Genomic DNA, 69804 nt, shown 5'->3' with positions numbered 1-69804 from the left:
CTTTCCTGTCTGTGTCCCATTATCTGTGACTCACTTCTCTGTCAAATATTTAACTAATGCAGCTTTCAATCAATGTGAACATAGAGGCACGATAAACTTCCAGTGAAGATAATTCCCACTTGAAAGGTCCTTTCAGAATTTTTCGTCATCCTTCTTATAGAATCAGAGAGTCATGCAGAATGGAAACAGACCCGTTAGTCCAATCTGTTCTCTCCGATCAGATATCAAATCTGATCCAGTCCCATTTGCCAGCATTTGACCAATATCCCTCTTCTTTCAGATACTTTTTAAATGTGTGATTGTAACCGCCTTCAGAACTTCCTCTGACAGCACTTTATGTACACACACCACTCTCTGTGTGAAACATTTATCTTCAGGTCCCTTCTAAATCATTCGCCCTCTCCCCTCCAACCTATGCCCTCTTGTTCTGGACTCCCCAATCCTGGGGAGCAGAACGTGGCTGTTCAGAATATCCATGCCCCTGATGGTTTTATAAACCTCTATAATGTCACCCTTCAGCCTCTGACACTCCAGGAGAAAGCACCTCAACCTAGCCAGCCTCTCCCTACAGCTCAAACCTCCAGTCCTGGAACATCTGTGTGTCAGTCATTTCTGCAGACAACCAAGTTGTACGCAGTATTCTTAAAGTGGCCTCACCAACATCCTGTACAGATGCACCATACCACCACAACTCCTATATTCAATCCTCTGACTGATTAAGGCAAATGTGCCAAATGTGTTCTGCACCACACTGTCTATCTGCGACTCCACTTTCAAGGAACTATGCACCTGCAGCCCTATGCCCCGTTGTTTCACAACATGCCCCAGGACCTGACCAACAATTGTATAATTCCTGCCCTGGTTTGCATTTACAAAATGCAAAACCTCGTATTTATCTAAATTAAACTTCATCTGTCCATCCATGCCCCTTTGTTCCATCTAATTGTGGTCTTGTTGTAATCTGAGATAATCTACTACACCACCTTTCTGATGTCATCTCTAACCTTTCGAACTATGGCCCCAATATTCACATCTAAATCCATTACATAAATGATGAAATGCAGTGAACTCAGTATTGATTCTAACAGCACACTGCTGCTCACAAGCCTCCAGTCTGAAAAATATCCCTCTTCCTTCAAGCCAATTGTGACGAGCTTCCTCTGTATCCCATGTGACAGAAAGTTACTGATCTGTCTACCAATCGGAATGAAATACTAGCTATTAAGAGAGGCTGAATAGGTTAGGTTTATTTTCACTGGAAAAAAGGAGATGGGGTGGGGGGTACCTGATTCAGGTTTACAAAATCATGAAGGGTATAGCCAGGGTGGATAGAGAGGGGCTTTTTCCCAGAGTGAAGGATTCAGTAACGAGAGGTCGTGCTTTCAAAGTGAGAGGTGGAAAGTTTAAGGGGGATACACGTGGTAAGTACTTCACACAGAGGGTGGTGGGCATTTGGAACGCTAGCAGAGGTGGTGGAGGCAGGCGCGGTAGATTCATTTAAGATGCGTCTGGACAGATGCAGGAGTAGGTGGGGAGCAGAGGGATACAGATGGTTAGGAATTGACCGACAGGTTTAGACAGTACATTTGGATCGGCTCAGGCTTGGAGGGCGAAGGGCCTGTTCCTCGGCTGTAAATTTTCTTTGGTCTTTGTTCTTTAAATGAACACCTTGCTGAAGCCCATATAGTCAATGCCTACCAAACTGCCTTCATCAATCTTCTTTGTCACCTCTTCAAAAAACTCAACCAAATTAATGAGACATGATTTCCCATGCAGAAAGCCATGTTGTCTACTCTGAACAGCCCTTTCCTTCCCAAATGTATGTAAATGCTATTCCTCAGAATCCCCTCCAACAACTTACCCACCACTGACATCAGGCTCACCCGTCTAGAGTTCCCCGGCTTTTTGGGGTCACTGTTTCCTTTTCTAGTCCCACTCCTCCACTGCTCACAACAAATGTTAAATGTAACCAGTTTGGTGATATGGCTGATGATATCGGTCTCAGACTGGGTCAGGGTCAGTTTTAGGAACAAGTCAGGCTAGTTTCTTTAATCTGCTCAAACAACACGTTTATGATCGAGAGCAATGTTACTCCAACTATGGTGGAAAGATTAATGGCAAAGTGTTTGGGTATTGCAAATATATAATCAATGGCTTAGAAAGGATGGATGCTAAGAAATTGTTTCCGTTAGGCGAGGAGACTAGGACCCATGGATACAGCCTTAGAATCAGAGGGGGTCAATTCAGAACAGAAATGCGGAGACATTTCTTCCGCCAGAGAGTGGTGGGGCCTGTGGCATTCATTGCTGCGGAGTGCAGTGGAGGCAGGGATGCTAAATGTCTTCAAGGAAGAGACTGCTAAATTCTTGATGTCACAAGGTATTAAGGGCTACGGGGAGAATGCAGGTAAGTGGAGTTGAAATGCCCATCAGCCCTGATTAAATGGCAGAGTGGACTCGATGGGTCCGATGGCCTTACTTCCCCTCCTATATCTTATGGTCTAATATTTCCCTTTCTAAACACACATACACAGACACAGACACACACACACACACACACACACACACACAGACACACACACACACACACACACACACACACACACACACAGACACACACACACACAAACACATGCATACAAACACATGCATACACACACACACACAGATTAACAAAATTTCCGCAATTTTAACTTGAAACAACTTTGTCCAGATATTATTGTAACTCCTGATAAAAGTAAAAATTGAGATTGTCCAAAACGTTATTCTGCTTCTGAAGATATTGTACTCACACAGCTGCTAGCAATGGGATTTCATCCTGGGAGAGTTGAATTTGGCTGAATTCCCTTTGGTTTAGGCAGTGAGGAGATTCCAGTGAATTCGGCTCAGGGAGCACCCAAAGGGTAGCACGGTGGTTAGCACTGCTGCCTCCGAGCACTAGGAACTTGGGTTCAATTCCAGCCTTGGGTGACTGTCTCTGTGGAGTTTGCACATTCCCCCCTTATCTGTGTGAGCTTCTAATGGGTGATCCAGTTTCCTACCACAAACTGTGTAGGTTCGGTGGATTGGTCACGCTAAATTGTCTGTAGTGTTCAGGGATTTTTAGGTTAGCTTCATTAGTCAGGGGTAAATATAGGGCTATGGGTTGTGAAGGTTGGTATGGAGTTGTTGGGCCGAAGGGCCTGTTTCAACACTGCAGGGATTCTATAAAAATAAGAATGGTAACGATGACTGCAGATTTTTTTTTAGCTCGCGCACGTTGCTGTGATGAGGAACCACAAAGGAGAGAGTGCAAGAGGCCATTCTTTTTCGGGCAGATTACAGTTTCTCCCTCTCTGAGTTGAATCACACAGTAATGTCATCCTCTCCCAAACTGGACCATGTGAGGTCTCCTTGTACATTGTCCAAACTATGTCTCCATCACATTCCCTGTTCCATGTAGGTACATCATTGCTACTGTCATACACCGAGCCATATCCTTAGCAGAAAATGGTCTCGGCCGATTTGAAATATGTTTACATGGCCTTGCGTCAATAAAAAATAAAATAATTAATGTATTCAGAATACCTGTGTTAAAATGCATGCATTTTGTAACAAATACAGAAATTTGCTGGAAAAGCTCAGCAGGTCTGTCAGCATCCAGATGCCTTTTACATGCAGTAGTTGGACCAGCCTCCATCACTTCCTCTGGCAGCTCATTCCATACGCACACCACCCTCTGTGTGAAAATGTGCCCTTTAGGCCTCATCAAAACTTTTCCCCTCTGGTTCAGAGTCAGGGACACTACCCACTACACTACCATACCCAGACTTGGGTCAAATTTTAGTGCCCACTTTCAGCTCAGTGTGGATTTATTATAATCAGGTTCCCATTACTGAACTACACAAAACACTTTGTATTGTTAAACAAATACAAGATATTTGTCTCAACTGTAGGATATTGAGTGTACTTGCTATGCTATCAAAGTTAACTATAAACATCTTTAATTGCTATTATCTGTAGTCTGCAATATTAAGGAAAGAAATCCTGCAAACACACTCTGCCCAATGAAGAGTCTTAAATAGATATTTATTACTGAACACCAGAGACGAAGGAAGAGCTTAATTTCTGACTCCAAAACACCGATCACTCTTACCCACCTCTAACGTGCGACTGCCCTCTTCCTAAAACCATGAAGTGACACCAGGCCGCTGATTACTGTCCAGCCTCTCCTCCCCACTGACTGTGTCTGCAATCTGTCCCTCCTCTCCCTAACCACACAAGGCAAACCAAGCTCAGGGTCTTTGTGATAATCAAGGCCGGAGTGTGCAGGCCTCCTGGAGAGGGAGATGGGCATTTTAAAATTGAAGGGTGAGGGGGAGGTGACAGTCATATCACACACTGGGCTGAGGGGTGGCAGATGGAGTTTAGTTTGGATTAATGCGAGGCATTGGATTTGGTAAATCAAACAAGAACAGGACCTATACAATTAAAAGTAGGGTCTTTGTCAGTGTTGTAGAACAGAGACCTAGGCCGTCAGGTTTAATTCTTTAAAATTTGCATCTCATATAGATATTGTGGTAAAGAAGGTGTTTAACACACTTGTCTTCATTGGTCAGACCCTTTGAGTATCGGAATTGGGATATCATGTTGAGGATGTACAGGACATTGGTGAGACCTCTTCTGGAATACTGTGTCTGGTCTGGTCATCCTGCCCGCTCACTCCATAGGCACACCACCCTCTGGGTGAAAAAGCTGCCCCTTAGGTCACTTTTAAATGTTTCCCCTCTCACCTTAAGTCTATGTCCTCTAGTTTTGGACTCCCCGTGCCCTAAGAAAATACCTTGACTCTTCACTTTAATATTATTGACCTTGATATTATTAAACTGGAGAGGATTCAGAAGAGATTAACCTGGATGTTGCTGGGAAAGGAGGGAGTGAGCTACAAGGAGAGGCTGGATAGGCTGGGACTGTTTTCACTGAAGCATATGAGATTCTGCGGTAACTTTACACAAGGGCTGATGTCTTTTCCCTAGAGTTGGGGATTCAAAACTGAGGGATATTTTAAGATGTGAGGAAAAAGATTTACAAAAGTCAGGAGAGGTAATTATGTAAGACAGAATCTGGCTTGGGTGTGGAATGAACTTCTAGAGGAAGTGGTGAAAGCAGGGACAGTTACAATGTTTTGAGGACATTTAGATCAGTCCATGGATAAGACATCAGTTTGGATGGTGCGGTGAGCAGCTGCCCTCTCCCTCCCCCTCTCTGAAAGTATCCCTGTTGGTTTTCACCCTCTGCAAATGCCTGTGCATTGGCGTGTGGAGGCTAGCAGAGGGTGGCATTGCATCACTTTAAGCACCACAGAGACTGCCAGACCTGCCCCACACACAGACACACAGATACACACAGCAATTGTTAGGACACAACATTGAGCTCATCTGGTAATATAAACGAAACATAAAGAAACGCTCAATTTGTCTTGTAAACTGTTAAAATATGAGTGACAGAGAACTCCCAAATTCCACTGTTTAAACAAAAATATCAATTTATTTTTAACTCTGAAAGTGAACATTTTACATCAACTATTCACAACTCTGAGAGCCCCTTTCTTTAACTGCTTATTACCCTACTCCAACTCTACAGTAATGTACTGTTTCAAAAAGACACTTATTAAAATTACATAAACGTAATTTCAAACCCACACAGCAGCTGTTGTTCCATCTGACCTCACACCAAAATCCCTTTTTCCCATCTTTCCTGGGAAGACAGGCTCATGTTACAGGATGTTATCGAAGTGTCTACATTTCAGCATTCTGAAACCTGGGAACACATCCTTCCATGACACTGTCTCTCAGTCTCCCCCTCTCTGTCTATACCCCAAACCCCTCCCATGTGGTGATATTTAAACTGATTCCCCGCCTGGTCTCTGTGGCAGTGAGGTTCATACCCACAACACCCCCTTGTCATGGCAACAATGGGGATATGGAGCTGGAAATGGGTGGGAGCTGTACATCCTGTCAGTTACAGAACGGGCTGCAAGTTTCCCCACACTGGGCAGGGATCTAACACAGTGTTACAGAGGAATGCCCTGGGGTGGGGTACAGAGCTCCACATGCTGGGAGGGCAACTGCTCCTGGGTTACAGATCAATGCACTGGGGTGGGGTACACAGTCCTACATGCTGGGAGGGTAACTGCTCCTGGGTTACAGATCAATGTACTGGGGTGGTGTACACAGCCCTACATGCTGGGGGGGTAACTGCTCCTGGGTTACAGATCAATGCACTGGGGTGGGGTACACAGCCCTACATGCTGGGAGGGTAACTGCTCCTGGGTTACAGATTAATGCAATGCGGTGGTGTACATAATCCTACATTCTGGGAGGGGAGCTGCTCCTGGTTTACAGATGAATCCATGGGTGATCACTGCACAGGTCCCTGTGCTGGTCAGACTATCTAGTTGAGGTTTATAGATAATACAATGATGTGGTTTGTGCAGCTCCCAATGCTGGATGGATATTTGTTTTAGGTTTAGACATCAGTGTCCTGTTCTGTTCTGCACAGCTCCCCGTCCTGGACAGATATCTAGTCTGGGTTTATGGATCAATGCACTGCTGTGGTCTCCACAGCTCCCTGTCCTGGACAGATATCGAGTCCGTGTTTATATATCAATGCACTGCTGTGGTCTGCACAGCTCCCCGTCCTGGACAGATATCTAGTCCGGGTTTATAGATCAATGCACTGCTGTGGTCTGCACAGCTCCCCGTCCTGGACAGATATCTAGTCCGGGTTTATAGATCAATGCACTGCTGTGGTCTGCACAGCTCCCCGTCCTGGACAGATATCTAGTCCGGGTTTATAGATCAATGCACTGCTGTGGTCTGCACAGCTCCCCGTCCTGGACAGATATCTAGTCCGGGTTTATAGATCAATGCACTGCTGTGGTCTCCACAGCTCCCCGTCCTGGACAGATATCTAGTCCGGGTTTATAGATCAATGCACTGCTGTGGTCTGCGTTGCTTCCCGTCCTGGGCAGATATCTAGTCCGGGTTTATAGATCAATGCACTGCTATGGTCTGCACAGCTCCCCGCCCTGGACAGATATCTAGTCCGGGTTTATAGATCAATGCACTGCTGTGGTCTACACAGCTCCCTGTCCTGGACAGATATCTAGTCCGGGTTTATAGATCAATGCACTGCTGTGGTCTACACAGCTCCCCGTCCTGGACAGATATCTAGTCCGGTTTTATAGATCAATGCTCTGCTGTGGTCTGCACAGCTCCCCGTCCTGGACAGATATCTAGTCCGTGTTTATAGATCAATGCACTGCTGTGGTCTCCACAGCTCCCCGTCCTGGACAGATATCTAGTCCGGGTTTATAGATCAATGCACTGCTGTGGTCTGCATTGCTTCCCATGCTGAATACTCGCTGGAGGAACACCGCAATCCAGGCAGCATCAGGAGGTATAGAATTTGATGTTTCAGGTGTAGCCCTCCTTCAGGATCCTTACAGAATGGTTACACCTCCTGATGCTGGCAGGATTGCTGTGTTCTCCCACCTTCCTGACTGTCTTCTTTGGACTGCAGCATCTGCAGCTTTTCTCTCTCTATCACAGCTTCCCAAACTGGACAGATGTCGAGCCTGCGTTTGAAGATAAGTGCCCTGACATGATCTGTGTGCAGTGTTCCACTCTGGACAGATTGCTGGATTGTATTGACCAGTGTAATGGATGAATCTGGACAGATTGCTGGGTTGTACTGAGCAGGACACTGGCCTGGTCTGTACAGTGAACCACGGTGAACAGATATCTCCTCTGGGTGTATGGTGTCTGGGCTGGTTCTGGGAGGTGGATTGAGAATGTGGTATATCTAACCATTTCAGCTGATCTGGGAATGCCTTTAGTTCCCATTCCTGTGATTGGACTCTCCTTCTCTCACCTCATTAATGTTACAGTGTGTCCAGGAACAGTACCTCATGTTGGTGGGGTGGGTAGGGGGGAAAGGTCATGGACAGGTCAAGGGGTTACCCGGAACGTTCTGTCCCCAACATTCTATAACTGACATTTCCCGGAACGTTCTGTCCCTGACATTCTATAACTGCCATTCCCCGGAACGTTCTGTCCCTGACATTCTATAACTGACATTCCCCGGAACGTTCTGTCCCGACGTTCTATAACTGACATTCCCCGGAACGTTCTGTCCCTGACATTCTATAACTAACATTTCCCGGAACGTTCTGTCCCTGACATTCTATAACTGACATTCCCCGGAAGGTTCTGTCCCTGACATTCTATAACTGACATCCCCCGGAACGTTCTGTCCCTGACATTCTATAACTGACATTTCCCGGAACGTTCTGCCCCCGACATTCTATAACTGACATTCCCCGGAACGTTCTGTCCCTGACATTCTATAACTGCCATTCCCCGGAACGTTCTGTCCCTGACATTCTATAACTGACATTCCCCGGAACGTTCTGTCCCGACGTTCTATAACTGACATTCCCCGGAACGTTCTGTCCCTGACATTCTATAACTAACATTTCCCGGAACGTTCTGTCCCTGACATTCTATAACTGACATTCCCCGGAACGTTCTGTCCCTGACATTCTATAACTGACATCCCCCGGAACGTTCTGTCCCTGACATTCTATAACTGACATTCCCCGGAACGTTCTGTCCCTGACATTCTATAACTGACATTCCCTGGAACGTTCTGTCCCTGACATTGTTTGCGAACGGCCGGACGTCAGTGAATTGAACAAACGATAAGATCCCGAGGGAAGAGATCCCGTTCCAGGGAGAAGGAGACACTGTTCCGAAGGCCCCTCAGGCAGTTAAAGGGGTGAATACATTTTCCCTGCGTTTACATTTCTCCCCGACACAGGATCGACCACAATTTAGACCAAAATACAGGAATTCCCAAACTCCGTTTGTCTTCAGGAAACTGGGAGAGAATCCTCCAGGACAGCAACGTTCCCACCCTCCGTATTAGGAACTGGGAAGGAGTGACCTGTGTCTGCTCTCGAGTGATCGAGTATGTGGGAATATTCTAGAAACCATCTGTCCTTATGGATGTGTCTCTGTGTGTTTGGGGAGGGAGGGTTTCTTGTGGTAGATGTCACATTTTTGTAAGTAATTCCGACCTTCCCATTTGTTATTCCAGCTCCAATTATTTTAATAAATCCCTGAATACAGGGACACATTTGAAAATCTCACTGGGTCCCCAATCAAACGGGTCCCTTTGCCTCCAGGCTGATGGATAATGGGTTTGTTTTCCTTCCTCACAGTTAACGTAGTGACCATCTACGTCCTGCTTTATAAAGATTGTGGATTGTCTCCATGTGTCAGACGTTACCTGGGGGCCATGGCAGCGGCGGATCTCCTGGTCATTATCCTTGACCTGATCCTGAGACACATTCCCATTGTTTATGAGGAACAGTTTTATTTCCTGAGGGACTCCGTCCCCGTGTGTAATATCCACGCCGTCCTGCTTTATGCAGCCACTGACTGCTCTGTCTGGTTCACCGTTACTTTCACCTTTGATCGGTTTGTGGCCATTTGTTGCCAGAAGCTGAAAAGTAAATATTGCAGAGAGAAAACGGCGGCTGTGGTTCTGGGAGCAGTGACTGTGCTGAGCTGTTTAAAGAACATTTCCTGGTATTTTATGCTCAAGGCTCGGTATTGGCTGATGAACGCCCCCTGGTTTTGTTATGTAACAGAGGCTGTTCAATCCTCCATTGTCTGGGTCACAATCGAGTCCCTCCACCACATTCTAACCCCGGGTGTCCCATTTCTCCTGATTCTGCTGCTCAATGTTCTCACCGTCAGACACATTTTAGTGACCAGCAGAGCCCGCAGGAGACTCCGCGCTCACACCAATGGGGACGCTCAGTCTGACACTGAAATGAGAAACCGAAAAAAATCCATCATTTTACTGTTTGTGATCTCGGCCAATTTCATCCTGTTATGGTCAACGTTAATGCTGTTTTCTATATGGAGACGGATGTGGTGGATTGGGTATCGGTCTGTGTATCTCCATTACTTTGTGCAGGAATTGGGCTTCATGCTGCAGCTCCTCAGTTGCTGCACAAACACCGCGATTTATGCCGTGACCCAGACTAAGTTCAGGCAGCAGCTGAAGAATGTGCTGAAATATCCCTTCACCCAAATCCATCCATCCATCAAATTCCCTCATTAATCAATCAATCCGGGATTTTCTCATTTCAGTTCAGTGTTTCAGCGATGGAGCAGCCTGTCGCTATGGTAACAGACTGAGGGGAGCGCTGGTTTGTCCATCCTTATCCCCCAGGGGGGTTACAGGGAAACATTTCAATGTTTCTCACAACTCAGGGGCCAGTGAGAAAAGGCACCATCCCACTGACTGTATCCATCACTTCCATTTGTAACCAATAACAATGTTGATTAAATCGTGCCGAGCAGCAGAGTGACCGATGTTGTTGTGTGTCTTTGTGTTGGAGAAGCTGAGCTGGAGAGAGACAGACTCAGCCCCAAGTCCTGGTCCTCAGTGAAGGGGAGGGCACCGCGCCCTGAGCTCAGGAGCTGGGTTTAACTCCCTCTGTCCCCCCCCACACTGCAGCCTGGCCTCCCCATTTCCTCACCCCCACTTTTCCTCCTCAATTCTCTCCCTCTCTTTCTGCACACTCTCTCTTTCTCACCACCTCTCCCTTTCACTCTCCCTGGTCCCCTCTCAGACATCCCCCCCAACCCCGGTTTCTCCACCTGCCTCCACTATTCTTTCTGCCTCACTCTCCCCTCTCTCTCACACCCCCAACATGAATTTCTCCACCTGCCTCCATTCTTCTCTCTCCCCCTCACCCTCACTCTCTCTCTCTCCTGCCGTCTCTGTCTCCCTCCTGCAATTCCGTCTCTACCCCCATTTTCCCCGAACTCCTACATCCCGCATCTCTCTATCGTCTCACCCCCAACCCCCACACGCAGCCTCAACACCACCCCCAGTCTCTGGGTCAGAGTAAGAGGGAAGGACCTGGGAGATCGGACTATGTCAGATCTAGAGGAAGGGTGGGAGAGAGATTCAGTCAAAGAGAAACGATGGGAGGTGGGGAGAGAGAGAGAAACGGAATTCAGGGGATCGAGAGTAAGAGAAGTTGGAGAAAGAGTGATGGAACAGGGAGAGAGAGAGCAAGAGAGAAATAGGGTGAGAGGGGGAGAGAGAGAGAGAGAGAGACAGGGGAAGAGATAATAAAGAGGGGCGAGAGAGAGGGGCGAGAGAGTGAGGGTGAGAGAGAGGGGAAAAGGGTGGAAGAGAGGGGGAGAGAGGGGAGAGAGAGCAGGGGAGAGAGAGTGGCCAGAGAGAGTGGGTAGAGAGAGTGCGGAGAGAGAAAGTGGGGGAGAGAAAGAGGGGAAGGAGAGAGAGGGGAGAGAGAAAGGGGAGAGAGCGCGGAGAGAGAGAGGGAAGAGAGAGCAGATAAAGGGAGAGGGAAATGAGCGAGAGGGGAGTGAGAGTGGGAGAGAGAGGAGGGAAGAAAGAGGAGGGGAGAGAGAGGGGGGACAGAGAGGAAGAAAGAGAGGAGGAAGGAGAGAGGAGGGGGAGAGTGGAGGGGACAGGAGGGCGTGAGAGAGGAGTGGGGGTAGAGAGAAGAGGGTAGAGAGAGGGGGTTAGAGAGAGGGTGAGGAGAGAGTGGGGTAGAGAAAGGGGCATAGAGGGAGGGGCATAGAGAGAGGGTGTAGAGAGAAGGGAGAAGACGGGGGGAGAGAGTGAGATGGGCAGAGAGAGGGCTGGGGAGAGAGACAGGGGAGGGAGAGGATGGGGGAGAGAGAGAGGGTGGGAGAGAGAGAGGGGAGGCCGAGGGAGTGGAGGGTGAGAGAGGGGGCGGGAGAGAGAGGGGGAGGGAGAGTAAGATGGGAGGGAGAGTAAGAGGGGAGGGCGAGAGAGGGGATGGAGAGAGAGGGGAAGGACAGGGAGAGGGGAGGGAGAGTGAGAGGGGAGGGAGATTAAGGGGAGGGAGAGTGAGAGGGGATGGAGAGTGAGAGTGGAGGGCGAAAGAGGGGAGGGAGAGAGAGGGGAGTGGGTGAGAGGGGAGGAAGAGTGAGAGGGGAGAGAGAGTGAGAGGGGAGGGCAGGAGAGAGGAGAGGGAGAGAGAAAGGAGGGAGAGAGAGTGGAGGGGAAGGCGAGAGTGAGGGGAGGCGAAAGAGAGAGGGGACGGCGAGATAGAGGGGAGGGCAGGGGTGAGGGTGAGAGGGGGGAGGGCGAGAGAGGGGGAGGGAGAAAGAGAGCGGAGGGTGAGAGAGAGGGGAGGGAGAGTGAGAGGGGAGGGAGAGTAAGAGGGAAGGGAGAGTAAGGGAAGGAAGAGTGAGAGGGGAGGGAGAGGGAGACGGGAGGGTGAGAGAGGGGAGGGAGAGTGAGAGAAGAGCGAGAAAGAGAGGGGAGAGAGAGTGAGAGGAGAGGGAGGGTGAGGGGGAGGGAGAGTAAGAGGGGAGAGAGATTAAGAGGGGAGGGCGAGAGAGGGGATGGAGAGAGAGGGGAGTGGGAGAGAGTGGAGGGAGAGTGACAGGGTAGGGAGAGTGAGAGGGGATGGAGAAAGAGAGGGGAGTGTGAGTAAGAGGGAAGGGAGTGTGAGAGGGGAGAGAGAGTGAGAGGGGAGGGCGAGAGAGGGGGAGGGCGAGAGGGGGGAGGGGAGGGCGAGAGAGAGGGGAAGGACAGTGAGGGGGAGGGAGAGAGAGGGGAGGGAGAGTGAGAGGGGAAGGAGAGTGAGAGGGGAGGGAGAATGAGGGGAGGGTGAGAGAGGGGGAGGGCGAGAGGGGGGAGGGGAGGGCGAGAGAGAGGGGAAGGACAGTGAGGGGGAGGGAGAGAGAGGGGAGGGAGAGTGAGAGGGGAGGGAGAGTGAGAGGGGAGGGAGAATGAGAGGGGAGGGTGAGTAAGAGGGGAGGGAGAGTGAGAGGGGAGCGTGAGGGAGAGGCGATAGAGAGAGAGGGGGAGAGCGAGGGGGGAGGTCGGGGGAGGGCGAGAGAGGTGAGGAGAGGGCGAGAGAAAGGGGAAGGACAGTGAGGGGGAGGGTGAGTGAGGGGGAGGGAGAGTGAGAGGGGAGGGAGAGAGAGTGGAGGGAGAGTGAGAGGGGAGGGAGAGAGGGAGGGAGAGTGAGAGGAGAGGGTGAGAGACAGGAGGGAGGGAGGAGGGAGGTAGAGAGTGGAGAGCGAGAGTGAGAGGGGAGAGAGGGGGTGGGATGGAGACGGGAAGGAGAGGGGGGAGAGTGAGAGGAGGGTGAGAGAGGGGAGGGTGAGTGAGAGGGGAGAGCGAGAGAATGGAGGGGAGGGTGAGAGAGATTGGAGGGAGAGTGAGAGGGGATGGAGAGAGGTGAGGGCCAGAGAGGGGAGGGTGGTAGAGCAGATGGTGAGAGTGGGGAGGGCGAGAGAGGGGAGGGAGAGAGAGGGGAGGGAGAGAGACGGGAGGGAGAGAGAGGAGAGGGAGAGTGAGAGGGGAAGAAGAGTGAGAGGGGAGGGAGAGTGAGAGGGGAAGAAGAGTGAGAGGGGAGGGAGAGTGAGAGGGGAAGAAGAGTGAGAGGGGAGGGAGAGAGAGGGGAGGGAGAGTGAGAGGGGAAGAAGAGTGAGAGGGGAGGGAGAGTGAGAGGGGAAGAAGAGTGAGAGGGGAGGGAGAGTGAGAGGGGAGGGAGAGTGAGAGGGGAGGGCGAGAGAGATGCAAGGAGAGAGAGAGGGGAGGGAGAGAGAGGGGAGGGAGAGAGAGGGGAAGGAGAGAGAGGAGAGGGAGAGTGAGAGGGGAAGAAGAGTGAGAGGGGAGGGAGAGTGAGAGGGGAGGGCGAGAGAGATGCAAGGAGAGAGAGAGGGGAGGTCGACAGAGCGGAGGGAGAAAGAGAGGGATGAGAGAGTGACAGGAGAGGGAGAGTGAGGGGGAGGCAGAGTAAGAGGGGAGGGAGAGTGAGAGGGGAGGGAGAGGGGAGGGAGAGAGACGGGAAGGAGAGAGAGGAGAGGGAGAGTGAGAGGGGAGGCAGAGTAAGAGGGGAGGGAGAGTGAGAGGGGAGGGAGAGAGGGGAGGGATGGAGACGGGCGGGAGAGAGAGGGGAGGAGGAGTGAGGGGAGGGTGATCAATGAGAGGGTGAGAGAGATGGAGGGAGAGTGAGAGGGAAGGGAGAGAGAGGGGAGGGAGGGTGAGATGGGAGGGCAAGAGCGAGGAGAGAGAGAGTGAGAGGGGAGGGCAAGAGAGGGGAGGGAGAGTGAGAGGGGAAGGAGAGTGAGAAGGGAGGGTGAGAGAGGGGAGGGATAATGAGCGGGAGAGTGAGAGATGGGTGGGAGGGAGACGGGTGGGAGACAGAGGGGAGGGAAAGTGAGAGGGGAGGGAGAGAGGGTAGGGATGGAGACAGGAGTGAGAGAGAGGGGAGGAAGAGTGAGGGGAGGGTGAGAGATGAGAGGGTGAGAGAGAGGGAGGGAGAGTGAGAGGGGAAGGACAGTGAGAGGGGAGGGCCAGAGCGAGGGGAGGGAGAGAGAGAGGCGAAGGAGAGAGAGGAGAGGGAGAGTGAGAGGGGAAGGAGAGTGAGAGATGGAGGGAAAGAGAGAGGGGAGGGCGAGAGAGATGGAGGGAGAGAGAGAGGGGAGGGAGAGAGAGGGGAGGGAGAGAGGGGAGGAATGGAGACGGTAGGGAGGGAGAGAGAGGGGAGGGAGAGAGAGGGGAGGGTGATCAATGAGAGGGTGAGAGAGAGGGATGGAGAGTGAGAGGGAAGGGAGACAGAGGGGAGGGAGGGTGAGATGGGAGGGCAAGAGCGAGGGGAGAGAGAGTGTGAGGGGAGGGAGATTGAGAGGGGAAGGACAGTGAGAGGGAAGGGCCAGAGCGAGGGGAGGGAGAGAGAGAGGCGAAGGAGAGAGAGGGGAGGGAGAGTGAGAGGGGAAGGAGAGTGAGAGATGGAGGGAAAGAGAGAGGGGAGGGAGAGAGAGGGGAGGGAGAGAGGGGAGGGAGCTTGAGAGGGGAAGGACAGTGAGAGGGGAGGGCCAGAGCGAGGGGAGGGAGAGAGAGAGGCGAAGGAGAGAGAGGAGAGGGAGAGTGAGAGGGGAAGGAGAGTGAGAGGGGAGGGAGAGAGAGAGGGGAGGGTGAGAGAGAGGGGAGGGAGAGAGAGGGGAGGGAGAGAGGGGAGGGATGGAGACGGTAGGGAGGGAGAGAGAGGGGAGGAGGAGTGAGGGAAGGGTGAGAAATGAGAGGGTGAGAGAGAGGGATGGAGAGTGAGAGGGAAGGGAGAGAGAAGGGAGGGAGATTGAGATGGGAGGGCAAGGGCGAGGGGAGGGAGAGTGAGACGGGAAGGAGAGTGAGGAGGGAGGGTGAGAGAGAGGAGGGAGAGTGAGTGGGGGAGGGGAGGGCCAGAGCGAGGGGAGGGAGTGAGAGGGGAGGGTGAAAGAGGGGAGGGCGAGACAGCGGGGAGCGCGAGAGAGAGGGGACGGAGAGTGAGAGGGGAAGGAGAGTGAGAGGGGAGGAAGAGTGAGAGTGGAGGGCGAAAAGAGGGGAGGGCGAGAGTTGGGGGAGGGAGAGAGAGTGGGAAGCGCGAGAGAGAGGGGAGGGAGAGTGTGAGGGGAAGGAGAGTGAGAGGGGAGGAAGAGTGAGAGGGGAGGGCGAGAGAGAGGGGAGGGCGAGAGAGGGGAGGGAGAGTGAGAGGGTAAGAGAGAGGGTAGGGAGAGTGAGAGGGGAGGGAGAGAGGGGAGGGATGGAGACGGGAGGGAGAGAGAGGGGAGGAAGAGTGAGGGGAGGGTGAGAGAGGGGAGGGCGAGAGAGAGGGGAGGGCAAGAGCGATGGGAGGGAGAGTGAGAGGGGAGGGAGAATGAGAGGGGAGGGCGAGTGACACGGGAGGGATAGTGAGAGGGGAGAGTGAGAGAAGGGAGGGAGGGAGACGGGAGGGAGAGAGAGAGGAGGTAGAGTGAGAGGGAAGGGAGAGTGAGAGGGGAGGGCCAGAGCGAGGGGAGGGTGAGAGAGGGGAGGGCGAGAAAGGGGAGGGCGAGAGAGAGAGAGGTGAGCGAGAGAGGCAGTTGAAAGAGAGGGGAGAGTGAGAGAGAGGGAGGGTGAGTGAGGGGGGAGGGCGAGTGACACGGGAGGGATAGTGAGAGGGGAGAATGAGAGAAGGGAGGGAGGGAGACGGGAGGGAGAGAGAGAGGAGGGAGAGTGAGAGGGGAGGGAGAGTGAGAGGGGAGGGAGAGTTAGAGGGGAGGGCCAGAGCGAGGGGAGGGTGAGAGAGAGGGGAGGGTGGGAGAGGGGAGGGCGAGAGATGGGAGGGTGAGAGAGAGGGAGGGAGAGAGAGGGGGAGGGGAAGAGAGGGGGATGGAGAGTGAGAAGGGAGGGCGAGAGAGGGGCGGGCGAGAGAGATGGGAGTGAATAGAGAGGGGAGGGCGAAAGAGGGCAGGGAGAGAGAGGGGAGGTAGAATGAGAGTGGAGGGAGAGTGACAGGGGAGGGAGAGAGATTGGAGGGCGAGAGAGAGGGGAAGGCGAGAGAGAGGGGAGGGCGAGAGAGAGAGGGGAGGGTGAGAGAGAGGGGAGGGTGAAAGAGAGCGGGGAGGGTGAGCGAGAGGGGAGGGTGAAAGAGAGAGGGGAGGGTGAGAGAGAGGGGAGGGTGAAAGAGAGAGGGGAGGGTGAGCGAGAGGGGAGGGTGAAAGAGAGAGGGGAGGGTGAGCGAGAGGGGAGGGTGAAAGAGAGAGGGGAGATTGAGAGTGCGGAGTGCGAGAGAGCGGAGTGTGAGAGCGTGGAGGATGAGAGAGGGGAGGGCGAGACAGAGGGGTGAACGAGAGAGGGGGTGAGAGAGAGGGGAGGGCGAGAGAGAGATGGGAGTGCGAGAGAGAGGGGAGGGCAAGAGAGAGCGACAGGGAGAGAGAGAGGGGAGGGCGAGAGAAGGCGACAGGGAGAGAGATGAGAGAGAAAAGGGTGCAAGAGCGTGATTGAGAGGGTATGAGAGATCGAATGAGGGAGAGAGTTTACGAGAGAGATGGGGGAGCAAGGGGGAAGACTGAGAGAGAGGGAGGGGGATAGAGAGAGGGAGAGAGGGGACAGATACGAGAGAGAGTGTCTGACAGAGAGAGAGAAAGAGAGACAGTGAGCGAGCAAGAGAGATGGTTGAGACAGAGAGAGAGAGAGAGAGAGAGAGAGAGAGAAGGGGCGGGATAGAGAGAGAGAGAGAGAGGACTGCAGAGAAAGAGAGGTGGGAGAGTGAGAGAGAGAGGTTGTGAGAGAGAGAGAGAGTGAGAGAAGGGAGAGCAAGATAGAGAGACGGGCCAAGTGAGAGGTAGAGAGTTGAGAGAGGGGCGAAAGAGAGAGAGGTCGCAAGAGACGGAGGGAAGGCCGAGAGAGACAAAGACAGACCGAGACAGAGGGGTGAGAGATGAAGAGAGGGTGCGAGAGCGATGAGGCAAGAGCGAACGGGGGGAGAGAGGTGGCGAGAGAGAAAGAGAGAGGCAAGAGAGAGAAGCAAGAGAGAGGGGCGAGAGAGAGAGCGAAACTGATGGGAGAAAGACAAGAGCGAGACAGATTGAGAGAGGAGAGAGAGGCGGGTGATAGAGGGAGGGATAGAGAGAGAGAGGGAGAGAGTGACTGAGAGTGGGGTGAGACAAGGGTAAGAAAGAGTGAAAAAGAGAGAGAGAGAAAACGAGACAGAGAGGGAGAGAGGTGAGAGTGAGAGAGCAAGAGAAAGGACAAAGCAAGGGTGGGAGAGAGGGAGAGTGTATATGGAAGAGAGGGTGAGGGAGAGAGGGAGAGAATGAGTGAGAGAGAGCAAGAGAGGGACGACAGAGGGGCGAGAGAGGTGCGACAGAGAGAGAAAGGGGAGAGAGAGGAGTGAGAGAGAGAGTGAAAGAGGAGAGAGGGGGAGAGAGAGGGACAGAAACTGCGAGGGGGAATAGAGAGAGGGATAGAGAGAGAGCACAAGCGAGCGAGGGAGACCAAGCGAGTGAAAGAGAGACGGGGAGAGCGAGAGAGAGGAGGACAGAGAGAGAGAGATGGGGACAAGCGAGAGACAGAGTAATGAGAGAGAGGGGTGCAAGAGAGAGAGGAGCTGGGGGGGGGAGGACTGAGAGAGAGAGAGAGAGACGGAGAGAGAGAGCAACAGACAGACAGAGAGAGAGAAAGAGCAAGAGTGAGAGAGAAGAGTTGAAAGAGGGAGGGAGGGCAGAGAGAGGGAGACAGAGACACAGACAGACAGACAGAGCACAAGCAATAGAGAGAGAGCACGAGTGAGAGAGAGCGAGCAAGAGAGAGAGTGAGATGAGACAGAGAGGGAGGCAAGAGAGAGGGAGAGAAGGAGGGAGAGAGAGACCGTGAGAGCGTAAGGGAGGGTGAGAGGGTGAGAAAGCGCGAGCGAGATGAAGAGAGCGAGAGGAAGAGTGAGAGAGAGAGAGGGGGCAAAGAGAGGGATAGAGATAGAGCGGGAGAGAGAGAGAGGAAGAACAAGAGAGAGAGGATGCGAGCGAGGGACAGAGGGATGAGAGAGAGAGAGGGCACAAGAGCGAGACAGAGGCAGTGAGAAAGGGAGGGAGAGCTGAGAGAGCTGAGAGAGCTGAGAGAGACAGAGAGACAGACGGTGTGAGAGAGATAGAGGGGGCGAGAGAGAGATAGAGGGATGAGAGAGAGGGAGAGAGGGGCAAAAGACACAGACAGAGGCAGCAAGAAAGGGAGGGAGAGCTGAGAGAGCAAGAGAGTCCGGGAGACAAAGAGACAAAGTGAGAGAGAAAGAGGGGCGGTGGGGGGGGTGGGGCGGGAGGCAAGAGGGGGATGGAGAGGGGGAGGGAGCGGGAAGGGGGCAAGCGAGATGGCAGAGAGAGAGGGCAGAGAGAGTGGGGGAGAGAGAGGGGGAGAGAGAGGGGAGAGAGAGGGGAAAGAAAGAGGGGGAGAGAGGGTAGAGAGAGTGGGGGAGAGAGGGGGAGAGAGAGGGTGAGAGAGAGGGGAGAGAACGGGTGTAGAGTGGGAGTGAGATTTTGGGGAGAGGGTGGGAGAGACAAGGAAATAGAGGGGGGAGAGAGAGGGGAGGAGAAGGGGGAGAGAGAAGGGGAGAGAGGGGTGAAAGAGAGGGGGAGAGAGAGACGGGGAGAGGGAAGGGGAGAGAGAGGGGAGAGAAAGGGTGTAGAGAGGGAGTGAGAGTTTGGGGAGAGAGTGGGGGAGCGACAGGGAGAGAGTGGGAGAGAGAGAGGGGAGGAGAGAGATAGGCGTGAGAGAGCGAGGGTGAGAAAGAGAGAGAGTGAGTGAGAAAGAGAGCGTGGGTGAGAGAGAGGAGGGTGAGAGAGGGGTTGGGGGTGAGAGGGGTGTGAGAGAGAAGGGGTGAGAGACAGAGGGGGTGGGACAGAGAGAGAGAGAGAGACAGTGTGGTGAGAGAGTGACATGGGAGACAGAGAGGGTGAGAGAGAGAGAAAGAGAAGGTAAGAGAGAGAGAGGGGTGAGAAAGAGGGAGAGTGAGTGAAACAGAGAGAGTGTAAGTGAGACAGAAAGAGCGTGAGTGAGAAAGAGAGAGCTGGTGAGAGAGAGGAGTTTGAGAGAGAGGGGGGGTGGGGGTGAGACGGGGATGAGAGATAATGGGTGATGGAGAGAGTGAAAGTGGGAAGGGGGAATAGGGAGAGTGGAGTGAGAAGGAGAGTGTGTGAGAGAGAGTGGGGTGAGCGAGAGGGGTGAGCGAGAGGGGTGAGAGGGGGAGGAGTTAGAGAGAGAGCGCGGGGTAAGAGAGAAAGGGTGTGAGAGGCGATGAGAGAGAGGGGTGAGAGTGAGGGCGTGAGAGACTGAGGGTGTGAGAGAGTGAGGGGCCGAGAGAGTGAGGGGGTTTGAGAGAAGGGGTGGTGAAAGAGAGAGAGGCAGTGAGAGAGAGGGAGTGTGAGAGAGAGGGGTGTGAGAGTGAAGGGTGAGAGAGAGGTTGAGAGAGAGAGGGGGTGAGAGAGAGAGGTGGGTTGAGAGAGAGGGAGGGTGGGGGTGAGAGAGAGAGGGATGAGAGAGAGAGAAGGTTGAGAGAGAGGGGTGGGAGAGAGCGGTGAGAGAGAAGGGGTGAGAGAGTGACAGGGTGGAAGAGAGGGGTGGTGGGAGAGAGGGAATGAGAGAGAGAGAGAGCTGGGTGAGAGGTCGGTGAGAAGGAGAGGTGGGAGTGAGTGACAGCGAGGAGGTGGGGGAGAGAGAGGGGGAGAGAGAGGGAGGGTGAGAGAGAGAGATGGATGTGAGAGAGAGCGAGGGGTTGAGAGAGAAGGGAAGAGACTGAGGGGGTGAGAGAGTGAGGGGATGAGAGATTGAGGGGGGTTGAGAGAGCAGGTGGTGAGAGAGAGGGGTGTGAGAGAGAGAGGCTTGACAGAGAGGGGTTGAGAGAGAAAGAGAGGGGTGAGAGAGAGTGTGAGAGAGAGTGATGAGAGAGAGGGGGGTTGAGAGAGAAAGAGAGGGGTGAGAGAGAGAGGGGAAGGGAGAGAGAGGGATTGGTGAGGGGGTGAGAGAGTGAGGGGATGAGAGAGTGAGGGGGGTTGAGCGAGAGGGTGGAGGGTGAGAGAGAGGGGTGAGAGAGAGCGGGGTCGAGAGGGAGGGGTTGAGAGAGAGAGAAGGGGGTGAGAGAGAGTGAGGGGTTGAGAGAGTGGTGTGAGAGAGGGGGCCGAGAAAGGAGGGGAGAGAGGAGGGGAGAGAGCGGGAGAGGGGGCAGAGGGAGTGAGAGGGGGCAGGATTGGGGGCAGAGAGAGAGGGCGCAGAGAGGGGGGAGAGAGATGGGGAAGAGAGAGGGGGAGGGAAGGGTGAGAGAGGGGGGAGAGAGAGGGGTAGAGAGGGGGAGAGAGATGGGGAGAAGAGGAGGAGAGAATGGAGGAGATGGGGAGAGGGAGAGAGAGGGGGAGAGAGGGGGTGAGAGAGAGTTGTTGAGAGAGAGGGTGTGAGAGAGAGGAAGTCAGAAAGAGCGGGTGAGAAACAGGGGTGTGAGAGAGAGAAGGGGTGTGAGAGAGAAGGGGTGTGAGACAGAGGGAGTGGGAGAGAGAGGGAGATGTCGGCTAAGAGAGAGAGAGTGGGGTGAGAGAGTGAGATGGGAGTGATAGAAAGAGGGTGTGAAAAACAGGGGGAGAGAGGGTGTAGAGACTGGGGTCAAGAGAGGGGGTAGAGAGAGGGGAGAGAGAGAAGGGAGAGAGTGTGGGAGAGAGAGGGGGTGAGAGAGAGGGGGTGAGAGAGAGTGGGTGAGAAAGAGAGAGAATGTGAAAAAGAGAGAGTGGGAGAGAGAGAGGTGTTGAGAGAGAAGGGTGGGTGAGGGGGTGAAAGAGAGAGAGTGAGAGAAAAAGAGAGAGAGTGAGAGAAAAAGAGAGAGAGTGTTGAGAAAGAGAGAGTGTGAGTGAGAAAGAGAGAGCAGGTGAGAGAGAGGGGGTGAGAGAGGGGTGTGGGGTGAGAGGGGGTGAGAGACAGAGGGGGTTGGACAGAGAGAGAGAAACTGTGGTGAGAGAGAGAGGGTGAGAGAGTGAGATGGGAGTTAGAGGGGATGTGAGATAGGGCTAAGAGAGAGAGGGAGTGAGAGACAGGGAGTGTGAGAGAGCGGGGTGAGAGAGCGAGGGGTGAGAGAGAGAGAGAGGGATGAGAGAGAGAGGATTGAGTGAGAGGGAGGTGGGAGAGAGTGGGGTGTGAGAGAGAGAGGGGTGAGAGAGAGAGGGGTGAGAGGGTGAGAAGGTGGAAGGGAGGGGGTGTGAGATAGAAGGGGGTGTGAGAGAGAGAGGGGGTGAGAGACAGTGGGTGTGAGAGAGACGGGGATGTGAAAGAGAGTGAAGGAGATGGGGAGAGAGGGGGGTGAGAGAGAGGGGGAGAGAGGGGTAGGGAGAGGGGGAGAGAGGGGGGTGAGAGAGAGTTGGTGAGAGAGATTTGTTGAGAGAGAGGGTTGTGAGAAAGTGGGTGAGAAACAGGGGTGTGGGAGAGAGAAGGGGTGTGAGAGATAAGGGGTGTGAGACAGAGGGGGTGGGAGAGAGAGAGAGATGACGGTTAAGTGAGAGAGAGAGTGGGGTGAGAGAGTGGGGGTGTGAGACACAGGGAGAGAGAGGGAGTAAAGAGTGGGGTGCAAGAGAGGGAGGGGAGGGAGAGAGTGGGAGAGAGGGGGTGAGAAAGAGGGGGTGAGAAAGAGAGAGTGAATGAAAAAGAGAGAGAGTGTAAGTGAGAAAGAGAGAGCGTGAATGAGAAAGAGAGAGTGGGTGAGAGAGAGGGGGTGAGAGAGGGGGGTGGGGTGAGCGGGGTATGAGAGAGAAGGCGTGTGAAACAGAGGGAGTGGGACTGAGAGAGAGAGAGACTGTGGTGAGAGAGAGAGGTGAGAGAGTGAGATGGGAGTGACGGGGGTGTGAGAGAGGGCTAAGAGAGAGAGGGAGTGAGAGAGATGGAGTGTGAGAGATCGAGGTGAAAGAGCGAGGAATGAGAGAGAGGGGTTGAGAGAGGGGTTGAGAGAGGGGGGTGAGAGAGAGGGAGCGAGAAGGAGAGAGAAGGAAGAGAAAGAGGCAGAGAGATGGTGGGAGAGAGGGAGGGGGTGAGAGAGCGAGGATGTGTAAGAGTGTGTGTGAGAGAGAGGGTGATGTGAAAGAGATTGGGGTGGGGGAGAGAGGGGTGATGGAGAGAGAAAGGAGAGAGAAAGAGGAGGTGAGAGAGAGATGGATGTGAGAGAGAGGGGGGTGAGAGAGAGAGGGGTGAGAGAGGGGGGTTGAGAGAGAGAAGGGGTGTGAGAGAGAGAAGGAAGGTGAGAGAGAGGGGAGTGAGAGAGACGGGGGTGAGAGAGAGAGGGGTGAGAGAGAGTTGACGAGAGAAAGGGTTTGAATTAGAGGGGGGAGAGAGGATGAGAGAGAGAGGGGTTGAGAAAGATGGGTTGAAACAGAGAGGAGGTGAGGGGGAGGACTAAGAGAGAGAGACGGAGATAGAGCGACAGACAGAGAGAGATATAGAGCAAGAGTGAGAGAGAAGAGGTGTGAGAGGTAGGGTGGACTGAGAGAGATGGAGGGAAAGAGACAGACAGAAAGAGCATGAGCAACAGAGAGAGAGAGCGAGCACGAGCGAGAGAGAGTGAGCGAGAGAGCGTGAGATAAGAGAGGGAGGAAGGCAAGAGGAAGGGAGAGAGGCAGGGAGAGAGAGAGAGCGTGAGAAGAGGGTGAGAGAGTGAGAGAGAGAGAGCACGAGGAAGAGAGCGAGTGGAAGAGTGAGAGAGAGAGGATGCGCGAGAGAGAGAGGGGGTGAGAGAGTGGTGCGAGAGAGGCAGGCGAGAGAGGAGGGGAGAGAGGGGGCGAGGGAGCGGGAGGGAGAGGGGCGGGATTGGGGCAGAGAGACGGCACAGAGAGGGGGGAGACAGATAGGGAAGAGAGAGGGGGAAAGGAGGGGGAGAGTGGGGGAGTGAGATGGGGAGGAGAGGGGGAGAGAGTGAAGGAGATGGGGGAGAGAGGGGAGTATGAGAGAGCCGAAGAGCGAGAGGGTGAGAGAGGGGGGTGAGAAACAGGGGTGTGAGTGAGAGAAGGGGTGTAAGAGAGAATGCGTGAGAGACAGAGGGGGTGGGAGAGAGAGAGAGACGATGGCTGAGAGAGAGAGAGTGGGGTGAGAGAGTGAGAGTGGGGTGTGAGAGAGGGGGTGTGAGAGACAGGGGGAGAGAGGGGGTAAAGAGTGGTGGGCAAGAGAGAGGGTAGAGAGAGGGGAGGGAAAGAGTGGGAGAGAAAAAGGAGTTGAGAGAGCGGGGGTGAGAGAGAGAGGGGGTGAGAAAGAGAGAGCGGGTGAGAGGGGGTGAGAGAGGGGGGTGGGGTGAGAGGGGGGTGAGAGAGAAGGGGTGAGAGACAGAGGGGTTGGGACAGAGAGAGAGACTGTGGTGAGAGAGAGAGTGAGATGGGAGTGAGAGGGGGTGTAAGAGAAGGCTACGAGAGAGAGAGTAAGAGAGAGAGAGTGTAAGAGAGAGGGGTGAGAGACGGAGGGGTGATAGAGAGTGGTTGAGAGAGAAGGTTGAAAGAGAGAAGGGGTGAGAGAGAGAAGGAGGGTGAGAGAGAGGGGAGTGAGAGAGAGGGGGGTGAGAGAGAGAGACGGTGGAAGAGAGGGGGTGTGGGAGAGAGAGGGGGGGAGAGAGCTGGGTGAGAGGGTAGTGAGAGGGAGAGGTGGGAGTGAGTGACAGAGAAGGGGTGCGAGAGAGAGGGGTGATAGAGAGAGGGGATGAGAGAGGGAGCGAGAAGGAGAGAAAGGGGATGAGAAAGAGGCAGAGAGTTGGTGGGAGAGAGGGAGGGGCTGAGAGAGCGAGGGTGTGTGAGAGTATGTGTGAGAGTGTGTGTGAGAGAGGGGATGTGAAAGAGATTAGGATGGGAGAGAGAGGGGTGACGGAGAGAGAGGGGAGAGACAGAGGGTGTGAGAGAGGGATGGATGTGAGAGAGAGAGACAGGGGTTGAGAGGGGGTGGTGAGAGAGAGAGGGGGTGTGAGAGAGAGAGGGGTTAGAGAGAGAGGGGAGAGAGAAGGGTTGAGAAAGATGGGCTGAAAGAGAGAGGAGGTGAGGGGGAGGACAGTGAGAGGGAGAGAGAGAGAGCGACAGACAGAGAGAGAGAGATAGAGCAAGACTGAGAGAGAAGAGGTGAGAGTGGTAGGTTGGACTGAGAGAGAGAGAGAGTGAGACAGACAGAGAGAGCATGAGCGACAGAGAGAGAGAGAGCACGAGCGAGAGTGAGCGCGAGTGAGACAGACCATGAGATGAGAGCGAGAGGGTGACAAGAGAGAGTGAAAGAGGCAGGGAGAGAGAGAGAGAGCGTGAGAAGAGGGTGAGAGAGTGAGAGAGACCGCAAGAGGAAGAGAGAGAGCGGAAGAGTGACAGAGAGAGGATGCGAGAGAGAGGGGTGTAAGAGAGAGGTGCGAGAGAGGGGGCTGAGAGAGGAGGGGAGAGAGGAGGGGAGACAGGGGGCGAGGGAGGGTGAGTGGGTGGGATTGGGGGCAGAGAGACAGCACAGAGAGGGAGGAGAGAGGGGGCAGAGAGGGGGAGAGAAAGGTGAGAGTGAACTGGAGAGAGAGGAGGAGAGAGACGAGGGAGAGAGGGGGGGAGAGAGAGAGGGGGAGAGAGGGTTTGAGAGAGAGGTGTTGAGGGAGAGGGCGTGAGAGAGAGGAAGTGAGGGAGAGGGGTGAGGAAGAGAGGTGTGAGAGAGAGAGAGAAGGGGTGTGAGACAGAGGGGGTGGGAGAGAGAGAGACGTGGGGTGAGAAAGAGAGTGAGTTGAGAGAGTGAGAGTGGGGTGAGAGAGTGAGATGGGAGTCAGAGAGGGGGGTTTGAGAGACAGGGAAGAGAGGGGGTAGAGATTGGGGACAAGAGAGGGGGTAGAGAGAGGGGAGAGAGAGAGGGCAGGAGAGAGGGGAGAGAGAAGTGAGAGAGGGGAGAGAGAGAGGGGGTTTGAGAGAGAGGGGGTGAGAGAGAGGGCGTGAGAAAGAGAGAGAGTGAGTGAAAAAGAGAGAGAGTGTAAGTGATAAATAGCGAGCATGAGTGAGAAAGAGAGCGGGTGAGAGAGAGGGGGTGAGACAGAGGGGGGGATGAGAGGGGGTTGAGAGAGGAGGGGTGCGAGACAAGGGGGGGACAAAGAGAGAGAGACTGTGGTGAGAGAGAGGGGATGTGAGAGAAGGCTAAGAGAGAGAGAGAGGGAGTGAGAGAGGGGTTGAGAGAGTGGGGTGAGAGAGCGAGGGGGATTGAGAGAGAGGGTTGGTGGTGGGAGCGAGAGGGGTGAGGGAGAGAAAGGGTTTAGAGAGAGGGAGGTGGGAGAGAGAGGGGGTGAGAGAGAGAGCTGGCTGAGAGGGCAGTGTGATGGAGAGGTGGGAGTGAGTGACAGAGAGGGGGTGGGAGAGAGAGAGGGGTGAGTGAGGGAGGGGGTAAGAGAGAGGGAGCGAGAGAGTGGGTGATGTGAAAGAGATTGGGGTGGGAGAGAGAGGGGTGATGGAGAGAGAGGGGAGAGAGAGGCGGGTGAGAGAGAGATGGACGTGAGAGAGAGAGGGATTGAGAGAGAGGGGGTGAGAGACTGAGGGGGAGACAGACTGAGGGGATGAGAGATTGAGGGGTGTTGAGAGAGGGGGTGGTGAGGGGAGTGAGAGAGAGAGGGAGTGGGAGAAAGAGGGGTGAAAGAGAGGGGTTGATAGAGAAAGAGAGGGGTGAGAGAGAGACGGGTGAGAGAGAGGGTGTGAGAGAGAGTGGTGAGAGAGAGGGGTTGAGAGAGAAAGAGAGGGGTGAGAGAGAGAGGGAAAGAGAGAGCGGGGTGAGCCATGGGGGTGAGGGGGGAGGAGTTAGAGAGAGAGCGCGGGTTAAGAGAGAAAGAGTGTGAGAGAGAGAGGAGTGGTGAAAGACGGTGAGAGAGTGAGGGTTTGAGAGCAAGAAGGGGGTCAGAGAGAGAGAAGGGGGTGAGAAGGAGGGTTAAGTGAGAGGGGTGAGAGAGAACGGTTGAGAGAGAGAGGGGTTGAGAGAGAGACGGGGGAAAGAGGAGGTGTGTGTGAGAGAGAGAAGGTTTGAGAGAGGGGGAGAGAGAGGGGTTGAGAAAGATGAGTTGAGAGAGAGGAGGTGAGGGGGAGGACTGAGAGAGAGAAAGACGGAGAGAGAGAGTGACAGACAGAGAGAGAGATAGAGCAAGAGTGAGAGAGAAGAGGTGAGAGAGGTAGTGTGGACTGAGAGAGAGAGAGAGAGAGAGTGAGACAGACAGAGAGAGCATGAGCGACAGAGAGAGAGAGAGCACGAGGGACAGAGAGCGAGCGAGAGAGACCGTGGGATAAGAGAGAGGGAGGCAAGAGAGAGGGAGAGAGGCAGGGAGAGAGAGAGCGTGAGAAGAGGGTGAGAGAGTGAGAGAGAAAGAGCAAGAGGAAGAGAGCGAGCGGAAGAGTGAGAGAGAGAGAGGACGCGAGAGAGAGAGAGAGAGGGGGGTGAGAGAGTGGTGCAAGAGAGGGGGCGAGAGAGGAGGGGAGAGCGGAGCGGAGAGAGGGGGCGTGGGAGGGGGAAAAGGGCAGGATTGGGGGCAGAGAGATGGTGCAGAGAGAGGGGGCAGAAGGGTCAGAGAGAAGGGGAGAGAGAGGGGGTAGAGAGAGGAGGGAGAGAGAGGGGGAGAGCGGGGAGAGAGAGGGGTAGAGAGAGGAGGGAGAGAGAGGGGATGAGAGAGAGGTGTTGAGAGAGAGGGGGTGAGATAGATGAAGTGCGAGAGAGGCGGTGAGAAAGCGGGATGTGAGAGAGAGAAGGGGTTTGAAACAGAGGGGCAGGGGGAGAGAGAGAGAGGGGTGAGAGTGACAGTGGGGTGAGAGAGTGAGATGGGAGTAGAGAGAGGGGGTGTGAGAGACAGGGGAGAGAGGGGGTAGAGAGTGGGGGCAAGAGAGGGGGTAGAGAGAGGGGAGAGAGAGGGGGGGAGAGAGAGAGGTGTTGAGAGAGAGGGGGTGAGAGAGAGGGGGTGAGATAGAGGAAGTGCGAGAGAGGCGGTAAGAAAGCGGGGTGTGTGAGAGAGAAGGGGTTTGAGACAGAGGGGAAGGGGGAGAGAGAGAGAGAGGGGTGAGAGTGACAGTGGGGTGAGAGAGTGAGATGGGAGTGAGCGAGAGGGGGTGTGAGAGACAGGGAAGAGAGGGGGTAGAGAGTGGGGGCAAGAGAGGGGGTAGAGAGAGGGGAGAGAGAGAGGGGGAGAGAGAGAGTGGTTTTGAGAGAAAGGGGGTGAGAGAGAGAGGGAGTGAGAAAGACAGAGAGTGAATACAGAGAGAGAGTGTAAGTGAGAAAGAGAGAGTGAGTGAGAAAGAGAGAATGGGTGAGAGGGGGGAGAGACAGGGTGTGATTGAGAGAAAGAAAGTGGGGTGGGGGGTAAGAGAGAGTGGAGTGAGAAGGAGATGGTGTGAGAGAGAGAATAGGCGAGAGAGAGAGAGGGGGTGAGCGAGAGGGGTGGGGGGAGGGGTTAGAGAGAGAGAGAGTGAGGGGTAAGAGAGAACGTGTGTGAGAGAGGGTGAGGGGGTGAGAGAGAGAGGGATTGAGAGAGAGGGGTTGAGAGAGAGGGGTGAGAGAGAGAGGGTTGAGAGACAGAGGGGGTGTGTGTGAGGGTGTGAGAGAGTGAGCGGATGAGAGAGTGAGGGTGGTTGAGAGAGATGGTGGTGAGAGAGAGGGAATGAGAGAGAGGGAGTGAGAGAGAGGGAGTGAGAGAGAGGGGTGAGAGACAGAGGGGGTGAGAGATAGTGGGGTTGAGAGAGAGACAATGGGATGAGAGGGAGGGGTCTGGGGGTGAGAGAGAGGGGTGAGTGAGAGGGTTGAGAGAGAGAGAGCGTGGAAGAGAGAGGGGGTAGGAGAGAGAGGGGGTGAGAGAGAGAGCTGGGTGAGAGGGGGTGAGACAGAGGGGGGTGAGAGAGAGAGGGGGAGTGCGAGTGAGAAGGGTGTGAGAGAGAAAGAGGTTGAGAGAGAAAGAGGGGTCTGAGAGAGAGAGAGGGGTGAGAGAGAGGGGAGTGAGGGACAGAGAGGGGTGGGAGAGAGTGAGGGGGATGAGAGAGCGAGGGCGTGTGAGAGTGCGTTTGAGAGAGGGGGATGCGAAAGAGATTGGGGTGGGAGAGAGAGGGGTTGACAGAGAGAGAGAGGGGGAGAGAGAGAGGGGTGAGAGACAGAGAGAGTGCGAGAAAGAGGGGTGATAGAGAGAGGGGTTGAGAGAGAAAGAGGGGGGTGAAAGAGGGGGAAGAGAAAGAGGGGGAGAGAGAGAGAGGAAGAGAGCAAGACGAAAAGTGAGAGAGGATGCGAGAGATTGAGGGGGGCAAGCGAGGGGAGCGAGGGGGGTGAGGGAGGGGGAGGGAGAGGGGGTGGGAGTGGGGGCAGTGAGAAGGGGAGAGGGAGGGGTGAGAGAGGGGGAGAGAGGGGAGAGAGGGGGGAAGGGGGAGAGAGATGGCAAGAGAGAAGAGAGAGTGGGGAGAGAAGGGGAGAGAGAGAAGGGGCAGAGGGGGGAGAGAGAGGGGGAAGGGGGAGAGAGAGGGGAAGAGAGGGGGGAGAGATGAGAGAGATGGGGAGAGGGGGGAGTGATGGGGAGAGAGTGGAGGAGAGGTCGTGACAGAGATGTGTTGAGACAGAGGGGGCGAGAGAGAGGGAGTGAGAGAGTGGAAGTGAGAGAGAGGGTGTGTGAGAGAGGTGGGGTGAGAGAGGGGGTGAGAGAGAGGGGCTGAGAGAGAGCGTTTGTGATAGAGGGGGTGGGAGGGATGGGAGAGAGAGGGTTTGGGAGAGAGAGCTGAGTGAGAGGGGGTGAGAGAGAGAGGTGAGAGGGGGAGTGGGGAGAGAGAGTGAGGAGAGAGGGGGGAGGGGTAAGTGGAGGGTGACAGAGAGAGGGGGTCTGAGAGAGATCATGTTGTTAGAGAGTGGGGGAGTGAGAGAGAAGGGGAGTGAGACAGAGGGGGTTGGAGAGAGACAGAGATGGGTGAGAGAGAGGGGTAAGAGAGAGGGGGGTGTGAGAGAGAGTGCGAGTGAGAGGGTAAGAGAGAGGAGGTTTGAGAGAGAGAGGGAGAGAGAGAGCGAGTGAGGGGGTGAGAGACAGAGGGGTGGGAAAGAGAGGGGGAATGGAAGAGAGTGGGGGGTGGGAGAGAGAGGTGGGTGGGAGAGAGAGTGGGGGGGTGAGAGAAAGGGGAGAGATAGAGAAGGGATTGAGAGAGAAAGGGGGACAACAAGAGAAAGAGGGATGAGAGAGATGGGACGCGAGAGAGAGAGCAAAAGTAGTGAGAGAGGTGGTGAGATAGACAGTGAATGACGGGTTGAGAGAGAGAGAGAGAACGAGTGAACGGATGAAAGAGTTAGAGGGGTGTGAGGGAGATGGGGTGAGAGAGTGGGCGGTAGAGAGAGAGACAGAACGAGAGCAAGGAGGAGGGAGGAAGAAAGGGGTCAAAAGAGAGAGAGAAATGGGGCAAACGAGAGAAAAAGGGAGCGAGAGAGGGAGTATACAGAGAGAGAGAGAGAGCGGGGTGTGAGACAGAGTGCGAGAGGGAAAGGGAATGAGAGAGAGAAAAAGGGAGCGAGAGACAGAAGGCAATAGAGCGAGAGAGAGGGCGGGATAAGAGAGAGGGCAGGGGAGAGAGGGGTGAGAGAGAGAGAGGGGAGAGAGAGAGAGACAGAGAGGTGGATAAGAGAGAGAGGGTGTGAGCTGGGGAGAGAGGGTGAAGGGGAGTGTGAGAGAGAGAGAGGGGGGTGAGGGAGAGGGTGTAACGGGCAGAGAGGGTGAGCGGTGACAGAGAGAAAGGGGTGAGAGAGAGAGGGTGAGAGACAGCGAGGGGGAGAGATATAACAAGGTGAGAAAGAAAGGGGGTGTGTGAGAGAGAGGGCTGAGAGAGAGAGAGGGGCTTAGAGAGAGAGAGCGTGAGAGAGAGAGGAGGTGAGAGACAGGGGGTGAGAGAGATAGTGAGTGGGGAGAGAGAGGGAGTGAGTGGTGAGAGAGATGGAGTGAGAAAGAGAGGGGGTGAGAGAGGGGTGAGAGAGGGGGAGAGGTGGTGCAGAGAGAGGGGTGTGAAGAGGTGAGAGAGTTAGAAGGGCGTGAGAGAGGGTGTAATAGAGAGGGGGAGAGAGAGTGGGATGAGAGAGAGTGAGGGGGTGAGAGAGAGCGAGGGGGAGAGATATAACAAGGTGAGAAAGAAAGGGGGAGTGTGAGAGAGAGGGGCTGAGAAAGAGGGGCATAGAGAGAGAGAGGGGGTGAGAGAGAGGGGGTGAGATAGGGAGAGTGAGAGAGAGGAGGGATGAGAGTGGGAGGGGAGAAAGAGGGACGGGACGAGAGAGGGAGGGTGAGAGAGAGAGGGGTGTGAGAGGGGAGGGAGGGGGAGAGACGGGGAGCGAGAGAGGGGGGAGAGAGGGGGAGAGAGGGAGGGTGTGAGAGAGAAGGGTGTGAGAGCGAGGTGAGAGAGAGGGTGAGAGAGAGGGGTGGGGGGAGAGAGAGAGAGGGGAAGAGAGAGTGGGAGAGAAGGTTAGAGAGTTAGAGTGGTGAGAGAGGGGTGACAGAGAGAGGAGGTTGAGGGGGGTGTAAGAGGAGGGTGGGGGGATGAGAGGGGGCGGTGCGTGAGGGAGTGTGTGGGGGATGGGGTGGAAGAGGGGGTAAGAGAGGGAGGTGAGGGAGGTGAGGGGGAGATAGCGGGGTTTTGAGAGGGAGATGGGAGAAAGAGAGGTGTGTGAGAGAGCTGGGTGAGAGGGCGGTGAGGGGGGCTGAGAGAGAGAGAGGTGGATGAGAAAGAGAGTGGGGGTGAGAGAGAGAACTTGGTGAGAGAGGGGGGATGAGAGAGAGCAGAGGGTGTGAGAGAGGGAGATGGGAGTGAGAAAGAGGGTGGTTGAGAGAGGGGAAGAGAGAGAGAGGTTGAGAACGAGGGGGGTGAGAGAGAGAGGGGGTGAGAGAGAGGGAGTCAGAAAGAGAGAGGGGATGAGAAAGAGATAGAGAGAGGGTTGGAGAGAGGGAGGGGGTGAGGGAGAGAGGCTGTGTGCGAGTGTGTGTGTGAGAGAGAGAGTGATAGAGGGAGGTCAGACAGAGGGGATGTGAGAGACATTGGGGTGGGAGAGAGAGGGGGTGACAGAGAGAGAGGGTAAGGGTGTGAGAGAGGGTGTGAGCGAGGGAGAGAGTGAGGGGTGTTGAGAGGTGAGGGTTGAGAGAAGGGGGTGAGAGGGAGGGGTTGAGAGAGGGGGTGAGAGAGAGCGGGTGAGACAGAGGGTGTGAGAAAGAGAAGGGGTGAGAGAGAGGGGTGAGAGAGAGAGAGGGGTTAAGAGGGGTGGGTGAGGGGGGTGAGAGAGAGAGGGTTCGAGAGAGAGGTGGAGAGAGAGGGTGGTTGAGAGAGAGAGGGAGAGAGAGAGGGAGAGAGAGAGGGGGTTGAGAGAGAGGGGTGAGAGAGAGAGAGAGTTCGAGAGTGAGGGGGTAAGAGAGAAAGCGGCTGAGAGAAAGGGGGTGAGAGAGAAGGGGTGAGAGAGCGAGGGGCTGACAAAGAGAGAGAAGGGTGAGAGAGAGCGAGGGGTGAGAGAGGGGGGTTTAGAGAGAGAGGGGGTTTGAGAGAGCGAGAGACAGCGGGTGAGAGAGAGAGGAGGAGGAGGAGGGGTGTGAGAGAGAGAGGGTGAGAGGAAGGGTGAGAGAGAGAGAGTTTGAGAGAGAGGGGGTGAGAGAAAGAAGGGTGAGAGAGAGAGGGGTTAGAGAGAGAGAGGTGAGAGAGGTGTGAGTGAGAGAGGTGTTGAGAGTGAGGTGGGTTGTGAGAGAGAGAGGGAGTAAGAAGGAGAGTGGGGGATGAGAAAGAGACAGAGAGAGGGTGGGAGAGAGGGAGGGGGTGAGAGAGAGAGGGGTAAGAGAGAGGGGCAGTTTGAGAGAGTGCGAGTGAGAGGGTAAGAGAGAGGAGGTTTGAGAGAGAGAGGGTGAGAGAGAGCTAGTGGGGGGGTGAGAGACAGAGGGGTGGGAAAGAGAGGGGGAATGGAAGAGAGTGAGGGTGGGAGAGAGAGGTGGATGGGAGAGAGAGTGGGAGAGAGGGGGGGTGAGAGAAAGGTATTGAGAGAAAGGGAGACAGCGAGAGAAAGAGGGATGAGAGAGATGGGACCCGAGAGAGAGAGAAAGCGAAAGGGGTGAGAAAGGGGGAGAGATAGACAGTGAATGAGGGGTTGAGAGAGAGAGACAGAGACAGAGAGAGAGAACGAGTGAACGGATGAGAGAGTTAGAGGCGTGTGAGGGAGAGTGTGTGAGAGAGTAGGGCGCTAGAGAGAGACAGAACGAGAGCAAGGAGGAGGGAGGAAGAAAGGGGGCAAAAGAGAGAGAGAGAAATGGGGCGAACGAGAGAAAGAGGGTGCGAGAGAGGGGGTATAACAGAGAGAGAGAGAGAGTGGGGTGTGAGACAGAGCACAAGAGAGAAGGGGAATGAGAGAGAGAAAAAGGGAGCGAGAGACAGAATGTAATAGAGCGAGAGAGAGGTGGGGATGAGAGAGAGGGCGGGGGAAAAAGGGGTGAGAGAGAGAGACAGAGAGGCGGGTAAGAGAGAGGGTGTAAGCAGGGAAGATAGAGTGAAGGGGTGAGAGAGATAGAGGTGAGAGAGAGGGTGAGGGGTGACAGAGAGAGAGAGGTGTGAGTGAGAGAGCAGGGTGGAGAGAGAGAGGATGTGAGAGAGAGAGAGAGGGTGAGAGAGGAGTGAGAGAGAGGGGGTCAGAGAGAGCAAGGGGGAGAGATATAACTAGTTGGTTGAGAAAAGGGGTATGAGAGAGAGGTGCATGAGAAAGAGGGCCTGAGAGACGCGGTGAAAGAGAGGCGGTGAGAGAGAGGGGGTGAGAGAGATAGTGAGTGGTGAGAGCGAGAGGGAGCGAGAAAGAGTGGGTGAGAGAGAGGGGTGAGAGAGAGGGGTGAGAGAGGGGGAGAGAGGGGGGAGAGGTGGTGGAGAGAGGGAGGTGTGAAGGGTATGAGAGAGAGGGTGTAATAGAGAGGGGAAGAGAGAGTGGGATGAGAGAGTGGGGTGAGAGAGAGGGGGGCTGTGAGAGTGGGAGGGGCTGAGAGAGAGAGATGGGCTGAGAGAGAGGGGGTGAGATAGGGAGAGTGTGAGAGAGGAGGGAAGAGAGTGGGAGGGGGAAGAGGGACGAGATGAGAGAGGTAGGGTGAGAGAGAGGGGTGTGAGAGGGGTAGAGAGGGGGAGAGAGAGAAGGGGAGAGAGAGGGTGGAGAGAGAGGGGAGAGAGAGGGGGAGAGAGTTAGAGTGGTGAGAGAGAGAGGGATGAAAGAGAGAGTGGGTTGAGTGAGGGGGTGAAAGAGGAGGGTGAGGGAGGGGGAAGAGGGAGGGGAGTGAGAGGGGGCGGTGTGTGAGGGAATGTGTGGGGGATGGGGGTGGGAGAGGGGGTGGGAGAGGGGGATGAGGGAGGTGAGGGGGAAGATAGAGGGGCTGTGAAAGGGGGATGGGAGAGAGAGAGAGGTGTGTGAGAAAGAGCTGGGTGAGAGGGTGGTGAGGGGGTGCTGAAAGAAAGGTGGGTGAGAGAGAGAGTGGGGTTGAGAGAGAGACGTTGGTGAGAGGGGGGATGAGAGAGAGGGGAGGGTGAGAGAGAGGGGTATTGAGAGAGAGAGATAGATGGGAGTGAGAGAGAGAGTGTGTGAGAGAGGGGAAGAGAGAGAGAGAGGGTGAGAATGAGGGGGGTGAGAGAGAGAGGGGGTTAGAGAGATGGAGTCAGAAGGAGAGAGAGGGAATGAGAAAGGGATAGAGAGAAGGTGGGAGAGAGGGTGGGGTGAGGGAGCGAGGGTGTGTGTGAGTGTGTGTGAGAGAGAGAGAGTGAGAGAGGGGGGTGAGAGAGAGGGGGAGAGAGGGAGGGTTTGAGAGTGGGAGGGTGTGAGAGAGGGACGGGATGAGAGAGGGAGTGTGTGAGAGAGAAGGGTGTGAGAGAGAGGTGAGAGAAAGGGTGAGAGAGAGAGGTGGGGGAGAGAGAGGGGAAGAGAGAGTGGGAGAGAAGGTTAGACAGTTAGTGTGGTGAGAAGGAGAGGGATGACAGAGAGAGGAGGTTGAGGGGGTGTAAGAGGAGGGTGAGGGGGGTGAGTGGGGGAGGTGCGTGAGGGAGTGTGTGGAGGATGGGGTGGAAGAGGGGGTGAGAGAGGGGGGTGAGGGAGGTGGGGGGGGAGATAGCGGGGTTTTGAGAGGGAGATGGGAGAAAGAGAGGTGTGTGAGAGAGCTGGGTGAGAGGGCGGTGAGGGGGGGGCTGAGAGAGAGAGAGGTGGATGAGAAAGAGAGTGGGGGTGAGAGAGAGAAATTGGTGAGAGAGGGGGGATGAGAGAGAGCGGAGGGTGTGAGAGAGGGAGATGGGAGTGAGAAAGAGGGTGGTAGAGAGAGGGGAAGAGAGAGAGAGAGGTTGAGAACGAGGGGGGTGAGAGAGAGAGGGGGTGAGAGAGAGGGAGTCAGAAAGAGAGAGGGGATGAGAAAGAGAGTGGGGGTGAGAGAGAGAAGTTGGTGAGAGAGGGGGGATGAGAGAGCGCGAAGGGTGTGAGAGAGGGAGATGGGAGTGAGAAAGAGGGTGGTAGAGAGAGGGGAAGAGAGAGAGGTTGAGAACGAGGGGGGTGAGAGAGGGGGTGAGAGAGAGAGGGAGTCAGAAAGAGAGAGGGGATGAGAAAGAGATAGAGAGAGGGTTGGAGAGAGGGAGGGAATGAGAGAGAGAAGGGTAGGAGAGAGAGATGGTGTGAGAGAGCGGGTGAGGGGGTAAGAGAGCGCGGAGGTTTGAGAGAGAGAGGTTGAGAGAGGGTTTGAGAGAGAGAAGAGGGGTGTGAGAGAGAGAGTGAGAGAGGGAGGTGTGAGAGAGGGGATGTGAGAGACATTGGGGTGGGAGAGAGAGGTGGTGACAGAGAGAGAGAGAGAGAGAGTGTGTGAAGGGTTGAGAGGGGGAGTGAACGAGGGGTGTTGAGAGGTGAGGGTTGAGAGAAGGTGGTGAGAGAGAGGGGTTGAGCGAGGGGGTGAGAGAGAGGGTGAGACAGAGGGTGTGAGAAAGAGAAGGGGTGAGAGAGAGGGGTGAGGGAGAGAGGGGTTGTGAGGGGGGGTGAGAGCGAGGGATGTGAGGGGGGGTTGAGAGAGAGGTGTGAGAGAGAGAGGGTTCGTGAGAGAGGGAGAGAGAGGGGGTGGGACAGATGGGGAATGGAGAAAAATGGGGTGGGAGAGAGAGGGAGAGAGAGAGAAGGGTGAGAGGGAGAGTGAGTGAGAAAGAGGGGAAGTGGAAGAGAGAGAGGGGTGGGAGAGAGAGAGTGGGGTGAGAGAGAGTGGGGTGAGGGAGAGAGCGGGTGAGTGAGAGAGTGGGGTGTGAGAAAAAGGGGGAGAGACAAAGTGGGAGTGAGAGTGGGTCAGAGAAAGAGTGGAGGTAAGACAGAGAAGGGGTGGGAGAGAGGGCGTGGGAGAGAGAGGGGTGGGAGAGAGACGGTGAGAGGGAGATGGGGTAAGAGAGAGAGGAATGAGAAACAGACAGAGAGAGGGTGGGAGAGAGGGAGGGAATGAGTGAGAGAAGGATAGGAGAGAGAGAGATGGTGTGAGAGAGCAGGTGAGGGGGTAAGAGAGCGCGGAGGTTTGAGAGAGAGAGGGGGTTGAGAGAGGGTTTGAGAGAGAGAAGACGGGTGAGAAAGAGAAGGGGTGAGAGAGGGGGGTGGGAGAGAGAGTGGTTGAGAGAGAGGGGTGGAGAGAGGAGGCGTGAGAGCGAGGGGTGTGAAGGGGGTGAGAGCGAGGAGTGAGAGGGAGAGGGTTCGAGAGAGAGGGAGAGAGAGAGAGATGGGGATGGGAGAGAGAGGGGTGAGAGAGAGAGACGGTGAGAGTGAGATGGGGTAAGAGAGGGAGTGAGAAGGAGAGAGGGGGTGAGAAAGAGACTGGGAGAGAGGGTGGGAGTGAGAGAAAGAGAAAGGTAAGAGAGAGGGGGTGTGAGAGAGAGTGGGTGAGGGGTTAAGAGAGAGAGGAGGTTTGAGAGAGAGAGACGGGTGAGAGACAGTGCGGGTGAGGGGCGAGAGGGGGTGAGATATGGGGTTGATAGAGAGAAAGGGGGTGAGAGAGTGGGGGGCTGAGAAAGATAGAGAGGGAGGGTGAGAGAGAGGGGGTTTGAGAGAGCGAAAGAGAGTGGGCGAGAGAGAGAGAGGGGATGAGGGGGTGAGAGAGAGTGTGAGAGAGAGAGGGTGAGAGAGAGGGAAGGGGGTGAGAGAGTGGGTGAGAGAAGGGTGAGAAAGAGAGAAGGGGAGAGAGAGAGAGGGCTGAGAAAGAGAGAGAAGGGGAGAAAGAGAGGGGGTCAGAGAAAGAGTGGATGTGAGGGGTGTGGGAGTAGGGGTGAGAGAGAGGTGGTGAGAGAGCGGGGATGAAAGAGGGCAGGGTGAGGGAGAGGGGGGCTGAGAGAGAGAGAGGGTGAGAGAGAGAAAGGGTGAGAGAGAGAGGGGTTGAGAGAGAGGGGTTGAGAAGAGGGGTTGAGAGAGAGGGGATGAGAGAGAGAGGGGGTTTGAGAGTGAGAGGGATTGAGAGAGAGGGGAGTAAGAGAGGGGGTTGAGAGAGAGGGTGTGAGAGAGAAAGGGGTTCGAGAGAGACGGGATGGGGGAGAGATGGGGATGGGAGAGAGACGGGTGAGAGAGAGAGAGGGGTTGAGAGAGAGGGGTTGAGGGAGGGGTTGAGAGAGGGGTGAGAGCGAGGAGTGAGAGAGAGAGGGTTCGAGAGAGAGGTTTTGAGAAAGAGTGGTTGAGATGAAGAGGGGGTGGGAGAGAAATGGGGATGGGAGAGGGGGTGAGAGAGAGAGAGAAGGGTGAGAGAGAGAGTGGGGTGAGAGAGAGAGGGGGTGAGAGGGAGAGGGAGTGAGAAAGAGAGGGAGTGGAAGAGAAAGAGAGAGGGTGAGAAACAGGTGGTGGAAGAGAGAGAGGTGCCGGAGAGAGAGTGGGGTGAGAGAGAGAGTGGGGTGAGAGAGAGAGAGGGGGTGAGTGAGGTGAGGGAGAAAGGGGGACAGACAAAGTGGGATCGAGAGTGGGTCAGAGAAAGAGTGGAGGTGAGACAGAGAGGGGGTGGGAGAGAGGGGGTGGGAGAGAGGGGGTGGGAGAGAGGGGGTGGGAGAGAGAGAGGGGTGTGGGAGAGAGGGGGTGGGAGAGAGGGGGTGGGAGAGAGAGAGGGGTGTGGGAGAGAGGGGGTGGGAGATAGAGGGGGTGGGAGAGAGGGGGTGGGAGAGAGGGGGTGGGAGAGAGAGAGGGGGAGAGAGAGAGGGGGTGGGAGAGAGAGGGGGTGGGAGAGAGGGGGTGGGAGAGAGAGAGGGGGAGAGAGAGAAATGGGAGAGAGAGAGAGGGGGAGAGAGAGAGAAATGGGAGTGAGATGGAGTAAGAGAGAGAGGGATGAAAACTAGACAGAGAGAGGGTAGGAGAGAGGGAGTGAGTAAGAGTGAGAAGGGTATGAGGGAGAGGCAGTGTGAGAGAGAGCGGGTGAGGGGGTGAGAGAGAGCATGTTTGAGAGTGAGAGGGGTTGAGAGAGAGGTGTTGAGAGAGAGAAGAGGCGTGAGAAAGAGAAGGGGTGAGAGAGAGGGGTGAGAGAGAGGGGGATTGAGAGTAGGGGTTGAGAGCGAGGGGTGTGTGGGGGGTTGAGAGCGAGGGGTGAGAGGGAGAGGGGTAGAGAGTAGGGGTTGAGAGCGAGAAGAGGGGTGAGAAAGAGAAGGGGTGAGAGAGAGGGGTGAGAGAGAGGGGGATTGAGAGTAGGGGTTGAGAGCGAGGGGTGTGAGGGAGAGGGGTTGAGAGTAGGGGTTGAGAGAGAGAAGAGGGGTGAGAAAGAGAAGGGGTGAGAGAGAGGGGTGAGAGAGAGGGGGATTGAGAGTAGGGGTTGAGAGCGAGGGGTGTGAGGGGGGGTGAGAGCGAGGGGTGAGAGGGAGAGGATTCGAGCAAGAAGGGGAGAGAGAGAGATGGGGATGGGAGAGAGAGGGGTGAGAGAGAGAGAAGGGTGAGAGTGAGAGACGTTGAGAGTGAGATGGGGTAAGAGAGGGAGTGAGAAGGAGAGAGAGGGGATGAGAAAGAGACTGGGAGAGGGTGGGAAAGAAGGAGTGACTGAGAGAAAGAGAAGGCTAAGAGAGAGAGGGGGCGTGAGAGAGAGCGGGTGAGGGCTTAAGAGAGAGAGGAGGTTTGAGAGAGAGAGGGGGGTGAGAGACAGAGCGGGTGAAGGGGCGAAAGGGGGGTGAGATATGGAGTTGAGAGAGATAGAGAAGGGGGATGAGAGAGAGGGCCTGAGAAAGAGAGAGAGGAATGAGAGAGAGAGGGTGAGAGAGAGAGAGGGATAAGGGGGGTGAGAGAGAGGGTAAGAGAGAGAGAGTGAGAGAGAGAATGGGGTGAGAGAGAGAGCGGGTGAGTGAGAGAGAGGGGATGAGGGAATGAGAGAAAGGGTGAGAGAGAGAGAGACGGGGGTGAGAGAGAGGGTGAGAGAGAGAGTGGGGTGAGAGAGAGTGGGTGAGTGAGCGAGAGGGTTGTGACAGAGAGAGGACGATGTGAGGGGGTGTGAGAGAGAAAGGGGGAGAGAGAAAGGGGAGGAGAGACAAAGGGGGAGACAGAGTGGGTCAGAGAAAGAGTGGAAGTGAGACAGAGAAGGGGTGGGAGAGAAGATGTGGGGGAGAGAGAGAGATTGAGAGAGAGGGTGAGAGTGAATTGGGGTGAGAGCGAGAGGGAGTGAGAAAGAGAGAGGGGAGGAGAAAGAGAGAGAGTGGGAAAGAGGGAGGGAGTGAGAGAGAGAGGGTAAGAGAGAGAGAGATGGGCTGAGAAAGAGAGAGGGAGTGAGAGAGAGGGGGTGAGAGAGAGGGGGATTTGATGGTGTGAGAGAGCGGGTGAGAGAGAGGGGATGAGGAGGTGTGAGAGAGAGAGGGTGAGATGAGAGGGTATGAGAGAGAAGAGGGTGAGAGAGAGAGGAGGTGAGAGAGTGGGTGAGAGAGAGAGGGGTGAGAAAGGGAGAGAAGGGTGAGAAAGAGAGAGGAGGAGAGAGAGAGGGCTGAGAAAGAGAGAGGTGGTAGAAAGAGAGGGGGTCAGAGAAAGAGTGGATGGGTGGGGGGGTGAGAGAGGGGGTGTGGGAGAGGGAGTGGGAGAGAGGGAGAGTGGGGGTGAGAGAGAGGTTGGTAAGAGAGCAGGGATGAGACAGAGGAGGGTGAGACAGAGTGGGGATGAGAGAGAGAGATGGGAGTGAGAGAGAGGGGGGTGAGAGAGAGGGGAGTGAGAGAGAGGGGGGTGAGAGAGAGGGGAGTGAGAGAGAGGGGGGTGAGAGAGAGGGGAGTTGAGAGAGAGGGTGTGAGAGAGAAAAGGGTTCGAGAGAGACAGGGTGGGAGAGAGATGGGGATGGGAGAGAGAGGTGTGTGTGAGAGAGAGAGAAGGGTGAGAGAGAGAGTGGTGAGAGAGAGGGGGGTGAGATAGAGAGGGAGGGGTGGGAGAGAGAGTGGAGTGAGAAAGAGAGTGGGCTGAGAGTGACAGCGGGTGAGTGAGAAAGAGGGATGAGAGATGGGAAAGAGAGAGGGGTGAAAGAGAACGAGAGAGGGGAGAGAGAGATATGGTTTGGAAGAGCGAGAGAGAGCAGGTGAGAGATAGAGGGGATGAGGGAGGTGAGAAAGAGGGTGAGATGAGAGGGTGAGAGAGAGAAGGGGTGAGAGGGAGAGCGGGTGATGTGAGGGGGGTGAGAGAAAGGGGAGAGACAAAGGGGAGAGAAAGAGTGGAGATAGAGAGAGGGGGAGAGAGGGTGTGGGATTGAGAGAGAGGGGGTAAGAGAGAGAGGTGGTTTGAGAGAGCGAGAGAGAGCAGGTGAGAGAGAGAGGGGTGAGGGGGGATCAAAGAGAGAGAGTGAGAGAGAGGGGTGTGAGAGAGAGGGGAATAAGAATAAGAGAGATTGGGGTGGGAGAGAGAGGGGGTGACAGAGAGAGGAGTGAGGTGGGAGAAAGTGAGGGGTTGAGAGATGGGGGTTGAGAGAGGGGGATGAGAGAGAGGGGGGTTGAGAGAGGAGGGTGAGGGAGAGAGGTGGTGAGGCAGAGGGTGTGAGAGAGAGAGAGAGGGGTGAGAGAGGGGGAGTGAGAGAGATGGGGTTTGGGAGAGAGGGGGTGAGAGAGAGAGGGGGTAAGAGAGAGAGGGGGTGAGAGAGAGAGGGGGTGAGAGAGAGGGGTGTGAGAAAGGGTAGTGAGAGAGAGGGGATGAGAGAGAGAGGGAGTGAGAGAGAGGGGTGTGAGAAAGGGGTAGTGAGAGAGAGGGGGGTGAGAGAGGGGGTGGTGAGAGAGAGCGGGGTGAGAGAGAGGGGGAGAGAGAGAGGGTGAGAGAGAGTAGGGGTGAGAGAGAGAGTGGGTATGAGAGAGGGGGGAGTGAGAGAGAGGGGGTTGAGAGAGAGGGGCAGTGTGAGAGAAGGGTGAGAGAGAGAGGGAATGAGAAAGAGAGAGGGTGGGAAGAGGGGGAGAGAGGGGGTGAGAGATGGGGTGAGAGAGAGAGGGGAGAGAGTGACGGGTTGAGAGAGAGTGATGGGTTGAGAGAGAGAAGAGGGTGAGAGAGAGAAGGAGTGAAAGCGAGGGTTGAGATGGAGAGGGGTTGAGAGGGAGGGGGGTGAGAGAGAGGGGCTTTGAGAGAGAGGGTGTGAGAGACAAAGTGGTTCGAGAGAGACAGGGTGGGCGAGAGATGGGGATGGGAGAGAGAGGAGTGAGAGAGAGAAGGGTGAGAGAGAAGTGGTGTGAGAGAGAGAGTGGTGAGAGAGAGGGGGTGGGAGAAGGAGAGGGGTGAGAGAGTGGACTGAGAGAGAGTGGGGTGAGAGAGACAGCGGGTGAGTGAGAAAGAGGGGTGAGAGAGAGGGGTGTGAGAGAGAGGGGTGAGAGAGAGATCGGGTGAGAGAGAGACAGGCTGAGAGAGAGAGAGAGGGTGAAAGAGAGTGGGTGAGAGAGAAGGGGTGAGAGAAAAGGGGTGAGAGAGAGGTGAGAGATAGTGAGGGGTGAAAGAGAGAGAGGGGTTAGAGAGAGAAGGCCTGAGAGAGAGGAGGTGAGAGAGACTGGGTGACAGAGAACTGGTGAGAGAGGGGGAGAGAGAGAGATTTGTGTTAGAGAGAGGGATAAGAGAGAGAGGGGTGAGAGAGAGAGAGGGATGAGAGAGAGGGGTGCGGTAGAGAGAGTGGTGGAAGTGAGAGCGGGTGAGAAAGAGACAGGGGGTGACAGAGATACAGGCTGAGAGAGGGGGGGAGGGAGAGAGTGGGTGAGAGAGAGGGGGTGAGAGAGAGAGGAGTGAGGGAGAAAGAGGGGTGGAAGAGAGAGCGGGTGAGAAAGAGACATTGGGTGACAGAGAGACAGGCTGAGAAAGAGAGGAGGTGAGAGAGAGAGAGGGCCTGAGGGAGAGGGGGTGAGTGAGAGGGGGTGACAGAGAAGGGGGGAGAGAGAGAGGTGTGTGTGAGAGAGAGGGGTGAGAGAGGGGGTGTGTGAGAGAGATCAGGGTGGGAGAGACTGGGGAGAGAGAGGGGGCTGAGAGAGAGAGAGGGCTGAGAGAGAGGGGGTGAGAGAGAGAGGGGTGTGAGAGAGATCGGAGTGGACGAGAGAGCGGGTGAGAAAGGGGGGGTGAGAGAGAGACAGACTGAGAGAGGCGTGAGAGAGAGGGGATGAGAGAGGGGGTAAGAGAGAGTGAGTGGAAAGAGAGTGAGGGGTGAGAGGGTGAGGGTGAGAGGGGCGATGAGAGAGATCGGGGTGGAAGAGAGAGCGGGTGAGAAAGAGAGAGGGGGTGAGAGAGAGTGGAGGAGTGAGAGTGGGTGAGAGATGGGTGTAGAGAGTGGGAGAGTTGGGGAGTGATGGAGAGATGGGGAGAGGTGAGAAAGGGGTGAGAGAGGGGTGTGAGAGAGAGGTGAGAGAGAGGGGGGAGAGAGAGGGGGGAGAGAGAGGGGTGGGGAGGGGAATGAGAGAGGGGTGTGAGAGAGGGGTGAGAGAGAGTGGAAGAGAGAGAGGGGGAGAAGGGGGAGATAGAGGGAGGTGAGAGAAAGTGGGTGAGAGAGAGGCGGAAGAGAGAGGGGGAGAGAGACAGGGGGAGGGAGAGGGGTGAAAGAGAGGGTGAGAGAGAGAGTGGGAGAGGGGGAGAGAGAAAGGGGGTGAGAGAGGGGGTAAAGAGAGGGGGAGAGAGAGGAGGGAGAGAAAGGGGAGAGGGTGAAAGGGGGAATGAAGCGATAGGGTGAGAGAAAGGGGGTGAGAGGGGGAAGAGAGCACGAGAGGGGCAGAGAGAGAGGGTAAGAGAGTGAGAGGCGGGAGAGAAACAGGGTGAGAGAGATGGGTTGAGAGTGCGAGGGGGTGTGAGCGAGAGAGAGAGGGGGGGCAAGAGAGAGAGAAAGGTGCAAATGAGCAGGAGGGAGGGGATGGAAATGAGACAGAGAGTTTGAGAGCGAGAGAGCGCACGAGAAGGGGACAAAGAGAGAGAGAGCGAGCGAGAAAGAGAGAGAGATAGCGAGGAGGCAGAGCGTGATAGGGAGAGATAGAGGGCGATCCAGTGACAGAGGGATGAGAGAGAGAGGGATGGGAGGGGAGAGAGAAGTCGGGTGAGAGAGAGAGTTTGGGTGGAGAGTGAGTGAGGGGGTGAGAGAGAAAGAGAGGGTGAGAAAGAGAGAATGAGAGTGAGGGGGTGAGAGAGAGAGTCAGAGAGAGATGTCTCAGGGAGGACCAGTCCAGCAGAGGTGAAAGCAGGTCCCTCACAAGATGATGTGAATGAAGCCTAGAATGTAGCTGTTCCTTCCCCAGCTCTGTGTCTATGTCCTGTCTTCCAGGTCTGAATACAGAAGGTCACTAACCCCTCCCTGTGCTCTTCACTGTGAGTGATCTTACCGACTGCAGGATTTACTGAAGGCTCCAGACCTCCCTCTTCATGTCTCTCTGACTGACCAACCGTCTTTGATGTGGTTATGGACGAGACAAGAGTTAGGAATTCGGCTGAGACAGGAACATCCAGATGACCTACAGGAGAAAGAGAAACAGACAGAATGGGAAATTAGACTGATGCAGTGAAGGTTACACATGGAGAATGGCACTGAGTCCACAGAGATCTGGAAAATCCCTGTCTCCATCCCTGGCCTGTGCTGCTGCGTCTCTCTGGAATGGAGAATTCTGTTGGCTCAGGATCTGGAGTAGCTGCAAGAGTGAGAGACGCTGACAGAGGCAGCAATCAGACCCACACAGTGAGGGATACCACATGGAGAGATACTGAGTGATATCACCAGAGTGCAGGAAGGTATCAGGATCACACAATGGTCATGATGAAAGGGTTGTGATTCATGGTGCACGGGGATCAGTACTCAGTGACGGTTGACCTACGAGTGGGACAGGTGATGGCCTCGTGCTATTCTCACCCGACTGTTCATCCAGATGTTAATGCCGGTGTCCAGTATAACCCATCTAACTGCTTAATATCCTTTTAGGAAGGAAATCTATTGTAGACAGCGGGTCTGGCCTACACATGATCCAGACCCAGAGCGATGGGGTTGACTCTAAACTGATCTCTGTAATGATCCAGCAAGGCACTCAGCTCAAGGGCAGCTTGGGGTGGGCATGCGATGCTGGCCAGCCAGAGACAGCAACATCCCATGAGTGAATTAAACACAACACTGCTGGGAGCAGTGTCCTGGTCAACCATGTCGGTAGGCTTATGGACAGGGCTTTAAACTGACAGAGAGGATGCAGGGCCAGGGTTCAGGTGAAAGGAACTTTCCAAATCCAAAGAGAAAATGGTGATGTAGCTGAAGACAAGCAGAAAGGAACAGGAAGAGACAGAGTTTAACTGAAACTGTACATCAGTGAATTGGACTGTGACAAGAAATTGTGGAAAGAGTCAATTGTGATGTTCTTTTTTGGAATGGACAAAGTCTCTGCAATAAGGAGGATGGACTGGGGCACAGAGATAAATGAGATTTAGTGGTGACAGGCTGAAAAAAAGGTGGAACATGAATATTTTATTGTACACCTCCTTGAGGGGTGTCAGGGAGTGCAGGATGGGTAACCCTGACAGTAATGGGTAACAAAGGCATTACAGCGAAAGCATTTGGCCTTAGATTATGCAGCTGAATCAGTCTGAATGCAGATTCTGGGTCACGTGTCAAAAACACAAGCAGGAGAACAGTTTCGAGGCTGCCTGACAGCAATTCATTGCTCAACCCTGTTACACATTCCAATGTATTCCTGTGTAATGCAAAGGCACTGTGATAATTCTGGGAGACTTCAGTCTTTGTATAATCTGGGACAGTCACATCGGCAAAAGGGATGGTCTCCGAACTACTCTTTGAATGTTTGTGTCAGTGTTTCTTGAAATAACACATTGTGGAAACGGCCAGGGAGGTGACTATCTCAGATCGCCCGTTGGGTGATGACGCTGAGGGAAGGAGTAATGTCCCACTGAGATATCCTCTGGGAAATTGTAGTGTAGTGGAATTCAGTGAGATGATGGATTTTTAAAGTGACCATAAAGCACACCCAACAATCACAACCAAAGCCATTGACATGTGTTTGAGAGGAGAACTGACCAAGGTAAACAGGGGAAACAGTGAAGTGTATGGCTGGAAATGGACAGTGCAAAACATTTACAGTCAGAGAGATGTCCGGCACAGAAACAGGGCCTTCGGTTTCCAACTCATCCACACCACCCACCTATCCTAACATAATCTCATCACATTTGCCAGCACTTGGCACAAATCCCTCTCAACCCTTCCTGTTCATATACCCATCCAGATGCCTTTTAAATGCAGTAATTGTACCAGTCTCCACCACTTCACCAGGCAGGTCATTCCATACACGCAACACCCTCCACATCAAAACGTTGTTCCTTACGTTCCTTTTATATCTTTCCCCACTCATCCTGAACCTAGGCCCTCCAGTTCTGGACTACCCCATCCCAGGGAAAAGACCTTGTCTGTTAATCCTAACCATGCCTCTCATGGTTTTATAAACCTCCATATGGGTTACCCCTCAGCCTCAGACATTCCAGGGAAAACATCCCCAGCCCATTTCACCTCTCTCTTTAGCTCAAATCCTCCAATCCTGTCAGCGTCTTTGCAAATCTTTTCTGAACCCTTTCAATTTACACAACATCATTCCAAAAGGGAGGAGACTAGAATTGCACGCAATATTCCAAAACTGGCTTATCCAATGTCCTGTGCAGCCACAACATGACCTCCCAACTCCTCTACGCAATGCACTGATCAGTAAACACAAGCATACCAAACTCCTTATTCACTATCCTATCAACCTACAATTCTCCTTTCAAGGAACAATGAACCTACACTCCAAGGTCTCTTTGTTCAGAAACACTCCCTGGGACCTTAATATTAAGTGTATCAGTCCTGCGAAGAGTTGCTTTCCCAAAATGCAGCCCCTCCCATTTATCTAAATTAAACTCCATCTGCCACTCCTCAGCCCATTGGCCCATCAGTTCACTATCCCATTGTAATGTGAAGTAACATTCTTCACTGTCCACTACACCTCCAATTTTGGTATCATCTGCAAACTTACTAACTCTACCTGCTGTGTTCACATCCAAATCATTTATATAATTAATGGAAAGTAGTGGACACAGCACCGATCCTTGTGGCACTCCACTGGTCACAGGTCTCCAGTCTGAAAAAAACACCCTCCACAACCACCCTCTGTCTTCTACCTTCGTGCCAGTTCTGTATCCAAATGGCTGGTTTTCCCTGTATTCAGTGAGATCTATCCTTGCTCTCCAATCTCCCATGTGGAAACATTTCGAATACCTTACTGAAATCCATGTCGCTCACATCCACCTCTATGCCCTCATCAATCCTTTTGTTACTTCTTCAAAAAATATCTTGAGCCATGATTTCCCACGTACAAAGCAATGCTGACTATCCCCAATTAGACATTGCCTTTCTGAACACATGTAATTCCTGTCCCTCATGTATCCGTCTCTCAAGTGCCCACGACTGACGACAGGCGAACCAGTCTGTAGTTCCCTGGCTTGTCCTTACCACCCTTCTTAAACAGTGGCACCATGTTAGCCCAACCTGCAGTCTTCTGGTACCTCACCTGTGAATATCGATGATACAAATATTTCAGTAAGAGGCCCAGCAATCACTTCTCTAGCTTCCCACAGAGATCGAGATTACACCTGATAAGGTCCTGGGGATTTATCCACCTTTAACCATTTCAAGACATCCAGCACCTCCTCCTCTGTAATGTGGACATTTTGCAAGATGACATCATCTCTTTCCCAATGCTACTTCTCAAACCATCATTCTATTCGATATCTTCCATGTCCTTCTCTACAGGAAATACTTGTTCAGTTCCTCCCCCATCTCCTGCAGCTACACGTGCAGGCTGTCTTGATCATTGAGGGGCCCTATTCTCTCCCTAGTAACCCTTTTGTCCTTTTTGGATTTATAAAAACATTTTGGATTCTCCTTAAATCTATTTGCCAAAGCAATCTCATGTCCCCTTTTTGCCCTCCTGATTTCCCTCTATCCCTAAACAACACTGCACTCACCCCCTCCCTGACTGATCCCTACCCAACACTGCAATCTCCCCATCCCTGACTGATCCCAGCCAACACTGCATTCTCCCCCACGACTGATCCCAACCCAACCCTGCAATCTCCCCCTCCCTGATTGATCCCTACCCAACACTGCACTCACCCCCTCCCTGACTGATCCCTGCCCAACACTGCAATCTCCCCCTCCCTGACTGATCCCTACCCAACACTGCAATATCCCCCTCCCTGACTGATCCCTACCCAACACTGCAATCTCCCCCTCCCTGACTGATCCCTACCCAACACTGCAATCTCCCCCTCCCTGACTGATCCCTACCCAACACTGCAATCTCCCCATCCCTGACTGATCCCAGCCAACACTGCAATCTCCCCCACGACTGATCCCAACCCAACCCTGCAATCTCCCCCTCCCTGATTGATCCCTACCCAACACTGCACTCACCCCCTCCCTGACTGATCCCTACCCAACACTGTAATCACCCCCTCCCTGACTGATCCCTGCCCAACACTGCACTCACCCCCTCCCTGACTGATCCCTGCCCAACACTGCAATCTCCCCTCCCTGACTGATCCCTACCCAACACTGCAATATCCCCCTCCCTGACTGATCCCTACCCAACACTGCAATATCCCCCTCCCTGACTGATCCCTACCCAACACTGCAATCACCCCCTCCCTGACTGATCCCTACCCAACACTGCAATATCCCCCCTGACTGATCCTTACCCAGCACTGCAATCACCCCCTCCCACGGAAAAAAAATAACTAGAGAGAAAATAGGACCCTTCAAGGACCAAAGTGGACGTGTGTGCAGAATCAGAGGAATTATTTCCCCTCTGTGTTGACCTTGGAGAAGGACAAAGAGGCTTGGGAACTTGGGCAAGTTAGTGATGATCTCTTGGTGTCAGTCCATATGTGATGAGGATGTTAGGGGATTACAGGGTGACCTGGACAAGTTAGGTGAGTGGGCAGATGCATGTCAGATGCAGTTTAATGTGGATAAATGTCTGGTTATCCACTTTGGTGGCAAGAACAGGAAGGCAGATTACTACCTCAATGGTATCAAATTAGGTAAAGGGGCTGTTCAGAGAGATCTGGGTGTTCTTGTCCACCAGTCAATGAAGGCAAGCATGCAGGTACAGCAGGTCGTGAAGAAGGCTAATAGCATGCTGGCCTTCATAACAAGAGGGATTGAGTATAGAAGCAAAGAGGTGCTTCTGCAGCTGTACAGGGCCCTGGCGAGACCACACCTGGAGTACTGTGTACAGTTCTGGTCTCCAAATTTGAGGAAAGACATTCTGGCTATTGAGGGAGTGCAGCGTAGGTTGACGAGGTCAATTCCTGGAATGGCAGGATTGCCTTACACGGAAAGACTGAAGCGACTGGGCTTGTATACCCTTGAGTTTAGAAGACTGAGAGGGGATCTGATTGAAACGTATAGGATTATGAAAGGATTGGACACTCTGGCAGGAGGGAACATATTTCCGTTGATGGGGGAGTGCCGAACCAGAGGACACAACTTAAAAATACGGGGTAGACCATTTAGGACAGAGATGAGGAGAAACTACTTCACACAGAGAGTGGTGGCTGTGTGGAATGCTCTGCCCCAGAGGGCAGTGGAGGCCCAGTCTCTGGATTCTTTTAAGAAAGAATTGGATAGAGCTCTTAAAGATAGTGGAATCAAGGGTTATGGAGATAATGCTGGAACAGGATACTGATTGGGAATGATCAGCCATGATCATATTGAATGGCGGTGCAGGCTCGAAGGGCAGAATGGCCTACTCCTGCATCTATTGTCTATTGTCTATTGTCTATTGTCATATCACAGGAGAGGATGTGTTGAATGCATTAGAATGTATGAAGTTGGATAAATCTCCTGGACCTGACCAAACATATCCAACAGCACCTCAAGAGGCGAGGGAAGTTCTTGTGGAGTCCCTGCTGATCTTTTTGCCTCACTGTTAGCCACGGGTGAGGTCCCGGAAGACTGGAGGACAGCATATGTTGCGCCCTTATTCAAGAATGGCTGCAAAGATAAACCTGGGAACTATAGATCAGTAAATCTAACATCCGTGGTAAGTAAGTTACTTGAGAAGATGCTGAGAGATTAGATCGACATGCATTTGGAAATACAACATTTGATTGGCAGTAGTCAGCAAAGCCTTGTGCATGGGAGACCATGCCTCACAAATTTGTCAGCGTTCTTTATTGAAGTGATCAGGAAGTTTGACGAGGGCAGGCCAGTACATGTAGACTCTACAGATTTCAGGAAGGCCTTTGATAAGGTTCCACATGGTACCTTGCTCTGGAAGGTTAGATCGCATGGAATCCAGGGGGCGTTGGCAAGCTGGGTACACAATTGGCTTGATGGTAGGAAGCAGAGGGTAACAGTCAGACTGGAGGCCTGTGACTCGTGGTGTGCCTCAGCGGTCATAGAATCATAGAATCCCTCCTCTGTGGAAACAGGCCCTTCGGCCCAACAAGTCCACTGGCCCTCTGAAGATTATTTCACTCAAACCCATTCACCTACTTTATTACTCTGCATTTACCCCTGACTAATGCAACTTACTTACACATCCATGAACATTCTCGGCAATTGAGCATTGCCAATTTACTTGACCTGCAGATCTTCGGATTGTGGGAGGAAACCGGTGCACCCAGAGGAAATCCACGCAGACATGGGGAGAACATACAAACTCAGTTGGTGTGGCATGGTGGCTCAGTGGTTGGCACTGCTTCCTCACAGCGCCAGGTACCCAGGTTCGACCCCAGCCTCGGGTGACTGTGTGGAGTTTGCACATTCTCCCTGTGTCTGTGTGGGTTTCCTTTGGGTGCTCCGGTTTTCTCCCCATTCCAAAGATGCGCAGGTCAGATGAATTGGCCAGGCGAAATTGCCCATATTGCTAGGTGCATTTGTTAAGGGTAAATGTTGGGTAGGGAGAATGGCTCTGGGTGGGTTACTCTTCAGCAGGTCGGTGTGGTTTGTTGGGCCAAATGGCCTGTTTCCATACTGTAGGAAATCTAACCCTAACAGAATCTAACCCACACAGACCATCCAGTGAGGTTGGAATTGAATCCAGATCCACGGTGCTGTGAGGCAGCAGTGCTAACCACTGATCCATTGTGCCACGCAGCTGGTCAGTGCTAGGCCCATTGCTGTTTGTCATCTATATCAATGATTTGGATGAGGATGTTTAAGGCATGATTAGAAAGTTTTCAGATTACACTAAAATAAGTGAGGAAGGGTCTCAGCAATTGCAACAGGACCTTGATCAGCTGGGGAATTGGGCTGAGAAATGGCAAATGGAGTTTAATACAGACAAGGGCGAGATCTTACATTTTGGAATGTCACATCAAGACAGGGGTTTCATGGGGAATGGTAGGGCCTGAAGGAGTGCAGTGGAACAGAGGGTCCTTGGATTCCAGGAGCACGGCTCTCTGAACTCAGGGAGACAGGGCAGTGAAGGAGGCTTTTGGCACACTGGGCCCTTCACCAGTCAGGGCATGGAATATCGAAGTTAGGAAGTTCTGTTGTAGTTGTGCAGGATGTTGGTGAGGCCGCACTTGGAATATTGTGTTCAGTTTTACCCACCTTGCTATAGGAAGGATGTTATTGTTCTAGAAAGAGGACAGAAAAAATTTACAAGGATGTTGCCAAAACTCAACTAGACAGATAAAGAGAGAGGTTGGACAAGCAAGGACATTTTCTTTCGTGTGTAGGAGACTGAGGGGTATCCTTATAGAGGTGTATAAGATCATGGGAGGCATGGATAGGGTGAATGCACTCAGTCTTTATCCAAGGCTTGGGGAATCAAGGATGAAAGGGCATCAGTTTAAGGAGAAAGGGGAAGATTAAAAGGGAACCTGAGGGACAATGCTTTTACCCAGGGGGTGGTACACATACGGAATGAACTACCAGTGCAAGTGGTCGAGGAGGATACATTTAAGAACAATTAAAATGCACTTGGACAAATACATAGAGAGGAACGTATTGGAAGGATTTGGTTCAAGTGCATGGAAACGGGGTTAGTGTAGATGGACCAGTTTGGGCCAAAGAGCCTGTCTCCATGCTGTAGAACTCTATGACTCTATGAGTATACCCAGGTGTCCCATAATACAGAAGCGACCAAAGCAATAGGAACACGAGCCGGGACAAATGTGAAACAGTCCTGCAGAATTTCACAGGAAGCCAGCTTGGCCTTGCAGTGAAGGGTTCCTGGTACAGGAGCTGTGGTGAGATGCCCATAGAGAACCGGGGAAGGAAGCTGGAAGGCTCACTCCACTGACGATAGCCTGGAGGACCCCCAGCTGGGATAAGGCAGCTGGGATCCGGTCACCCCAGGGAAACCTACAGGCTGTGACCGAGCTTGGTCTCCGACACAATGAGCAGGACAGAAGGTTGCAGGAACATGGGACTACTCCAGTTCCAATTGGGAAGAGCCCAATCCAGTGAAAGGAGGGTCTCTGGGGATGGGGAGGCAGCCTCAGGTTACATTGACAATCTGGAAGGACAGTGTATGAGCTCCAAGCAGCTGCATGGGTCCTGTACACCTGCAACATGGAACAACACACATCAGGCCCTAGTAGGAGGTGTCAGGAGCAAATACAATCCCTAGGGAACTAGGGGTCCTCCCAGAATGGGATAATGTGTGCCTTTGGGGTTCTACCTCCCCAGGGAGATAACATCCACACCCGCTCACAGATGGGGACTCCCACTGCCTTGTTCTCAGGTCACTGCATCTTTTGCCCCCAGCCCTGACCCACAGCCGAACTCAGATTCCATGAATCCTGTGGTTCCCCAGTGTAAAGCAGCTTATGGTCTTCACTCCGTACACAACAGCCATTCCAGGCACCCAGCTGGTGGGCAGCACCAAAAAGGCCACTCTCTTTGATCCTGTCTCAAACCCAGATACATTTTTGAATGAGATAGACCGACAGTCTGTCATACACGGACTGGATGCTGACAAATAAATTAAATTAATCACCATGTGACTTTGTCCACCAGGCCATTCAGCCCTCCCTGAGGGACAACAGTGAGGGAGGGACATCCATGATGAAATGAAGGCAGCAGTCCTCACTGCTCGAGAAAAGTCCCATCCCGGATTAGTAACAAACAGCGTAAATATTTGTTCCAGGAGAACACCCACACTAACATGTCTCACTGTCAGTTACAGCAGCTCACCAAGGGCTGGGTTAATGACAGCTGTAAGGACACTTTCGGTGGGGCACTGGGCCGGGTGCGAGGGATTCCAGTTATCCCAAGTGATAATGTTAGGATGGGGATCTTTGAAGACGAACGTATCGGAATTATATTAAAAAAGGTACTTGGATGGGTTATCATGATTCCCTCCCACATGCTGTGGAGATAGAGGGGACATTGACAGGGACCACACTTACGTAAATAGAGAATAGACAATAGACAATAGACAATAGATGCAGGAGTAGGCCATTCAGCCCTTCAAGCCTGCACCGCCATTCAATATGATCATGGCTGATCATTCCCAATCAGTATCCTGTTCCAGCCTTATCTCCATACCCCTTGACTCCACTATATTTGAGAGCTCTATCCAATTCTTTCTTAAATGAATCCAGAGACTGGGCCTCCACTGCCCTCTGGGGCAGAGCATTCCACACAGCCACCACTCTCTGGGTGAAGTAGTTTCTCCTCATCTCTGTCCTAAATGGTCTACCCCGTATTTTAAAGTTGTGTCCTCTGGTTCGGCACTCCCCCCCATCAGCGGAAATATGTTTCCTCCTGCCAGAGTGTCCAATCCTTTCATAATCCTATACGTTTCAATCAGATCACCTCTCAGTCTTCTAAACTCAAGGGTATACAAGCCCAGTCGCTTCAGTCTTTCCGTGTAAGGCAATCCTGCCATTCCAGGAATTGACCTCGTCAACCTACGCTGCACTCCCTCAATAGCCAGAATGTCTTTCCTCAAATTTGGAGACGAGAATTGTACACAGTACTCCAGGTGTGGTCTCACCAGGGCCCTGTACAGCTGCAGAAGCACCTCTTTGCTTCTATACTCAATTCCTCTTGTTATGAAGGCCAGCATGCTATTAGCCTTCTTCACGACCTGCTGTACCTGCATGCTTGCCTTCATTGATTGGTGGACAAGAACACCCAGATCTCTCTGAACAGCCCCTTTACCTAATTTGATACCATTGAGGTAGTAATCTGCCTTCCTGTTCTTGCCACCAAAGTGGATAACCAGACATTTATCCACATTAAACTGCATTTGCCATGCATCTGCCCACTCACCTAACTTGTCCAGGTCACCCTGTAATCTCCTAACATCCTCATCACATTTCACCCTACCACCCAGCTTTGTATCATCAGCAAATTTGCTAATGTTATTGCTGATACCATCTTCTATATCATTTACATATATTGTAAAAAGCTGCGGTCCCAGCACGGATCCCTGCGGTACCCCACTGGTCACTGCCTGCCATTCCGAAATGGAGCCGTTAATCACTACCCTTTGTTTCCTATTAGCCAACCAATTCTCTATCCAATCTAGTACTTTGCCCACAATACCGTGCGCCCTAATTTTACTCACTAACCTCTTGTGTGGAGGAACAGGCCAGACCATGGCATTCCCATTGCCTGTCATTAAAGAATTCGGGTCCTCTCACATCAAGCTGTGGTCCTAACCACACTCACCTTGATATATCTCGGGATACCGGTGGTTAGGATTGCAGGCTGTAACAGATGGGTACGATCATGGTGAATAATGCCTGGATACACCCCCAGGGACTGGAAGGTAGATGGAACTCCCCGGGTGATCACCTTAGTTTCCTTCATTTGCAGTGTTTGAGTGTTCCTGGCTGGGTCAGTATTGATTGCCTGTCCGTAGCTGCTCGGGAGCTGGTTTTGGTGGTGAGCTGTCTCCTTGAACTGTTGCAGGTGGTGGACCCACAATGTCCTTCGGGAAGGAATTCCTGGAGTTTGAGCCAGGAGGTCCCATTCCCTTGCATTTATTCTGCTCACCGGATGTTGGCTATGCATCACAATTCTGTATGGATTCTCAGAACGGAATATGTTTTGTCGAAACAGTTTGGAGAGCCACAGTCACTCAGTGGTGAGCACTGTTACCTCACAGCGCCAGAGACCTGGGTTTGATTCCACTCCTGAGCCACTGTCTGTGTGGAGTTTGTACATTCTCCCTACATCTGTATGGGTTTTCTCCCACTGTTCAATGGTGGGCATTTTTGACAGATTGCCCATAGTGTCGAGGGATATCCGGTTAGCTGGAATAGCCATGGGAAATGCAGGGTTTCACAGATATCATCAGGGGATAGATCTGAGTTGGATTCTCTTCAGAGGGTCATTGTGGTCTCGATGGGCTGAAGGGCCTGTTTCTGTTCTGTAGGGATTCTATGATATCACTTATCAGCCATATGATAATCGGTTTGACCAATGTACAAAATGGCTTTCGCTCAAACAGCAGGCTACTCTGACAACAAACATAACCAGCTTTTAAAATTAGGTTTGTAATTCATTGTATAAGCTTCTTTCTATTCAAAAGACTGGGTGGGGGAGGGGGAATGGGTGAAATGTTCCTGCCTCCTTGCTAAAACACAGGTAGACAGCTAAGAGATGCTGGGTATATTGGACAAGTTATACTCCCAAATCACAAAAGCCAGACAGCAGCCAGATGGTTATCCCATCAGCATAATGTAAAAGGCAACAGTTCCCCTGGGCAGACATATCCCTAATAACGTCTCCACCAAACAAAGGAGGGCCCAGACAGGAAGGTACCGGGTCCTGCTACACAAAGAAACTAACAGGACCAAGCCATCCAAATGATTAGCAACGCTTCAAACTATTAACTGATTCTCTGAATTGGCCAGAAGTATAGAAAGTTCGGAGAAACCATCCAGAAATGAACGAAACCAGGGATCACCTGCTGACTGATCTCTTGAATTTTCTGGAGGCTTTCTGAGGTGACCAACATGGCAAGGGACAGAGACCAGCTCACCATCCAGAGAGAGGGAGAGAGAGAGGGAGAGAGAGACAAGCTGAAGGAAACCTCAGGAGCATGGGAGAGAGGGAGTGTGAAAAACCATTGAGAGAGAGAGAGCTGGAACCAACTGGAATACTGAGTGTCACCCCTTCAGTCTGTCCATGCTTTAACGCCTGTTTGTCTCAGTCTGACTTCCCCTTCTCTCTTTGTCCTTCTGTCTCCCTGTCTGTCTCTTTCTCTCAATCTGCCTTTCTCTCACACCATCCCTCTCACTATCTGTCTCTGCCCCATCTTTCTCTCATCCCCCTTCTCCATCCCCACTCGCTCTACCTCTCTCTCTTTTTCTCACCCTCCCTTTCTCTTTTTCTTTATTTCAGACCTGAAAGTGCTCACCCAATTTTGACCCCGCTAAAAACATTTGCCCCTCATTTTAACTCTCCTCCCAAATTTATTCCCTTCCCCAAATACCTTCCCTCCCTAATACCTACCTTACCAACTGTGCCCCCCTCAAATATTTCGCTGCCCCCAACATTGCTGTGATCCCCACTCCCTGAGGCAGAGGGATTTGAGTGGAAAAGTGTGGAGCTGGAAAAGCCCAGCAGCTCAGGCCTGACCCATCGACTCTCCTGGCTGACCTGCTGTGCTTCTCCAGCTCCACACTTTGTAACTCTGACTCTCCAGCATCTGCAGTCCTCACTTTCTCACACAGGTAAATGAGTCTGGGTTGACTGACTCGCCTGTAACGATTTTAATGTACAGCAAGATCCCAGTCCGAGAATTACAGAAGGTTTACATCACAGATGGAGTCCTTTCTGCCCATCATCCCCCCTCACCCATTAAATGATCCTGGACCGGTTCAGGATCCTCAGGATTGGCCCCTGAATGGCCTCATTGACTATCCTTCCTGTGCAGACCTCTTCACAACCCTGTCTCAGATTTTGCATCACATGCTATCCCTCCCTCCATCTCTCTCTGACAACAGCCCCTCCTTTCTCCACCAACCCCAAAACCCCATCAAACCCTCCCCCTGTCTCTGGCTGTCCCACTCTCTCCTTGTCTCCCACTCTCCCCCTTCCCATGCAGACTCACAGTCCCTGGGCTGGAGGACATAGTGCAGAGACTAACTCACCTTTTGACTGACTGCAGTAATGCACAACAAGATCCCACTCTGAAACCATCGCCAAGTACACACACACTGTCCTTCTCCCTCCATATATGCCCTTCTCACTTTCTGTCTCTCCCTGTCTCTCTCACTCTGTCCTTTTCTCACTCCACCTCCTTGACTCTTACTGCCCATTTCTCTCTCTCCACTTTCTCCATCTCCACTCTCTCCATGTCTTTCTCTCTTTTTATCATTCTCCCTTTCTCTTTCTCTTTTTCTTTATTTCAGACACACTCAGAAAATTACTTCATGTTCCTTCCACTCACCCCCTCCCCACAGTGGGTGTAAAACCTAGGAGAGACCAGGCACTGAGGCAAGCTCTTCCCAATGCCCCTTCCCCCAGTCACTGGGACAGAGCAGAGGGGTCCAGGGAGAAAGAGGGAGAGCAACTACAGGAGAGAAAGAGAGATGGATGGACAGACAGTGAGAGGGAGGGAGAGAACAAGAGAAAGGCAGAGGGGGGTAGAGGAAGTGAGAAGAACTGAGAGAGAGCAGACAGAGACAGACAGAGAGAGAGAGAGAGTGTGTTAAACTCCAGGAAGAGAAATACAATGTCAGACAGATACAAGGAGAAAATGGGAGGAGAAAGACAGGGAGAGTTCAGGCAGACAGCAAGACAGAAATCCCAGGGAGAGATATAGGACAGAGAGAGAGAGGAGTTACAACAGCAGAGAGATAGAGCTGAGAGAGTGGGGTGGTAGTGGGGGCTATGATGTTGCTAGAGTGATGTACAGACAGGAATAGCAAGATCCCACAGAGCTGAGAGACAGATGCAGAGAGAGATGAGCAAGGTGTTAGTTTTGTGAAAGACTGAATGATTAAGCATTCCTGAAAAACCAGGTGAGGTGACAAAGGGGGAAGGGAATCTACTGGGAAATGTAAACAGGACAGAGATGTGAAGGATGGTGAGATATAGAGATTGAAGGAAAGATGTGGGAGAGAGAACTGGGAAAAACAAAAACAGACATGAGAGCTGCAGAGAGAGAGGGAAGGAGTGAAATCTGTGGGATCAGATCCCTCTCTAGCATTATGCTCCTTTGTCTCTCCCCGTTTCCACAGACGGCCTGAATCCCACGATTTGTGTGTGTGTGTGTGTGTGTGTGTGTGTGTGTGTGTGTGTGTGTGTGTGTGCTCTCGTCTGATAATTCCGTATCGCAGAATAATTTGATTCTCTGTCTCTGTACTGTCCAGGTTTCAGCTCCCAAATCAATACTAAATCATTCACGATTCTATTGAATAGTAGAGCAGGCTCGATGGGCTGAATGGTCTCCTCCTGTTCCTATTACAGATGGTTTTATGTCCTTAACACTACCTCCCAGCTCTTGGTCCCCACACTGGAGGTTATGACTCCACAAGGCCCTGATCTGTCGAGTGCTGCACCCTTCCGTGAGTCTCGGAGGGAACCAGTCTGATTTGGATTGGAGTTGGAGCCTCTCAGTGAGAAGTGAAATCTCCTTGAGGTTCCCCTCAGTCTCTCACTGTAAGGTGGAGCAGGCCAGTCTCAGGGAAGCAAACAGCAGGCCCGGTCTGCCCTGTCCTCCAGCTCCATTTCAGAAGGCCACATGGGAGGGTCTTGGTTCCTTCATCAGCTTCCCGTGCTCTCCCTTCTGGGTTAGGGTGGGGGCCGAATGGCCTTGCTCCTGGCTCTTCTTGAGGTGCAGTCTGGCAATGATTGTGTTATACACGGCATGCCCCTGGAGTGAGGTTGGTTAGCTCAGTTGGCTGGTCAGTTAGCTTACTACATTAGCTGAAGTTACTCTGAAGGACTCTCCTTCCCAACCTCTCCCCTCAGTTGGGCCATAGTCACCCTCTGATTAAATCCCCACCAGACCCCGCTCTGTAATGAGGAGCTGTCCCATGCTCTGGTAAGACTACGGTGACATTACATTGGTTTGTACCTGGAGCTCTGTGTGCAGGACTAGTCACTGCATTACCAGAGGGATGTTAGTGTGTGGGGAAGGTTTACTGGATGAATCCCCACTGGAATGAACAGCACTCTCTTTCCCCCAGTTAATTCACTCTTGCAGCCTTTGTGTCTTTGGAGACACGAGGACCACCTCACCTGAAATAGCAGCTGGATTTTATATTCATGGGCACCTGATAAGATTGGCTAGTTTACACACACACACACACACACACACTCTCTCTCTCTCTCTCTCTCTCTCTGTCTCACAAACACTCACTCTCTCAAACATACACACACTCTCACTCCCTCAAACACATACACACACACTCTCTCACAAACACACACTCAGACAGACACGTAAAAAAACACATAATCCCTCTCTCACACACACAGACACACAGAGATACGCACACATGCACTCTCTCTCACACACACGGACAGACACTCGCTTTCTGTGTCTCTCTCTCACAGAGATAAGCACACAAAACCACAGTTACTGTACAAACGTGGAGGAAGGTTCAATGGAGAGGTCACTTTCCAAGGACTGAACCCTGATCTCGCATGATGACTGCTCCAGGGAGACAAACAGCAACTGCAAATGACTTGTTGGATCTTCCTGTGCACCGCATCTTGCATCGATAGCATTGGTCTGTTTGGGTGCCTGCTTTTCTAGAGAGTCTCCAAGCATCAAGTGACCATACATTGACAACAGTTTTTCTCCAATCCATGTTTAAGGCACCTGGTGATGTTATTTTTCACTGATTGTTTAAAAAGATCTGAATCTTTTAAAATGGACGTGGCCTCCATCCCAAACCATTTCCACAAGCCACGCTGACCATCCCTAATCAATCCTTGCTTTTCCAAATCCATGTAAATTGTCTCTCAGAATGCTCTCCAACAGCTTACCCCCCACTGCCATCAGGTTCACAGCTCCATAGTTCAATGGCTGTTCCTTGCAGCCTTACTTCAATAATGGCCCATCATTAATCACCCTCCAGTCTTCAGGCACCTCACCCGTTGCCACTGATCGGTCCATCTGACAAGGTCATCTCCATCCTTCTGTAATCTAAGGCTATCATCCTCAGTATTTATCACCCAACCAATCTTCATATCATTCATGAACCCAATGATTAACCCTCCACCATTCAAATCTAAATCTTTTCTATCAACCACATCAGTAAGACCCCAACAGTGAGACATGAACAGACAGAGATTTCTAATTGGGCCATCACTGTCTGCTTCCTGCCACTCAGCATTCTGCGCCAAATTCCTTGGATCTTGAGTTTTTATGTTCACTATCAGTTTCCAATATGGGTCCTGATAAAAGCCTTACTGACCTCCAAGCAGGCGACAGGAAAGTATTGCCCTTATTTAAACACCTGGTCACCTCCTTAAAAAGTGCAATCCCATTGGTCAGACCCGACCCCTCCTTAACACAACCATTCTGACTGGTCTTCATGTACTCCAGTCTCTTTAAATGCTGATTAATTCTCTCTCCCAAAATTGCTTCCAACAGACGTCCCACCCACGATATTAGCCTGACTGGCCTGTAGCTGCCTGGTATATCCCATGTCCCTTCTTGAATAACAGTACCACATGGTCAGTCCGACGACACCTCTCCTGTGGCCAGAGGGGATTTGAAAATGTTTGCAAGTGTACCTGCTACTTCCTCCATCACCTCATTCGGTAAACTGAGATACATTTCCACCGTCTTTGGAGATTTATTGGGTTGGAAGAAGGCCAGACCACTCAGAACCATCTCTCTCTCTATATATATGCTAATTCATTTAATTGTATCAAGGAGCATCTTCACAATTTCATATCAACCCTGTCCCAATGAGCACTGACAAAATGAATCCATTCACTGTAGCCTCTGGGTCCATGCACAAATTCTCACTGTGTTCCACAACTTACTCTTTCTGTCATTATCAATTCACCCTTAATGTCACTGTAAGGTACTTTCAGATTTTTATTTCCTCTCTTAGCACTCCTCTCTCCCAGGTAATTCGCCTGCGATACGATTTGGAGGAGTGTGGATTAGCATTGGGAAGCTAAGAAATGAGGAACACCCGACTGTGCTGAGTGTGGGGCAGTGGGATTCATTTGGGATGAGGACATGGAAGCTGAGGAATAAACCTCAGTCCTGCAGCATGAAAATATACAATTGAGCTGGCAGGTCAGTCACACGAAACGAAAACTTGATCCCTGGGAAAAGAGGGTGGTAACCAAATGAAGGCGGTCTGTTTGAACACAGTCTCTGGAATCTGGACGTGGGAATCATTGCTGAGCAGGGTATGTAGGAAGCAGAGGCAGAAATATACTGAACAATTTCAGATATTCCTCTTAGACCACAAGACATGGGAGCAGAAATTAGGCCATTCAGCCCATCTGATAGTGTGGCACTCACTCAGTCCTGCCTCTCTTACAATGCAGGGATCCCCCAGACTGATGCGCTGACAGTGCAGCACTCCCTCAGTCATGATCCTCTGACAGTGCAGCACTCCCTCAATACTGACTCTCTGACACTGCAGCACTCCCTCAGTACTGACCCTCTGACAGTGCAGCACTCCCTCAGTACTGACTCTCTGACACTGCAGCACTCCCTCAGTGCTGTCTCTCTGACACTGCAGCACTCCCTCAGTACTGACCTTCTCACAGTGCAGCACTTCCTCAGTACTGACCTTCTCACAGTGCAGCACTGCCCCCAGATTGACCCTCTGACATTGCAGCAATCCCCCATTACTGACCCCCCTGATAGCGCAGCACTCCCTCAGTAGTATCCTCTGACAGTGCAGCATTTCCACAGTACTGACCTTCCGACAGTATGGCACACCTGCAGTGCTGACTCTCTGACAGTGCAGCCCTCCCTCAGAACTGACCTTCTGACAGTGCAGCACTGCCTCAGTACTGACCCCCTGACAGTGCATATCTCCTACAGTACAGTCCCTCCGACAATGCAGCTCTCAACAGTACAGACCCTCGGACATTGCAACACTCCCTCAGTAATGACCCTCTGACAGTGCAGCACTCCCTCAGTACTGATCCTCTGACAGTGCAGCACTCCCTCAGTACTGACCCTCTGACAATGAAGCACTCCCTCCGTACTGACCCTCTGACATTGCAGCACTACCTCAGTCCTGACCCGCTGACAGTGCGGCCCTCCCTCAGAACTGACCCTCCGACAGTGCGGCACTCCCGCAATACTGAGCCTCTGACAGTGCAGCGCTCCCTCAGTACTGATACTCTGACAGTGCAGCACTCCCTCAGTACTGACCCTCTGACAGTGCAGCACTCCCTCAGTACTGGCCCTCTGACAGTGCAGCACTCCCTCAGTACGGACCCTCTGACAGTGCAGCGCTCCCTCAGTACTGACCCTCTGACAGTGCAGCACTCCCTCAGTACTGATCCTCTGACAGTGCAGCACTCCCTCAGTACTGACCCTCTGACAGTGCAGCACTCCCTCAGTACTGACCCTCTGACACTGCAGCACACCCTCAGTACTGACCCTCTGACAGTGCAGCACTCCCTCAGTACTGACCCTCTGACAGTGCAGCACTCCCTCAGTACTGATCCTCTGACAGTGCAGCACTCCCTCAGTACTGACCCTCTGACAGTGCAGCACTCCCTCCGTACTGACTCTCTGACACTGCAGCACTCCCTCAGTACTGACCCTCTGACAGTGCAGCACTCCCTCAGTACTGGCCCTCTGACAGTGCAGCACTCCCTCAGTACTGACGCTCTGACAGTGCAGCACTCCCTCAGTACTGGCCCTCTGACAGTGCAGCACTCCCTCAGTACTGATCCTCTGACAGTGCAGCACTCCCTCAGTACTGACCCTCTGACAGTGCAGCACTCCCTCAGTACTGACTCACTGACACTGCAGCACTCCCTCAGTACTGGCCCTCTGACAGTGCAGCACTCCCTCAGTACTGACCCTCTGACAATGCAGCACTCCCTCAGTACTGGCCCTCTGACAGTGCAGCACTCCCTCAGTACTGATCCTCTGACAGGGCAGCACTCCCTCAGTACTGACCCTCTGACAGTGCAGCACTCCCTCAGTACTGACTCTCTGACACTGCAGCACTCCCTCAGTACTGACCCTCTGACAGTGCAGCACTCCCTCAGTACTGATCCTCTGACAGTGCAGCACTCCCTCAGTACTGACCCTCTGACAGTGCAGCACTCCCTCAGTACTGACTCTCTGACACTGCAGCACTCCCTCAGTGCTGACCCTCTGACAGTGCAGCACTCCCTCAGTACTAACCCTCTGACAGTGCAGAACTCCCTCAGTACTGACCCTCTGACAGTGCAGCACTCCCTCATTACTGGCCCTCTGACAGTGCAGCACTCCCTCAGTACTGACCCTCTGACAGTGCAGCACTCCCTCAGTACTGACTCTCTGACACTGCAGCGCTCCCACAGTGCTGTCTCTCTGACACTGCAGCACTCCCTCAGCACTGACCCTCTGACAGTGCAGCACTCCCTCAGTACTGACTCTCTGACACTGCAGCACTCCCTCATTACTGACCTTCTCACAGTGCAGCACTGCCCCCAGATTGACCCTCTGACATTGCAGCAATCCCCCATTACTGACCCCCCCGATAGCGCAGCACTCCCTCAGTCGTATCCTCTGACAGTGCAGCATTTCCACAGTACTGACCTTCCGACAGTATGGCACACCTGCAGTGCTGACTCTCTGACAGTGCAGCCTTCCCTCAGAACTGACCTTCTGACAGTGCAGCACTGCCTCAGTACTGACCCTCTGACAGTGCAGCTCTCCTACAGTACAATCCCTCCGACATTGCTGCACTCAACAGTACAGACCCTCCGACATTGCAGAACTCCCTCAGTAATGACCCTCTGACAGTGCAGCACTCCCTCAGTACTGATCCTCTGACAGTGCAGCACTCCCTCCGTACTGACCCTCTGACATTGCAGTACTCCCTCAGTCCTGACCCTCCGACAGCGCCGCCCTCCCTCAGTACTGACCCTCCGACAGTGCGGCACTCCCTCAGTACTGACCCTCTGACAGTGCAGCGCTCCCTCAGTACTGACTCTCTGACAGTGCAGCACTCCCTCAGTACTGACACTCTATCAGTGCAGCACTCCCTCAGTACTGACCCTCTGACAGTGCAGCACTCCCTCAGTACTGACCCTCTGACAGTGCAGCAATCCCTCAGTACTGGCCCTCTGACAGTGCAGCACTCCCTCAGTACTGACCCTCTGACAGTGCAGCACTCCCTCAGTACTGGCCCTCTGACAGTGCAGCACTCCCTCAGTACTGACACTCTGACAGTGAAGCACTCCCTCAGAAATGACCCTCTGACAGTGCAGCGCTCCCTCAGTACTGATCCTCTGACAGTGCAGCACTCCCTCAGTACTGACCCTCTGACAGTGTGGCACTCCCTCAGTACTGACCCTCTGACAGTGTGGCACCCCCTCCATACTGACCCTCTGGCAGTGCAACTCTCCCTCAATACTGTTCCGATGACAGTGCAGCACTCCCTCAGTACTGACCCTCTGACAGTGAAGCACTCCCTCAGAACTGACCCTCTGACAGTGCAGCACTCCCTCAGTACTGACCCTCTATCAGTGCAGCACTCCCTCAGTACTGACCCTCTGACAGTGCAGCACTCCCTCAGTACTGACCCTCTATCAGTGCAGGTCTCCCTCTGTACTGAACCTCTATCAGTGCAGCACTCCCTCAGTACTGACCCTCTGACAGTGCAGCACTCCCTCAGTACTGACCCTCTGACAGTGAGGCATTGCACGTATACTGACCCTCCCACAGTGTGGGGCACCTTCATACTGACTTTCAGATGATGCGGCACATTCTCTGATCATTCAGTACTCCCTCAGAACTGACCCTCTGACACTGCAACAGCCCCTTGGCCCTGCGCCCCTGACGGTGCTGCAATCCCTCAGTACTGACCCTCTGACAGTGCAGCACACCTTCAGCACTGCTCCTTTTACACTGTAGCACACCCTCAGAAATGACGCCCTGACACAACAGCATTCCCTCAGTACTGACACTCTGACACTGCAGCACTCTCTTTGCACTGACATTTCTACAATGTGGCATTCCCTCAGTACTGACCCTCCGACAATGTAGCCCTCCCTCAATACCGATGCACTTACAGTGCAGCACTCCCTCGATACCGACCCTCCGATAACGTGGCATTTTCTCAGTACTGACTCTCCGACTGAGCAGAACTCCCTCAGTACTGACCCTTTGGCAGTGCAGCTCTCCCTCAGTACTGACCCTCTGAAACAACACTCCCTCAGAACTGACACACTGACCGTGTAGCGCTCCCTCAGTAATGACCCTTTGAGTGTGCATCACTCTCTCAGTACTGACCCTCTGGCAATGCAGAAATCACTCAGTACTGACTGTCCGGCACATAGTGTGGTGCTCCCTCAGTACTGACCCCCTCACAGTGCGGTGATCCCTCAGTACTGACCCTCTCACAGCGCAGTGATCCCTCAGTACTAATCCCCTCAGAGTGTGGTGCTCCCTCAGTCCTGACCCCCTCACAGCGCGTTGATCCCTCAGTACTGACCCCCTCAGAGTGTGGTGCTCCCTCAGTACTGACCCCCTCACAGTGTGGTACTCCCTCAGTACTGACCCCCTCACATCGCGGTGATCCCTCAGTACTAATCCCCGCAGAGTGTGGTGCTCCCTCAGTACTGACCCCCTCACATCGCGGTGATCCCTCAGTACTAATCCCCTCAGAGTGTGGTGCTCCCTCAGTACTGACCCCCTCACAGCGCGGTGGTCCCTCAGTACTAATCCCATCAGAGTGAGGTGCTCCCTCAGTACTGACACCCTCACATCGCGGTGGTCCCTCAGTACTGACCCCCTCGCAGTGTGGTGATCCCTCAGTACTGACCCCCTCACAGCGCGGTGATCCCTCAGTACTGACCCCCTCACAGCGCGGTGATCCCTCAGTACTAATCCCCTCAGAGTGTGGTGGTCCCTCAGTACTGACCCCCTCACAGCGCGGTGGTCCCTCAGTACTAATCCCATCAGAGTGAGGTGCTCCCTCAGTACTGACACCCTCACATCGCGGTGGTCCCTCAGTACTGACCCCCTCGCAGTGTGGTGATCCCTCAGTACTGACCCCCTCACAGCGCGGTGATCCCTCAGTACTGACCCCCTCACATCGCGGTGATCCCTCAGTACTAATCCCCCTCAGAGTGCAGTGCTCCCTCAGTTCGAACCCTTTCACAGTGCAGTGCTCCCTCAGTAGTAACCCTCTCACAGTGCGACACTCTGACAGCATGGCCATCCATTAGTACTGACCATCAGAGAGTGCGCACTTCATCATTACTGACCCTCTCACTGCACAGCAATCCCTCCGTCCTGACTCACTGACAATGCAGCACTCCCTCCATACTGACCCTCTGACAATGCAGCACTACCTCCACACTGATCCTCTGTCAATACAGCACTCCCTCCACACTGACCCTCTGACAATGCTGCACTCCTTCCACACTGACCCTCTGAGAATGCTGCACTCCCTCCACACTGATCCTCTGATAATGCTGCACTCCCTCCATACTGACCCTCTGACAATGCAGCACTCCCTCCACACTGATCCTCTGACAATGCTGCACTCCCTCCACACTGATCCTCTGTCAATACAGCACTCCCTCCACACTGACCCTCTGACAATGCTGCACTCCCTCCACACTGATCCTCTGACAATGCTGCACTCCCTCCACACTGATCCTCTGATAGTGATGCACTCACTCAGTACTGACTCTGACAGTGTGGAAGTGGCCCTATACTGACCCTCCGACAGTGTGGCCCAATCTCAGGACAAAACCTCTGACAGTACAGCACTCCATCATAACTGATACTCTGACAGTACAGCACTGCCTCAGTACTGACTCATTGACAGTGTCGCACTCCCTCTGTACTGACTCATTGATAGTGAAGCACTCCCCCAGTACTGACCCTCAGGCTCGGTCCTGCTCCTCTGACAGTCCAGCAGTGCCTCAGTACTGACCCTCTGACAGTGTAGCACTCTCTCTGTACTGACCTTCTGACAGTATGGTGCTCCCTCAGTACTGACCCTCTGTAATTTTTGACCCACCCTAAGCTTCTTCATTACGCTGATTTGAACAGAGGTAAAGAAACAGAGTTAGTGACCATCCACCGTCACCCTGTTATAAAACTTATTTTCAAATGTGGCTTGTATGTGATTCCCACAGCCTCTAATAGTTGCCTGGAAGGTGGGGGTGAGCTGTACTCTCCTGCTGCAGTCCTTGGGTGTCCCACAGTGATGTTAGGGAGGGAGCTCCAGGAGTTTGACCTGAACCATGTAAAGAGCTCTCTTACTGGAGTGCCCTTTTTAAAGTTGGGAAGTTAATATAGACCAGGAGGACCCAAGAGCTGCAGTCTTGTCAGGGAGAGAGGCTGGTGGGTCACACACCTCAGGTGAGAGGCGAGGTTGAGAAGCTGGGGCCTTCATGGTAATTTCAGACATGATAGAGATTGAACCAACAATGTTGGCATCACGAACCTGTTAGCTGTGGTAACAGACCCCCCTTTGTAGCAGAGGGATTCAATCCCTTTAATAGAGCAAGCTGGAGAATTCAACACTAAAATCAATCTGTACGGACGCACTAGAGACCTGAAACATCAATACAGAGATTGCTGAAGAAGCTCAGCATGTCGAGCAGCATCTCTGAAGGGAGAGGGAGAAAGAGACAGAGAGAGAGTTCACCTTTCAATCCAGTGATTTCTGCGGGAAAGTTCCTTCAGAACAGACCGTTTTGAGGAAGAGTCACTTGGAATGCGAATTGTTCCTCTCTCTCTTCACCGTTGCTACCTGCTGAATTGTGCTGAATTTCCCCACCATCTGTTTACTTGAGAACTTGACCTGATCCAAGTGTCACTGAGTAATTCAGTCTGTGTTCAATGCCCTGAGGCTGCTTCTGCTGAAAGTTGACAAACAGGTTTAAGGCTGTGTAAGGTATTGTATTCGGAGGGCGGGCTACATGGGAGAACAGATACAGAACAAAGGCACACGGAAATGTTAGGTCTGAGCTGTTCCTTCTGAACTAATATCACAAAGTTACATTGATCAGGATCTTTGTGAAGTGCCTTTGTCAAGTGACCCTTCCTCAAAACCCTGAGATTGGGCCACACTGTCAGAGGGTCAGTATAGGGCCACTTCCACACTGTCAGAGAGTCAGTACTGAGGGAGTGCTGCACTGTCAGAGGGGTCAGTACTGAGGGAGCACTGCACTGTCAGAGGGCCAGTACTGATGGAGCGCTGCACTGTCAGAGGGTCAGTACTGAGGGAGTGCTGCACTGTCAGAGGGTCAGTACTGAGGGAGTGCTGCACTGTCAGAGAGTCAGTACTGAGGGAGCACCACACTGTCAGATGGTCAGTCCAGACGGCAAGCCTCACTATCAGAGGATCTGCACTGAGAGAGCACTGCACCATCAGAGGGTCAGTACTGAGGGAGTGCCTCATTGTCTGAGGGTCAGTACTGAGGGAGTGCTGCACTGTCAGAGGGTTAGTACAGAGAGAGTGCTACACTGTCAGATAGACAGTACCCTGAGGCACTGCTGGACTGTCAGAGGTGCAGGACCGAGGCAGAGGGTCAGTACTGAGAGAGTACTACACTGTCAATGAGTCAGTACTGAGGGAGTACTACACTCTCAATGGGTCAGTACTGAGGGAGTACTACACTGTCAATGGGTCAGTACTGAGAGAGTACTACACTGTCAATGGGTCAGTGCTGAGGGAGTACTACACTGTCAATGGGTCAGTACTGAGGGAGTACCACACTGTCAATGGGTCAGTGCTGAGGGAGTGCTACACTGTCAATGGGTCAGTACTGAGGGAGTACTTCACTGTCAATGGGTCAGTACTGAGGGAGTGCTACATTGTCAATGGGTCAGTACTGAGAGAGTACTACACTGTCAATGGGTCAGTGCTGAGGGAGTGCAGTACTGTCAGAGGTTTTGGCCTGAGATTGGGCCACACTGTCAGAGGGTCAGTATAGGGCCACTTCCACACTGTCAGAGAGTCAGTACTGAGGGAGTGCTGCACTGTCAGAGGGTCAGTACTGAGGGAGTGCTGCACTGTCAGAGAGTCAGTACTGAGGGAGCACCACACTGTAAGAGGGTCAGTCCAGACGGCAAGCCTCCCTATCAGAGGATCTGCACTGAGAGAGCACTGCACCATCAGAGGGTGAGTACTGAGGGAGTGCCTCATTGTCTGAGGGTCAGTACTGAGGGAGTGCTGCACTGTCAGAGGGTTAGTACTGAGGGAGTGCTGCACTGTCAGAGGGTTAGTACAGAGAGAATGCTAGACTGTCAGATAGACAGTACCCTGAGGCACTGCTGGACTGTCAGAGGTGCAGGACTGAGGCAGAGGGTCAGTACTGAGAGAGTACTACACTGTCAATGAGTCAGTACTGAGGGAGTACTACACTGTCAATGGGTCAGTACTGAGGGAGTGCTACACTGTCAATGGGTCAGTGCTGAGGGAGTACTTCACTGTCAATGGGTCAGAGCTGAGGGAGTGCTACACTGTCAATGAGTCAGTACTGAGAGAGTACTACACTGTCAATGGGTCAGTACTGAGGGAGTGCTACATTGTCAATGGGTCAGTACTGAGAGAGTACTACACTGTCAATTAGTCAGTACTGAGGGAGTCCTACACTGTCAATGGGTCAGTGCTGAGGGAGTGCAGTACTGTCAGAGGTTTTGGCCTGAGATTGGGCCACACTGTCAGAGGGTCTGTATAGGGCCACTTCCACACTGTCAGAGGGTCAGTACTGAGGGAGTGCTACACTGTCAGAGGGTCAGTACGGAGGAAGTGCTACACTGTCAGAGGGTCAGTGTGGAGGGAGTGCAGCATTGTCAGAGGGTCAGTGTGGAGGGAGTGCAGCATTGTCAGAGGATCAGTCTGGAGGGAGTGCAGCATTGTCAGAGGATCAGTGTGGAGGGAGTGCAGAATTATCAGAGGATCAGTGTGGAGGGAGTGCAGCATTATCAGAGGGTCAGTGTGGAGGGAGTGCAGCATTGTCAGAGGATCAGTGTGGAGGGAGTGCAGCATTGTCAGAGGATCAGTGTGGAGGGAGTGCAGCATTGTCAGAGGGTCAGTGTGGAGGGAGTGCAGCATTATCAGAGGGTCAGTGTGGAGGGAGTGCAGCATTGTCAGAGGATCAGTGTGGAGGGAGTGCAGCATTGTCAGAGGGTCAGTGTGGAGGGAGTGCAGCATTGTCAGAGGATCAGTGTGGAGGGAGTGCAGCATTGTCAGAGGATCAGTGTGGAGAGAGTGCAGCATTGTCAGAGGGTCAGTGTGGGGGGAGTGCAGCAGTGTCAGAGGTTCAGTATGGAGGGGGTGCAGCATTGTCAGAGGATCAGTGTGGAGGGAGTGCAGCATTGTCAGAGGGTCAGTGTGGAGAGAGTGCAGCATTGTCAGAGGTTCAGTATGGAGGGGGTGCAGCATTGTCAGAGGATCAGTGTGGAGGGAGTGCAGCATTGTCAGTGGGTCAGTGTGGAGGGAGTGCAGCATTGTCAGAGGGTCAGTGTGGAGGGAGTGCAGCATTCTCAGAGGGTCAGTGTGGAGGGAGTGCAGCATTGTCAGAGGGTCAGTGTGGAGGGAGTGCAGCATTCTCAGAGGGTCAGTGTGGAGGGAGTGCAGCATTGTCAGTGGATCAGTGTGGAGGGAGTGCAGCATTCTCAGAGGGTCAGTGTGGAGGGAGTACAGCATTGTCAGAGGGTCAGTGTGGAGGGAGTGCAGCATTGTCAGAGGATCAGTGTGGAGGGAGTGCAGCATTGTCAGAGGATCAGTGTGGAGGTCGTGCTGCATTGTCAGTGAGTCAGGATGGAGGGATTGCTGTGCAGTGAGAGGGTCAGTAATGATGAAGTGCGCACTCTCTGATGGTCAGTACTAATGGATGGCCATGCTGTCAGAGTGTCGCACTGTGAGAGGGTTACTACTGAGGGAGCACTGCACTGTGAAAGGGTTC

The 69804-nt window shown here is 53.3% G+C and overlaps 1 long non-coding RNA gene across 1 annotated transcript; it reads right to left on the bottom strand.

The window, feature by feature from the left end:
- Positions 1-9218: 9218 nt before the first annotated feature.
- LOC140456839 (uncharacterized) lies at positions 9219-66638 on the bottom strand. The gene is made up of 3 exons (XR_011953176.1): positions 66537-66638; positions 43063-43225; positions 9219-9548 (listed from the first exon to the last, which is right to left on the bottom strand). It is a non-coding gene; the product is annotated as an uncharacterized lncRNA (long non-coding RNA).
- Positions 66639-69804: the final 3166 nt, after the last annotated feature.

Source organism: Chiloscyllium punctatum, chromosome 31 (genome assembly GCF_047496795.1).
Source record: "Chiloscyllium punctatum isolate Juve2018m chromosome 31, sChiPun1.3, whole genome shotgun sequence".
NCBI lineage: Eukaryota > Metazoa > Chordata > Chondrichthyes > Orectolobiformes > Hemiscylliidae > Chiloscyllium > Chiloscyllium punctatum.
The sequence above is the reverse complement of the archived record's forward strand: the minus strand, read 5'-3'. Positions and strand labels throughout refer to the sequence as shown.